Source organism: Lathyrus oleraceus, chromosome 4 (genome assembly GCF_024323335.1).
Source record: "Lathyrus oleraceus cultivar Zhongwan6 chromosome 4, CAAS_Psat_ZW6_1.0, whole genome shotgun sequence".
NCBI classification, from domain to species: Eukaryota; Viridiplantae; Streptophyta; class Magnoliopsida; order Fabales; family Fabaceae; genus Lathyrus; species Lathyrus oleraceus.
The window spans coordinates 226,719,851-226,791,939 of NC_066582.1; the positions used below are offsets into that span (position 1 = coordinate 226,719,851).

A 72,089-nucleotide genomic window follows, 5' to 3' on the forward strand; every position below is an offset into this window, starting at 1 on the left:
TTCGAACTGATCGACAGATGTCTCCTGAGGTACATGAGCGGTCTTCAGGAATTTTATCAATGCATTGGCATGAGACTCAAAAGATAACAACAAGGATAACATCGAAATTTTAGACGGAGTATGCCCCAACTGTTCTACCACATCAAAATCACTCTTGCGGATGATTTTCAGCACTTCTTCCATTTCTTGTTTGGCAACATCTTCGGTAGTAACCTCGACCGGTGTCTCTGACTGAGAAGGGTTGACTGGTTCCTTTCCTCGAGTTTCAGGGGCGGGAGGTGAGATTTCTGGAGAGAAGATCCTTCCACTTCGAGTAATTTTACTAGTCCCAACAATGCCATTAAGATTAGCAGAATTTTCAACTTGCTTTACGCCATGGATGTAAACATCACCTCCATAATTCCACGGAATGGCTTTGCTTGAGGAATATGGTACTGGGCCAGGTGCTGTAATAATTAGGGGAGCTACCTTGGGCTCAGCAGTAATCTTCACGGGCACTCTAGTAGCGGTAATCTTCACTGGAATTTTGGACCTAGCAATCACAGATATTTCTTCAACAGGGTTTTCCACCTTAGGAACCTTTTCGAAGAGAATTGTACGATCATCCATCAGCCGTTGAATACCATTTCTCAACTTCAAGCAATCATTGGGTCGGGGTATACAGAGATCGCAATCTTCAGCACAACCTGGAAATAAACCAGCTTGCAACAACTTCTTCTTGATGGTCAGGAGAGGAGATGCTAAGTCAGCTACATTGGTAATGTGAGAATTGTCATCCACAGCATTAACAGTCTTGTCATGATTAGGCATAGGAGCAGTGATGACATTAGGAGTCTCTGGAGGATCAAATTCAATTTTTCCAGCGTCGATCATATCCTGAATCTTATTCTTCAACAACCAACAATCGTTTGTATCATGCTCGTGGCTATCGGAGTGATATGCACACCTGGCATTGGGATTATAACGAGGAGAAGTAGTGTTGGGATTTGCAGGAGGATCTCTGAGGGTAATCAAATTTGCTTTTAGCATACCCTGCAGTGCTTGTGCTAAAGTCATATTGATCTTGGTAAACTGCCTTCTTGGCCTGTCTTGTCTGTGCTGGAAGTTTTGAGATGGCGGTGCTGCAATCGTAACTGCTCCAATAGCATGGTCACGATTTTTCTTGTTATGACCCCTCTGGTGGTACACAACATTTGATTCATTCCTCCCCTGATAGGACTTTTTGGTGCTTGCCGAGGTAGCCGCCTGTATCTTTCCACTTCGAATGCCGCTCTCAACACGTTCACCTGTCAATATAAGTTCAGTGAAACCCGATGAAGAACTTCCCAGTAGATGGCTATAGAACGGGCCAGTCAGTGTACCCATGAACATGTCCACTAATTCTCGATCAGTCATAGGGGGTTTGACTCGGCCAGCCAAATCTCTCCATTTTTGAGCATATTCTTTGAAGCCTTCTTTAGATCCCATAGTCATATTCTGCAACTGTAGCCGAGTAGGCGCTAGTTCAGAATTATACTGGTAGTGCTTGTAGAAAGTTGTCGCTAAATCAGTCCAGGTGCGGATGTTAGAGCTCTCGAGCTGATAATACCACTCTAACTGTGTGCCAGACAGACTCTCTTGGAAGAAATGGATCCATAGCTTCCTATCAGTGGTATATGGCTGAATCTTTCTCACATAAGCTCTCAGATGCATCTGAGGACAAGACGCACCATCATACTTAGTGAAAGCGGGGACCTTGAATTTGCGGGGAATGACCACATCAGAGACCAGACCTAAGCTTTCGAAATCCAGGTCGGGCGCCTTCTGACCCTCCATAGCTAACATGCGTTCTTCCAGCAACTTATACTTATCATCTTTTGGAGAGTATTGTTCATTTTCATAATCTTCATCGTCGTCCTCAAGGTTGAAGGGGTCAGCATTCTCATCTTCCGAATCATTTTCTGTCTCATCTTCTTTGTCCTTCGGAATTCCAATCTTGACTCCTGCGGCCTGTCCTTTAAGCCTTCTTCCCGGGTTAATGTAACTCACCGCTTTCTTGTCTTTCTTCTTCTCGAGCAAGAGAGCCTTCAGCTCCTCCTTCCCCTTGGATAAGTTCAAGATCATCTCCTGGAATTGAACATTCTGAGCCTGGAGATCTTTGACAGTTTGTTCGAGAGCCATCTTTCTGTTTAGAAGGAAGACCGTGAGAACATTGATCTTTTAGAGTACCTGTTATGCAATGTTATGTTATGCTATGCAATGTATGCAATGTTTTCAAGGACTTTTGGAATTTAACTTTGCGTAAACCACTAAAAGAGGAACTTTTATTAATAATTTCTTCAATCAATGTTCGTTACAAAAAATAATAACAATACAATGAAAGTTCAAGTCTCCCAGGGATGGCTTCTTTTTGGGCGGAGATATGCATTGAGTCTTCGTTCCTCATTAAGTTGGCTGGTGAGCTCTAATACTTTCTTCCTTTCTGCACCGAACTGGGCTTCAAAAGTATCCCTTTCCTCTCTCAACTGGATCCAGGATCTCTTCAATTCTTCAACATTGGTAGGCATAGGGTTATGAGTGAGAAATATCTTAATAGCATTCATGTCTATGAATTGGTCTGGATTAGGAAATAGCACCAAACCATAGATTAGTAATGCTAGAACATCTTCGAAAGCATGGACACTCATAGCTTTTAGGAATTCTCGGGCCTTATTCATTAGAAATTTGGCAAGTAAACCCTTAACTCCACTTCTTGTTACCCAATTAGTTTCAATGTCGGACTTTGTCATGTGTAAAGCCGCGGCAACTTCTTCAGACTTCGGAATCTTTTCTAAACCACTGAACGGTGTTTGATCAAGGATAGGTATCCCAATCAGCTTGGAAAACTCTTCTAATGTGGGTACCAACTGATAATCTGGGAAGGTGAAGCAATGATGTTTAGGATCGAAGAACTGGAATAGAACTCTCATCATATCTTCTTTGAAACCGGTAGTAACCATGTTTCTTGATGAACTGAGCATGATCGGGCAGTTCTGACACTAAGTTCTTAAGTTGAAGAGAGGTCGCTACAAAATTGATCCGGATGGTCTTCCTGGAAGCCATAGCCTCGCCAAACAGAGCAAAGTTAAATCCCTAAGTCCTTGAAATGGTTAGTACAATGCCATGATGTTATGATGTTATGATGTTATGATGTTAAGTAAATAACAAGCACAAGCAAGTCACACAACAATCATTCCTAAGTTTTAAGGCTTGCATGAGTTCCATAGGTAAGTACCCTCCCCACTGAAGTTTGGTTGGTTCAACCTGTCCTAGAATAGTAACCGGGTTCTAAAAGGATCTCCAATCATTGACCTTCCCTTAAGTCCACTTCAGTGCAACACCAAGTGGTTGACCAAAGCTTCCCTAAAGTCCAATCTCAAAGAGTGTAGTATCGAGTATCAACCAATCCCAGTCGAAACCGAAGTCAGTTATCTCACTACTTTCTAATGGCTAGGATGAGTCAATTAGGGTTCTAAAGGTCTGGTTAATGCTTTGATGACACCACGCAGACGCCAAATTTTTCCTCAAGTAAACATGAGGAACATCGGGACATCTAAAGTGTCACATTAACCTTAGCCATCATTTTAACCATTCCAGTATACGTCGGACAGTCGCGATGATCTCTTGCTACTTACCTAAGGTACACTAGATCCGGGTGTAGGATCTTTCACTCAAGCATAGAATACCCAAGCAATCCCTTAAAAGTAAATCAGACAATTCAAATAAGTGATCTTGTTTTTTTTTTTTAAGGCAACCTCTCTTTTTAAGGGTCCCCAGCAGAGTCGCCAGTTCTGTCATACGGTGAACTGACTTTGTGTTTTTGCTTTGGAAAGCAAATGTCGCGGATAGCAAGAGTCGCCACCGACTTTTCTTTTATCCAATAAGGAAAGGCGGAAAAGAACAGGAAAAACCTTGATTAGATTTTGGGTTCGGGAGGTACATTATACAAAGGGAAGGTGTTAGCACCCTTTGTATCCATGGTTATCCATGGGCTCTTAATTGCTTGATCACTTATGTTTTTCTTGTCCGAAAAAGTGTGTGAGAGCTGTTTAGAAAATGTTTTGAAAAGAGAGTTTAACTTTGTAATGATTCTTGTACGAATGTATACAAAGTATTTATCTCGTTTAATTTTGAAAGCTGTTTAGAAAAATATAACTTGGTAATGATTCTAGTATGAATGTATACCAAGTGGTGATTTTCTAATAGATGTTTTGCAAAGTGTGAGGTGTGAAAAGTATTGTAAGTTGTGAGTCAGCATTTAAGAGTTGTACCTAACCAAGGTTTTTATAGGTATTTCCTATCCTTAGGAGGGTAAGACTGTCCTTACTATTGAGAAATAAGTAGTCTTATCCTTTGGATGTAAAGGGACATCGTAGGGTCATCGATTGGTCATTGGAGGCCACATTTGTAAGGATACCTTAGCATTCGAAGGGACAATCATCATTAACTCGTAGGCTACAACGAAGGGTCATCGAGGGACAAAATCATATATTCGCAGGCGACATCCGAGGGACTATGATTTATCTTATAGGGACATGATGATTTAACCGAAGGGTCTTTGCTAAGTGTATCCCCACATTTGCGGGACATGACCGTAATACCGTAAGGCAACAATGAGAGGGCCAATATCATATATTCAAAGGCAACAATTTATAATCAGTTAGGTAATTAGGATGAATCTTCACAAGGGTATCCCACAAATAAAGTGGAATACCTAGCAAGCTACCTTCTCCGGGAATATGTGAATCCTTACAAAATTCAGCAAACAGGTCAGAATACCAAATCAGGGTGCAATCAAGAGTTGCACCAAACAAAAGGAATCACAACAGTAATAGTGTCAGGTAAACCATGCATGGTTACAATAAAACATGTCAGATGAGCAAAAATCAGAACAGGAAAATCAGCGACTGTCATGTTTGCTGCTGCCTCGCCTAGCGAGGGCCTGGCGAACGCTCGCTACATGTTCGCTTAGCGATGTGCTAGCGAACGGCTGCGGGTTTTGAATTTAAGAACAGTACGATTTCAGCAAGCTCCAAACCCTATGGCATCCATTACAGAAATTTTATGGTTAAACATTCAAAACATCCATGCATACTTAAATCCACGTGCAAAACCTAAGATATATTTATAAATTCAATCATAATGCCACATGTAAGTTGGGAGCATAAAGCGGTAACGGTAGTGCAAACCTGTTTGCAATTGAATTGCAACGTTGGATTGACAGATCACTCTTAGGGTTGGTGTCGGATTGAGTTGGGCGGAGGTAACCTTTGTGCAGATGAGTTTACTTCAGGGTTTCCTTTAGGGTTGCTCTGAATTCTCTTGGTCAGCCTCCAGGGTTTGCTCAGTTTCTTTTGTTAGGGTTTCCTTGCTAGGGTTTCTGTCCGTCTTCTTTCGTCCCGTTTGTGAATGAAGCTCTGATATTTATAATACATTTTGTGACCTGATGGGCTCAGAATGAAGCCCAAAATTTCTGGTATTCGCAAGCTTCGCTAGGCGAGTGGTGCAGCGAAGGATTCGCTAGGCGAATGATTTTGCTCGCCTAGCGAGCAAGCCATTTTAAGTCATTTTCTGGATTTGGCCACCTGTGTGTTGGGTCTTTGTTCCTTTAAGATCCATGCCTTGAAAAATGAGTTGGAGTGCCTTGAAAGATGTCTTGCAAGATTAACGGGCAAATTTTGGGGTATGACAGGCATCATGGCACTATCCTAAGGAGACATGACTGTAAAACCATTATCCTTTGCTATATTAGGTAACTTTTACACACACAAGGCTTTCTCTTGGGCTACCTTACAATGTGAACCTTTACTTTCTTGCTTGGTTACTCTATATTTTCATTATACGTCACCAATTTCATAATCAAATCAATAAACCCTTGATCCAACATCAAGTGGCATTTTCATAATCAAACTCAAAAAATAATAAAACTAAGATTAGTATTGTGTGCCACAAGCCTTAAGTGGTGGAGAATGAGTAAGAATGGAGTTTTCCTACCCTTACTCTGATTATTTTGTAAACAAGACGATTGACTTGTTTATCTAGAATATTCACCTCGTCCCCTAGAATTTGGTGTAATCTAATCACAAGCAATCTTTTCATAAACCCTTCTTCAAGGTAAAATCAACATAACCCATCAAACCTCATTTTTGCGCCTTTGGGAATCACAATGAAAACCCTTTACTCAAAGGTAAAATCAACCAAACACACAAACATTTTCTACTCCGAACTACGGAGCTCTGATTTTTATCACCCGATGAATGATACGTATGTATAAGGGCCACAATCCTTGGAGAGCATAATAATAAAAACCAAAAATCTCATTCTTTCACACTCTTTAGAAAATAAACACAATAAACAGATAAATACCCACATACGTTGACAACCTAGATGGTTTCCATGAAGTATCATGAACGTGAGGGGTGTTAATACCTTCCCCTTGTGTAACCAACTTCCGAACCCAAGTCTCAGTTGTGAGACCAATTCTTTGTCTTTATATTTTTGTGCTTCCCGTGAGAATTCTTTTTCTCTTGAGGGTTTTATTGACTATTTTCCCTCTCCTATCTCATAGAGGAAATCCAATAAAATTTGGTGGCGACTCTGTGTTTGCCTTTTCTCCGTAAGAGACACACTCTTCAGTCCCCGGTTTCATTATCGCACTCGACCCCGGTAGCAAAAACCCATTGACAGTGGTTCTGGGTCATATTCTATATGAGTTGGTAGGCTTCTTGGAAGGTTTTATCCATCAAAGCTCATCCCACCGCAGCATCAACAGTCATCCTTGTATTATAGAAAAAATGGTTATAGAAAGTATGGATTATCAACCATTTTTCTAAACTATGATGTGAGTAGAGTCTCAACATGTCTTTATATCTCTCTCAACCCTCAAAGAAAGAATCACCGTCGACCTGTCTAAAGTAGGTTATTCGTTTTCTTAACATCACTGTCTTGATTGGTGGGAAATATCTAGCTAAGAATGCTTTTTTAAGCTCATTCCATGTAGTTATGGAATTTGACGGTAGGGACTGTAGCCATGCTTGGGCTCTGCCCCTCGGGAAAAAGGAAAATAGGTGTGTTTAATAGCTTATGAATCTACGCCATTACTTTTCAATGTGTCAACATACTGTACAAACATTGAAAGGTGCAAATTAGGGTCCTCCGTAGGGCTACCGGAGAACTGGTTATGCTACACAATTTGTAGGATAAAGGGTTTCAGCTCAAAGTTGTTAGCCTGGTTTGTAGGGTTAACATTACTCGAGTGTGGCTCATCCTAAGATGGGACGGAAAAGTCCATAAGAGGACATGTATCATTTTCTGCTGCCATTTGTATATTGAATTGGGCGCGAACTTATTCTAATTGGTGTCTAATGTGAATAAAACACTTAATTTTGTCTATCGGTTGCTCTAATTCGTCCTCGGAGTTGCGGGTACTTGGCATACAACCGAAATAAAATTGTGCCTTAGTTTATAAGATGCAACAATAGAGTTATGATATTGTTACACTTGGATTTTCAGCTACTAGAAAGTCAACAAAGAATGTCAATAAAATACATTTACTGTGAGAAAGCATTAATAAAGTTTCCTTAAAAGAGCATTAATGATAAGTCTTTGATAGACCAACGAAGAAGGGTCGACCGAGTTGTCGACACAACGAGACGTGGTTTGGAGGACTCTCATGGATAAATCCCCCCAGACCTAGAAACATGTCCAGAATATCGAGAAGGACAGTCGACAAATATCTTTATTCCTTTAAGAGGACCAGTCGATTAAGCCAAGTGATGTAAAAGACTTAGTAAATTTATAAGAATTTAGTCTTTGATAGGTAGCGTCCATAACACATTGGAGCGGTTACCATTGAGGATCCGTGAAGAAGTGGGAAGCAGTTACCACTCAATATGGGTTTTAAACAGAGAGTGTCTTGGAAGACATGTAAACACACTATTGGGAACTTGAAGATTTAACATGGAGTAAATGCAGTAGTCCCTCAATAATCATAATTGTCATCTACGATCACTTTGTAAATAAAATAAATAGCAGACTCGTATATGGGATCAAGGGTCGTAAAATTTCATACATAGTCTCCATACCACTGGAGTACCCGAGTCAAAAAGCGAAACAGCTGAGTGAGAATGATGTATGTGTCTGCGTCCACTCTTTTTTAGTCTTTTTGCTCCCTTAAACGGAGCATATACTTTTACCTTTGTTTTGTCTAATGTCATTTATTACATTTTACCTTATCATTTATTACAACCTGACTTTATTTAAATTCTTTTTCTACGCTGCATTCAATTCACACGCACGTGTGTTGACACGAATTATTTGTACAAATTGCTTTGGAGATTTTTTGAGTTAATCTCAAAGACTTTCAAACTCGTGATTATTTACCAAAAACATTGGTAAATAGATATTGACTAAATTGATCTCCGATAATGGTACCAAAAACTTTATAGGTCTGAAAGTGCACGAAAATATCGGTTATAATATTAAAGAATATCGATCCCACATAGACCAATGTCAATTATCATTATCTATTATCACTTTGTGTATCTAAGGCGGCGCAAATATATTTTGTTTGCTAAAAAGGGAAAATAAGTTATTTTTGGAATTAATTAGAACAGGAGACTGGAATGAAATTTGTATGTACCTATTGAACTCATTTAAGTTGTGTTTTATAATTATAACAGGAAGGTATTTTCTTGTACAAAAGAATTAAATTAAGAGCGTCTCCCACTTTCGTGTGTAAGACATAGATTTTGATTTTGCACTCTATTCGACCGCTTTCGCGAGTGCGTATTAATGCTTTGAAATCCTTTTTGGAAGTTAATTAATTTTTACTTGAAAAGTTATTTTTAGTAGAAATTTTAATCTAAAGGTTTCGTCCGCTTTCGCGTGCCTGGAACCGTACATTAAACTCAAAGACGCTCGCTTTCGTGTATCCGTTTATAAATATAAAATGACTTTTTGAGAATTAGTAATTTCTAAATAAATTGAAAAAGCGCTTTCGTTGTATTTTAAAATAAATTTCTAAAATTCTACAGAAAGATACAGTTTCTCCTCTTTCGAGGAGAAATCGATATCGCATTGTTTCAACTTTCACTATAAATTTTTATTGTTAAAACTATAAAATTCAGACTTAAAAATAATTTATTTTATATTTATAAATTTTACAACTCAACAGAGCATCGTCAGTACGATGGTCCTCACATTTCGAACTCGACTGGTTTAGCCATACATGTTTATTACGTAAAACATAGAGTAATTAAATATCATGTTCATGCTTGCAAGAATAATAATAAGCAATAGCACGCAGTAAAGTAAATACTTGCAAATAAGTAAAGAGAAGAGAAAAAGTAACCTGAAAATGAATAAACTTTAATTAAATAATCAATTGCTTCAAACAGAGACTTCAATGTGGGTACAGAATGCGGGAAAATAAACTCTGATAAATATTTCGGCAGGATTAAATAAAACAACAGCAATAGTACTTTCAGTAAATAAATTTCAAGCTCCAAAACTTAAATGTAAAAGTGCAATTTTCCTCAATGTGAGACATTAATTTCTTTTACAATAAGTGATTTTCTGCTCAAAACAAGCCTGAATTGCTTAAACTATGCCAAAAGGGTATATTTATAGTGTTACTTTCATATTGGAACTCCTTTAGAACATGTGCAGGTAGTGAAGATAATGGAGGAAAGTGCAGGAAATGTTTCCTTTGAAGAGGGAGAAAATTATGGTCTGACCAAGCATGATGTGCCTCATGTTGGTGATGCTATGAACCTAGGAACAGTGATGGGCATCATGAATATGACGGCCTTCCCATCATCCTTTTGAACTCAGCTGACGACCGTCAGCAGCATGACGACCTGCATGTCATCCACCTCAAGCGTAAATTCTCTATTTTGTTGACTTTTTCATGATGGGTTGACCACCTGGGAGGGTGACGACCGTCATGACACCATGGAGGTCGTCATGACAGCAAAATACTTGCAATTTTCTCCAGTTTTCTTCATTTTACATCGTTTTACCGCACAAAAGCCTTCTCTTGACAATTACCTGAAATGGTCATACAATACCAACATAACACAACAAAAATATATAAAATCGAGATCAAAACACATGTGAGTCGAGTCAAAAATACGATATATTTTTTAGTCATCGCCCCCTAGGAATGTAATCGATTCAGTTTAGACCGGTTTTTGATTTTAAAAAATATTCAAATCGATCCATTTGTTTGGTTTGGTTCAGTTTTTAGGGTTTTTAAAAATTAGTCATAACCAAACTAACCGGTTTAGTTTGGTTTGGTTCAATTCAGTTGATCGATTTACAATGTTTTTTTTTCAAACATTATACTCATTTGTGTTTTCTCTATTGTCGTATTTTTCAGTGTATTTTATGCTATTATTTTTTCAAATAATACATTTTATATAATTTTAGTTCATGCTATACTTTTCAAACAACTTACAAGTTATTCTTAATTTATACAAAGCAGTGAAATGATTTTCATTGTATCATGAAATAAGCTCACTATCAAATACAAAAGTTGGCACTTGACATCACTAGGTTGGGAAGAGATTTGAAAGCTTAACAAGTAAAAAACAATAAAAGGTTTCAATACACATAAATTAACATGTTTCACACCTCAAACTCGCGTAAAAAAATATGTTGTAACAAGACTAGAAGGAACACAGTTGAAGAAGAAGAAGAAACAAAAAAAGTTTTAAAAAAATATATGAAAAATAACGAAGATAACTTGAATACGAAGAAGGCGACTAGAACATATCAAAACGAAAATGGCGAGAGCCACAGTGATGGTGACTGACGAGAGCACCAGTTCAGTGAGAGAAAGTTGTTGTGACTTGTGATTTCTACTTTCTATATTTGGTGTTTGGTTTTGGCTTTGTGTTTTGTTGAAAGAAAGAACACATAAAAAATATGGAGAAAGGTTAAACTGATACAAAATTTGGGCAAAAGATTAAGTGGATAACTATAGCCATTGGTTTGTTTTATCGGTTTCCAAAATCTAAATTCAAGAACCAAACTAAACCACATTGGTTCGGTTCAATTCGGTTTTTGAACCAAACTAGAAACAATCGAGTTTTTTTTTCAATTTGGTTTGTTTTGCATTATTTGTTTAACCGAATTTTTCTGATCCGCTTAAACCCCTACTCCTCCCCCCACCCCCCCCCCCCCCCCCCCCCCCCCCCCCCCCCCCCCCCACAATTGTTCGCCCTCGTCATGTGGTTAATATTTGCTTAAACCTATAATGAGTCTTCTTATATAACAACTATTGTATAAAATAGTTATGCACGATTTCTCTTTGTGTAATCTGCTCCGTCTGATTACAATCCCCTAATGTTTTGGGAGAATTTGCAACCGAGGAAGGTGTGATCAAATGTAAAATGCATAAACAGTCTCCCATCAATCTTTAATTCTAATAGAAAAATCTGCACTTAGTTTTCAATTGATATCTAGATCGATCTCCTCAATTCCATATACGAGTAAAAAATATTAAGTATAAAATATTATAGAATAACTATAAGAAATTCATCATTACAGAATGCAGATATACACTTATAATATGGTTCATATTATTGAAGGAAAAATTCATCTGATGAAACTTAATCTAAGGGAACTAGTCATTCATCATTAAGGGATTTGTGACCATTACACTAGAAAGAAAGCAATTACACCTTACAAGCGATTATGAATGAACCTATACTGATTTGTTGCCTTCTCCCTTACTCCAATGCTTTAGGGTGTTCCTATATGATGAAAAATTATAAACTCTAATGATTGAACCTGTTTAATAATTTATAGACAAATTTTGTTGTCGCATAAATGCATCGCTCTATGTTATAGGAGGGCCACAATTTTTGTGATGTTGACATGGTAGTATGTGAATTTAAGTTAATGCACCACTTTTGCTTTGTGTGGGCACCACATTTTTGGTGACGTTATTGATGTGGTAGTCTGTGAATTATAGTTATTTCGCCACTTTTGCTTTGTCTGAACACCGCGATTTTTCCAGTGATGAAATATTGTGCCGCTTAGTTGTGCTTATGTGACACCGCGATTTTTCCAGTGATGAAATATTGTGCCGCTTAGTTGTGCTTATGTGACATATTTTTGCTCCTTTATGCAATTTCTCTTTCTTTGTTTACTTATGTTTCTTGTGTACGAGTTCTCCCCTTAATTTATCATCATAAATTTCATAGTAAAATACTATAGAGTTTGTCTGATTAAGATGATTTTGACTTATATTGATCTTATTCAGACTTTTTTGAAATCTTTATTGAATCTCACAAAACATAAACAAATTAAAAAAAATACATTTAAAATGAATAAAAATTATGCTAAAAACATCTAAGGTCAACCGTGCATTGTAACACCTCAATTTTTAATTGTTGAAGTGCTTTTTTCTGATTTAAAACAACCCAAAGTGTTGGAAATTTTAGTCACAATCATCTCTTCATAAAATGAGTAAATTTTTTAAGGTTTGTTTGAATTGGTGGTATTTGATGGAATAGAAAGAAGTGATATATAATCAGATTTTATTGTTTGAATTTTCAAAGAATGGAGGGAGCAGAAAGATGATGAAATTCATTTTATCCTATTTCATCTAATCCTTCAATTTTAACTTTTCCCAATTCGAAGTGTATGCAATAGAATGAATTATTTGTTATGTTCCATCAAATTATTAAAAAAAATACACAAACAATAAAATAAAATCTCTTTTCATTTCACTTCACTGCATTCCATCGTATTTCATTTCAATATGTTCCATCATTCAAAACAGCATACAATTCGACTAAATTTTGTAAAACTAAATCTTAAATAAAAGAACACAGAATGAAACCCAATACTTAGCCAATCATGCTAACATATGCGGCTAGATTGGAAAATATTGGGACACGGAACACTGAAAATGTCAATGGACTAAATGTTCAAAATCCAATAGATATTGGCACAACATATCCACTTAAAATCTTAAGATAATGAGAATGTGAGTCATTTCTCTTATAAATCAAACATTTCCTCTATTTCTATTCGTGGTGGGACTTAATCACTCACACTTCAGTGCCAACAATGTCCTTTACAAGTGTAAATCACTCTCGTCACTATTCACTAGCCTTAATTCATACTAAGATCTCACTTTCACTCCCTCACCGAACCTAACCATGACTCTGATACCACATGTTGGAAAATCCGATGAGCATCATAAGTATCGATGCACAAAACGTGCAGTATTAAAGAGACATTGACACCATACATTCACCCAAAACCTTAAGACAATAGGAATATGAATCATTTCTCTTATGAATCCAACATTTCCTCTATTTCTACTCAAGATGAGACTTCGCATGAACATTCCACAAATTGCAACTTATTCATGCTGAAATAAGTGCTTTGATTAGAAAATATTGACACGTGACTGCCCTTTGAAATTATATGAATGATGAACACCGTGGTCGCAGATTCTAAGAGTGGAAAAGTTATACGCAAAATAATGATTCCTATCACAACAGTTCAATACCAACAAAACAAAAAAAGCAATGATTCCTAGCATTTCAACCGGCATTTTTTCAATGATCTCAATGATTTATACTTAAATAATAATAATATAATAAAAGTAGTAACAAAATATGCATTGTATGAAATCTTCTAATATACTTGGGTACATCTAAAAACTATTTGGCTGTGAAAAAATATATTCTCCGAGGATGTAACAAAAGATGCCTCTAATATGGATTAATAAAAGGCAGTCTAAAACTGAACTCTCTCTATTTTTAGTAAAATATCATATATCTTCCTCTTCTAATTATTTATAAAATCCACTGTTTTACTAAAAAATGCCTGGTTCAGCTTGGGACCCTTTTGAAGTCCATATTAAAGGCACCCAAGAAGATCAAATGACTACTTTTCTAAACTTTGCTACAAAGAGTCCACTAGTTTGTGATGTTAATGGGTCAAATCGCCAGGTTTTTTGTATGCGGCCACCCTTGCAAGGCCATTTTCTGGCAGCATCTATCTCTGTCAACTCTGTAGATTGAAATAAGTGTTGCAAAAACATTAGAGGATTGAGACATTAAACTATGCAGAAACAAGGTAACACTTCAGACATTATCATACAGACATGATCATAGAGTTCAATATGAATGTCCTAAAAATAGGGCATTAAACTGATTATGCAAGCTAAAAAATATTAGCCCCTCACTATCCAACATTTCCCCTCCAAAAAGAAGAGGGTTGGGTAAAAAACAAGGTTCTAGAAGCATCAGGAATCCAAGAGTGAGGATTTTCAACAAGGAAAAACATAATACCATTTGACAACAAAACAAACTGAACCTGCTAATCATATTAATGATATGAGTAAAAAAGATAATTAAATAAAATTTTAGTCCATAAAAATCAGGAACGTTCAATCTTAATCCCTGTAAAAACTTGTCCATTTTTAGTCTCTGAAAAATACAAAACTGTATGTTTTTAATTCCCATAGAGGACTAAAAACACAGTTTTGATACACACATGGACAAAAAATGAAAAAAAATTGTATAAACTAAAGTTGAAAGATCATAATTATATAGAGACTACAAATATATTTAACTCAAACAAAAAAATATTAAACACAGATTATCGGAAATAGGTGAAGCTTCAGACATATTTCAATAGGAAAGAAAATGAAGCATGAAAATCCTACCGGCGGTTATATTTTCCTTCAAGAACTGTTCTACCACATCTTCATTTTGTGCAACAGTCAAACTAATGAACAACAAGGCATTTGTTAGAATAAAATCGCGTGATATAAATTGTGGTGTCTTTGTGTGCATGTATTTAATTGCTTGTAAAAGAGCAAGAAGCTACAGAACAAAAGGCACCTGCAAGTGCTATAGACGAGTGATCCTCCAACTTTTAGTAGTCTGAAACCGTTGGTGAGAAGATTCAGCTGTAGTGAGATAAAAAAGGTATATGTGTGGGTTACAAACAAAATGATATTTAAGACTAAAGGTATGCATGTAAATTACAGATCAAGAGAATAACAAGTCTTTGCCTGAAGAGCATGTAAATTATCCATCCTCTCAGCATCCAGCACACGACGTTGAAGAGTTACCCAGCCCCAATGTTCAAACTTTTGAATATGTTTAACTGAACCATCATGAGTACATTCTGCATCCACAAGGACCTGAATCAAATCCCAACAAATGATAATTTTTTAAGGGTAAATGACAATGAAGAACTGTGCAAAATGAATTCAAAGTAATAAAGTAGTTACTTTGTCATAGCCATAGCCTGCAATCTCATTTTCAGCTACAGTCTTATATAATTCTCCTTTAGTAAGACCAATAACTCCAGAATGCTGTCCATAATATATGAGTTCAGGAGGGTGAGACTTAGACACCACTTGTGGAGTGGGACACTTCTTTGCTTTTTTCCTTTCTTTCCATGGTCTTCTAGATGTCCACTCCTTGAACACGTCCATTCTTTCTTCCGATCTAGACTCATCTGTTTAATACTTGATAGAATGAAAACATTTCAAAATTGGGTAATAATGATTAATGAATAAGCATGATACTAAAATTTCAATATTACATTCCAAGATTAAACATCACTAACATGATTCAGAATCAGAACGAAACCCCTCAGGAATAACTGAAAATGTTGTTCCATCAGCAACAAAAAGCCGGCATCTATCACCCAGTTTATACTTCTGCAGCATTGTTCTACACGCTGCCAACCGATGCCTTGCAGCATCAACTCCAGTTACAGAGCCCGAATCACCAAGAAGGTCTAATATCATACAAAGTTTAGCACCTAAACATCACATTTGAAAGAAACCCATTATAATCATGCGATTTGTTTAGCAAAGTGAAATAATTATATAGAAAGTTGCTCTTTGAATTAAAAGCCTCCCCGAAAAATGTTCTTATTTAGAATAAAAAGTCTTCTACATGTTTTCCCTGAAATAAATCAAGTCTTAATCTGAAAAACAATTCTTATAACATCATTATAAACAATAACAGGACAGACTATGAAGCATGCATACTTCAAATATGTCAAAGTATCAGTGTCCAACATGTATCCAAAACTGATGTGTTTGATACTTTCCCTTTACGTACCCAAAAAGTTATCCAATAAATTTTATTAACTCACTTTAAAAAAAATTCCACCAATACTTCTAAGATACGACCTTGATAATTCCTCCCAACAATAGACACATGTCGTCTGGATACGATACATCTTTACAATATGTATATCTTGGTTACTTCATATTAACTACAAACACAAAATTGTGTTTTTCATGTCACATTCATAGTAGAAAGAATAATGTTTATATAGGCGAGGTAACTATAAGTATGTTTGGAACCGTATCCAATAGGACTTTGAACACGCAGCCATTGTGAAAGTACTACTTGAAGCATCATGTTAACAACATGTAGTGAAATTGAAAAGGTCGCAAACTTGAAAACAAATACAAACTATCCCAACTTGTATGATCACAAATACCTTTTTGTAGATTATGATCATCATATGTTGACTAATGATATGTTTATTTATGTACTTGTAAAGAAATTAACAATGTGAACGTCTCTTCACAGACTTGTTAACCTATCTTGGCCATATCGAATCTTAATTTCTTAAAATTACTAGAATTCATGTATTTGAATCATACTATCATCTGCGTGCTATGTATCCGAGCTTCTTAGAGGACAGATACTATAAACATGATTAAGCAAAGAAATATCTACCAGGTGCGGCACATAGGTCCAACACATGATCCCCCGGTGATATGCCTAAAGCCATAACAGCAGCTCCAGAAGATGCATCAATACCATATATCTGATACAAAACAATCAACCATAATCAATAACACAAAAAAATCCAAAATATCAAAGCAAAAATTAACGGAAATATAAAAAGAATTCAAATTCCAATGCAAAGAAACTCACTAACCTTTCCTTCTCGGTATGCATTAGTACTAGCAATTTGAATATGAGGTGGAAGAGTGTAAAACCCTAGCAACCATTCCAATTTTTTGGGTTTACATTTAATTTCTGATTCAACGTCTTCAATACAATCTTCAAAACCGGGTTTCAACCTTTCACCCCCAATTCAAAAATAAAATAAAATTAAAAACAGTATTAAAAAGTAAAGTAGTGAAAGAAGATGAAGGAGTAAGGAGTGGAAAGAGGAATTTACCGAATGTATCGTGGAGTGGAATCAATTGACGTGTAAATGGATGGGTCGATTCCATTGGATTCTAAGAAGTGGAGAAAAGCGTCTGGTAGTGGCGCCGTTGCAGCGCCGTGTTCCATGGTTGCTTGAGGGCGATCGGGTTATTCGGTGAGAGCAACGTGTTTTTGTTTTGTCGTTCCGGGAGATTATACGCAGTAAACGACAGCATTCAAATCCTTTCGTTTTACAGCGAAGGCCAACAGAATAGTAACTTTGTAAATAATCAACGTGAGTTAAAAATACTGTGAAGACTCATTATTCACACAAATTGCAACGTAAAAAGAATTATATTTAATTTGTTAATAGGTTATATTAGTTTCTCTTTTTTATTTTTTATTTTTAAAAAATTTAAAAAAAAAATTTACTTGTGACTGAAACATGTGGGTTATTTATGTCCGGTGTATTATTTGCAAACTAGTGAGTACACTCCTGCAATGCACATATTTATTTGACTAAAATCGATAATAAATAAGTTATATTTAATTAAGTTTTAACTATTTTTTTTGGTTTGTAATACATATTTTATCTTTTTAGTTAATTTAATTAATTATAAAAATTGAAGTGATGGAATTATTTAGATTAGTGCGAGAGAAATTATTTGGAACCTTTGAAGAGAGTCGTTGAAAGTGATTTTCGGTGAACCCTAACCTAGCTCTGATCACCATGTCCTCTTTCAAAATTCCATGGTCTTGCTTAGAATCTCCTGTTGACATAGAATCAAACCACAATGGTGATTAGGATAAATCTTCGGAAACACTATAGCCAACAAAAACCTTCGTTGAGGTGCTCTCTAATGTTTGCGACATACCTCTTTCTCAGCTACCTCAACCTTGCCTCAAGGGGACAGGTTAGCCATTGTAATACCGAAAGAGGAATACATTGCAGGAGTCGAAGCCTGCAAACACAACCTCCACAGGCGCATCATTTGGCCTAAAGGCACGGGTTAGGCTATATGGCCTCTCATAAGAGTATTGGAGATCTTTTCTGGAAATGACTATCAATGGAGAAGGGATACTGTGAGTTTTCCTTCTCGTCTCTTGAATATGTTATGAGGGTTAGGTGTTCGCCCTCTTGGAACCTTGACCTTGGCTACCTCAAGCTTTTTTCTTGGACAGGGGACTTTAATCAATGGAGAAGGGATACTGTGAGTTTTCCTTCTCGTCTCTTGAATATGTTATGAGGGTTAGGTGTTCGCCCTCTTGGAACCTTGACCTTGGCTACCTCAAGCTTTTTTCTTGGACAGGGGACTTTAATCCTAACTTGCAGAAGAATACTTTTACTCAGGTATGGGTTAGGCTATATGGCCTTTCACAAAAGTACTGAAGACCCCAGATTCTATTTACTATAGTTAGTATTGTTGGTACTCCAATCTGTACATATGTCACTGCAACCAAACCAATGTTCGATAGAACCTTTGGCCACTTTGTAAGAGTGTTAGTTGAAATAGATCTCACACAAATCCTAAGGCACAGAGTGTTAGTTGGAAGGAAGAATTTTGCTTTTTTTGTTGAATTGGATTATGAGAACTTACTAGCCTTCTGCACTCATTGTATGATGGTTGACCATGATATTGATTCCTGCTACAAGCTTAATACAAAAAAGGAAACAAAATAACCCCAAAAAAGAAACCTAAAAAAAGACCAACCCAAGAATTTTGTTCCAGTTTGGGATGGAAGGCTTGAGAACACTCATGTGGAGCAAAAAGTTCGGGATCAAAATACGTTGAACTCTGCATAATTAGAGAAAGATCAAGAGCAAGCTTATGACATAGATATTACGGCTATAAATGAACATGTTGTGGGAATTAATACAACAGTTCATGGGAACATTGATCAGCTGAACTCCAATGATATTGGGATCAGTTAACACAATAGCTTTGAGGCCCTAATGTCTCAAGATATTGACGAGGAAGATGATGTTAGCTCTTAGTAAAGTGAGTTTGTTGATGCAACTCAGTTTAATCCTGAGGATGACATAGTTAATAAAGCTACATTTGGAAATCAAACAACAACAAGTAATAAAAAGAACATGGAATTGTTACCACGAAATATTTCTAAGGCAGGCTGAGAGCACAATTAAGGAAAGAGTCTTGTGAATGTGGGGGTCATACCCTACCAGAAGATAAAGAGATGTTGGAAGAAAGCAAGAAGAAAAAACAAACCAAGGGACGAAGCCGATGGGGAAAGTTGGCCTCGTCGACAGGCCATTCTGTCGACCGACGCAAGGTTTTGGACTTAAAGAATTATGGTCAAATGTACAGAAGACAGCTTCGCCCTAACGTCTGGGCGGGAGAAATTTGAAATTCAGAATAAATAGTAGTTCCAAAAGGAATAAGAGCGCCATAATATGGATCAGTTAGCAAGACATGGGTGTGGCGGTTATGCAGATCGTGTGACATAACATCTGCTAGTTTCTAGGAGTTTAGCTTATGAGTAGTTTCCTCTAGTTTAGTATAAATAGAAGTATCCCACAAAGGGCTCAGGGTGTTCACTTTGTACTGAAAATCACTTGTAAGAAAACTCCCCATTCCCAGCGCGAGGAAGCAAGAGTTTTTGAGAGTGCTATGTACGTGAATCACCATATTTATTTCAATGCAACTTCCTTACTTTTCAATTGTTCTCGTTGAACATTTTATCTTAATTTCATTTACTTTTGAATTGTCATTTTACGTTGTTGTTTACGCTGTCGACACTGATTCTATTACGATAATAGAGTTTACCAAAAGCGTGTTCGTCGTGTACATCTTTTGAATGCTATAGCATTGTCGGTCACGAGTCACCTATAGGTTGTAGCATCGTCTAAACCGTTCGTGTGGAAAATTCTACGCTTGTTCGACACTTTGTTGGGAGCCGTTCCTCACAAAGTTATTTCGTCGAGTTGGACAAGCCTCACTTGTACTAGCACATGTCCTAGGATCAACTGGTCGATCCTGCAAGTAACCCTTTGATTTAAGGCCTAGGGAGGACCAGCGGTTGTTTACCAATTTCCACAGTAAACAAAATGGCACGCCCAGTGGGACTGTGCTAGAGCAGTTGTGAAATTGCATGAAACTTAGAAGTGGCAAGCTATATAGTAAGCCACGAAGTAGTGTGAAAATGTCAGAAACTAACACTGATGAGGTTCCACGAGGAACTTTATCCAATACGGAAACAGTAGTCTCACAGGTTGCCACTTTGCCACCGATGACAAGTGCGGCCCTAACCATGTCGACTACGGGTGCGGTTGGAACATCAATTCCTCAGCCTCCACCGGGGGGTTCAGGATCAACGATAACGACGTTCAGACCTTATGTGCCTCGCTTTGGCACCACAGATTCGCTTTATGGAATGTCGTATTCCTTAATGCCAGGATATCAGTCGACATCCAGTGCAACACTATTTTCATATACAAATTCCTTAATGTCGTTGTCGAACACTTCAGTAGCGGTGTTGAGACAGCAAATGGACGATAGTAACCATGAATTGGTTAACATGTTGACCAACCAGATGGGCACAGTCTTCAATCCACTAATACAAGAATCTGCTGAAACAAACAGACAGGTGGCGAACCAATTGACACGCTTATGCAATTTTCTGGGGGCACCGGCCCGACAGATGACGCCAATGATTAGACCGACTGTTCCTGTGCAGATAGAGATAGGGGCAGCGGAGGAGGAGACAGTCCACGAAGGACAAATCATTAGACCCCTTCAACATCAAGGCGTCGAATCAGGAGTTGCGGGACGTAACCAGATGGTAATGGTTAACCGACACCAGGATGCTGATCAAATCATCGACCAACATCGACAAGAAGACTTGGCGGTGGAAAATAACTTGACAACTATTGTCGAAAGGATTATGGCTAGAAATGGCATGGGTGCTACATTACAAAGGCCATTATACGTTTCCCCGTTAGCTGAATTTGTTCTCCAAGTCGAGGCGCCTAGGGGGATGAAAGTGCCTAAGTACACTAAATTTGGGGGAGAGTCTGGTGAATCGACAATAGAGCACGTCGCCAGATACTTAACAGAGTCAGGGGATCTAGCTCATAATGAATGTTTAAGAGTAAAAAACTTCCCCTCCTCTCTGACCAAGGTTGCCTTCACATGGTTTACTTCGTTGGCCCCAGGTTCAATCGACTCATGGGCCAAATTAGAAAAGAAGTTCCATGAACAGTTTTACGAAGGACACTCCAAAATTAGTTTGGCAGAATTGTCTAGTATTAAGAGAAGGTTTGCTAAAAGTATAGATGATTATCTGAATCGTTTCAGATCCTTAAAAGCTAGGTGCTTTATGCAAGTGCCAGAACATGAACTAGTTCAAATGGTCGCAGAAGGTTTAGATTATTCCATTAGGAAGAAGATAGATCTAACTTTTGTGAAAAACATGTCACAATTGGCTGACAGAGTCCGACATCTAAAATGATTAAGGCTAGAAAAAGTTAGGCACAATAAGTCTAAGAAAGAAAAGGTAGCGTTTGTCGAATATGACGCGACATACCCAATACGTGAGGCCGATTATGCTTCATCGACCGAATTAGAAATCGACGTGGCTGAACTAAAGCCAGAGTCTGCCTATGAGTGTCGCTCATTGCTGCCTGCACAAGGAAAGAATTCTGTCGAAAACAACCCAAAATTCCCTTCGAAAACTTATACTTTCGACGTGTCGAAGTGTGAGGAAATTTTTGACGTATTGGTCAAAGATGGGCAGATGGTGGTACCTCCTGGTACTAAAATACCACCGTTAGAACAAAGACAGAAAATGGGGTTTTGTAAATATCATAACTATCTTGGTCATAACACCTCTAATTGTTACCTTTTCAGGGATTTGGTTCAGAAAGCGATTCAAGAAGGCATGCTGAAATTCGCTGGCCGCAGAATGAAGATCGACGCTGATCCTCTTCACTAGGAGGAAGCCCTGTTCGTAGAGCCAGTCGAGATCAATATGGTCGAGATCAGCGAATATGATGAGGCCAGCATGCTGGAGCAAACTGGGAAAGCTCAGATGTCGATATAGCTGAAGTTTACCCAAGGGCTGATGAAGACTTGGTGGATTTTCTGTATCGCTGCAAGAACAAGGGTTCACAGGTGTGCCTGTGCCCAAGGTGTGGTGTTGTCACCGACAAAATAGCAACAGAGAATTTCCAGAAGCTGCAACTGGGTAAGAGCAAAAGGAATGTGCCAACAAGGGGTTACCAGAATGAAAGAGGCTCAAAAAGGGCTATGGGAAATAACCCAACAAGGCCTAAAAGCGTCGTGTCGTCGGCAAGTGCTCCTAGAGGTACTTGGATCAAGCCTCGGGAAAGAAAAGACACCCCACAAGGGGTTGTTGCTGATGCTAGATGAGGTCTAGCAGTGAACTACAGGCATGAATTCAAGTCTGAAAAGAGGACTCATATCTCTGAAAACTATTTGGGAAAGAACCCCATGTCGAGGACTCAATGGAGACGTTTTCAGAGGCGTAAACAGGCCGAAAGAGACGCTGCAAGAGGCATGACCAGCGAGGCGGATACTGGGAAGAAAATTGTTGTGAAAGTCGACAAAGCGGCGAAGGAACGGATAAGAGAGTACGTCCGTCGACCAGCTGAAAAATGTTCTGATGAAGTGACTGATGACTTCAATTCAGAATCTGAAGCAAGCCTCGACATCCTGGTCAACGTGGTATCAATCCTACCACAAGAATACAAGTGTGTGACTGAAGTCGAAGGGTCGGTGGACAATGATGACGCTGAAGAAATGGCTTTGCACCAACCAAGATGCTATTTTATCCTGAACGATGGTGCTACTGAAAGTCAAGAGGCAGTGTTCGAAAGACCAACGATGAACATGAAAAACCATTTGAAACCACTGCTGATCAGGGCAAAAGTGGAAGGCGTAACCGTCAACAAAATTTTCGTTGATTGTGGTGCCACGGTCAACATCATGCCACACCATATTCTGAGGAAGATTGGCAAATATGATACCGACATTAGGTCTAATAATGTGGTCTTGTCAGACTATGGAGGAAAGACGAAAAGCACCATGGGAGTGATTATGGTGAATGTCGCAGTAGGTTCAGTGACCAGACCGACATTATTCATGGTGATAGACGCTAGGCCAAGTTACAACTTGCTACTTGGCAGAGAGTGGATACATGGCGTTGGAGTTGTACCATCTTCAGCACACCAAAGGCTGGTGATTTGGAGAGAGGATGGGTGGCTGAAAATATCGAGGCTGACCAAGGATATTTTATGGCCGATGTGAATAATGTCGGCAAGAAGGAGTTTGAAAGAAAGCTGGCCAACATCTCTCCTTGCTTCCCAGCTGAGGATGTATATGCTAATCTAAGTGAAGCTTTCGTCTCTCTAACTCTACATGAGACTCACGGCTTCATTTGGGATGTGGAACGCCTAAATGATCCATCATACACAGGTATCTGGCTGACAGGCTGGAGGGACATCAATGATGATGTCTGAGTTGGAAGCTCTAAGAAAGATTCCGGCATACGTTGCCGAGAACAAAATAAAGTCGGCCTTAGAGGCTGAAGAAAACATGGCTGTCGAAGCCTATGTAATGAATAAAGGAGGGCATATGGCTATTGGGACAAAATCCCCAGAAAACCAACTTTGGCCAAAAGGGACGTCGACATGCGCGTCTGGACTGCATTTACGACAGTGAACTTTTAGGGTTCGAAAAAGACCCAAAGGCACTGATCCGCTGTCGCACGCGGATCAAAACGAGTAGTTTTTCAAAAATGTAGTTTAATGACAAATTGACTCAAATATCGTTCTCAAGGATTCTTGTTTAATTAATCTACCGATAGAACAAAAGGGGGGGGGGGGGGGTTGGTTGGTTTAGATTCGAAAAAGTGATTTTTAAAAGTGATTATAAAATAAGCTGACACGAATCAACCTACTGCATCATCTTCCGACTTATCATTGATTCTTATAAAATTCCAAATCCCTAACGGGTCTGCTCCTATTCGATTACAATTACCATTAACAAGCGTAAAGGAAATTATGCGAGTAATATTCCCAAATTCCGAATTAAGCAAACGGATTAAAAACTATTGTGAATTAAGCACACACAACTTGATCATTCGTGATAAAATAAAAGCTATGTTAACACGAAATTGATTCGGGATCATCATTCATCAATCGAATTTAAGGATTCTATCCTATAGCAACAATTAGATTAAGCAAATAATTGGAATTATAAGAAGAATTCAAAGGAAACAAATTGGAATTAATAAAAACCTCAAAGCGGATTCTGAATTACAGCAGGTTGATTCAAAAGGGATTAGTTCTCCATAGTCATCTTGCTAGCTCTCAAAAAATCGTACATGAACAGCAAAACGTAACCCTGTTTTTGGCTGCCTAACCTAGGTAAAAACACCCAAACCCGTTTCACAACTCAACCGGGTCAAATGTACGATCCAGGCCCAATACAACTAACCCAAACAAAATATAAAAATAATGCAGCAGCTTCAACGAAATTTCTGGCCCTGCTACAGTCTGATTCAGCTCTCGACTTCTGAACAAAAGTTGTAGATATTTTTCTTATCTTTCCATCGACTGGTAGCACGTCTCAATCCGATACTCCTAGCTCAAGATATTATTTTTCTCACGAAAGCTGCTAATACTGAAAATTAAATACGAAAATTAAATAAGTGCAAAAATAAAATAAATTATGAAAACACATTAAAACATAAAAATAATCAAAGCAAACCGAAGAAATGATTAAGTATAAATATGGAAGAATGTGCATCAAAATGCACTAATCAAATTCCCTCACACTTGAACTTTTGCACTCCGAGCAAAATGAAAAACAAAACAAAACACAGACACATCAACGGTTACTCATTCTAGGCTACAAGTCATCTTCGGTTAAGTTTGCTTCGATAGGTACTAATCTTGCACACTAAGGACATTGTAAGAACACTAATCCACAGTTATGCAGACATAAACCTCCTGAATACACAAATCAACTCGAATCATGTTATTATATTAAAGCCTAACTTACTCATCCTTCTTTGACTTTTTTTCATTCAGGCGCAATCACATTAAGCCCGTTATCTCCACACACTCATAGCAAGGCGACCGGTTAGTGACTCTGATCCTTTTTTGTACGGGGTTCTGGTACTTAAGTGGCATAACCCTTTGCTTACTCAATTGTAGTTGCGGGGGATCGGACCGTAATCCACCTTACCAAGTTCAGCACCAGAACCCGCTGAACCAACTACAAAAGAGTCTTATTTCCAACTTTTTTTGAAGGTTCCACAACCGTTGGGTTAAGTGACCGGGTGAGGGTCACCAAACTTAGAAGGTGCATTCATTTATTTTTTTCTCTTTTTTTTTCCGGAACACTCACTTATATTCATCGGCTTCCCTGCGTAGAGTGTGTGTGAGATGGTGCTGACTGCTGAAATAAACTACTCAAGAGCTGTCAGAGGATGAGAATGTAAGGCTAAAACATAATAAAAATTCAACTCAATTTCCATATGCAGGAGACTTACGGTGTTAAAACAATACCGATCTTGTGAATTTTCCCAAGTCTCCGCAAACTAATCTCAAATTAGTCAGTCTATAGCCTAAAACTTTCAAGAAGATGCATTTTTTTAATTTTAAATTTGAACCAAAAACAGAGAAAAATAAAACAAAGAAAACAAACAAATAAATGGTTCCCTCCCCCACACTTAAAACATACATTGTCCTCAATGAAAGAGCATAAATATAAAATAAGAGTGAGAGAAAGGAAAGAACACACCTGAGGAGTCAAGGCGGATAAGTGATTGCATAAGCAGCCTTTCCCAAAGAGATCTCTTCTACAGTCTCTTCTTCCAAAGTCGGGTTCTCATGGAGTAGCTTTGGGGAGTGTCCATTGACCTTGAAATTTTGATTAATGCATTTGTCTTGTATTCCAGGATCAAAGAAGTATCTTTGATAAGTAAAAGTGTTGAATGGACACGTGAAAGTGATCTCCTTTTTTACAACATCAAGAATTAAAGGATTATGGGGCTGCCTCACTACTTTTGTTTCATCTTTAAGTGAGATTCTATGCATACATATGGATGAGCTAATATCACGAGTGCCAGCCAAGGTCCATCCAATTCCCTTCTTATATTTCTGATTAAGTTGAAGCTTTGATGAATAATATGAATCCTTGAGAAGTGGTTTAGGCTCTAAAGAATGTGGTTGTTCAATGCATGGTATGTTTGGGGCAGCCAGAATGTCAAGAGCTTCATCCAAATAAACAACTTCGTTTATACTATCACCCTGCAAGGCAGCATCAATCTCAGCACAAACAACACAAAGGTTAGTGTTAGTACAATCATCACATGAATAAACATCATCAAACTCAGATAGAGATGGAAAATCAAGTGAAAATAATTCAGAAAAGGTGTCATCAACCAACTCAGAGATCAATTCAATATGAAAAATAGAATTCTCCTCCAAGGGATGTTTCATGGCATCGAAAACGTTAAATTTTGCGACAATGTCACCAAATTCCATGGACATGGTTCCATCGTCGACATCAATTTTTGTTTTCCCCGTTTTCATGAACGGTCTGCCTAAAATGATGGGCGATTTGCTTGAATTTGTTTCTCCATTCATGTCCAGAATGTAGAAATATGCAGGAAAAATCAAGTCATTAACTTGAACAAGCACATCTTCCACTACTCCAATGGGGCGAGCATTACTTCTGTTCGCTAGTTGAATGATTAAACTTGTATGTTGTAAAGGACCAAGATCAAGATTATTATAAATAGAAGTAGGCATAACATTAATGCATGCTCCCAAATCAAGCATGCAATTGTCGAATTTACTATCTCCAATGGTACATGGAATATAAAAAGTTCCTGAATCCTTGCACTTTTGGGGTATGGCCTGATTGAGGGATGAAACAGTAGCTTTTTCAGGTGAATGTTTAGGCTGGATAAGGGCTGAAATGTTTCGTTCCAAATTTACTCTCTCATTGCCCTTCAACCTTTTCTTACTTGTGCACAAGTCTTTTAGAAATTTTGCATACTTTAGAACCTGTTTAATAACATCAAGTAGCGGAATGTTTACCGCAACCTTTCGGAAAACATCCAGTATCTCTCTTTCTTTGTCTCCCTCCTCAATTCTTTTATTTTTCAGAACTCAATGTGGGAAGGGGACTGGTGGCCCATACTCCTTTTCTTTAATTTTTTCAGTTTCGACCACAACAGAAGAAGGAGAAGAAAGTTCAGCTGGGTGAGGCTCAGAAGGAGAAAGTTCAGAAGTTACCTCAATGATTTTTTTTTTATTTTTTTCAGGGTCTGGTTCTGTAACTTTTCCGGATCTCAAAGAAATTGCGCTCACATTAGCATTAGGACCATTCGGATTGACAATTGTCTGGGCTGGAAGTTGGTTCGAACCTTGAGCTTGCATGTTATTTATTTGAGTAGCAAGTTGTCCCATCTGTGTGTTCAAGGTCTGAATGCTAGCATCGGTCCTTTGTTGGAACTGGAGGTTGTTCACGGCCATTTGCTTAACAAGATCCTCCAAGGATGGTCCGGAAGGTGCAGGGGCAGCCACTTGAGGTGAGTTCTGTTGTTGGCTGGTTTGCGGGTTTCCATATCGAAGGTTGGGATGGTTCCTCCAATTGGGATGGTATTTGTTGGTGGACAGGTCAGGAGTGTTGTTGTACCTGTTTTGATTGTAAAGGTTGGCTGCATAAGCTTGTGGCAGCTCAGTAATGGACTCGTCTCTCAGAATATGACAAGTATCGGTCGGGTGCTCAGGAGAAGTACAAATGCCACACAAAGTTGTTGTTTGAGGTTTTGCTACTGCCAGCTGTTTGACTAAGGCAGTGAGTTCGTCAATTATGGTATCTAAGGCTTTGTTGGAAGAAACTTGAATTTGACTCACGCCTTTGCTTTGCACAGAATTGTCTCTAGTGGTGAACTGTTGAGAATTAAGAGATATATTTTCAATAAGGGCTTTGGCAGCAGCTGGAGTTTTATCGACTAATGCTCCACCATTAGCAGCATCAAGAATGTTCATGTCCATCGGTAACAACCCTTCATAAAAGTATTGGATGAGGAGTTGCTCAGTGATCTGGTGTTGAGGGCAGCTAGATACCAAGTGCTTGAATCTCTCCCAATACTCGGTCAGCGTCTCATTGCCTTGTCTAATACCACAAATCTCCTTTCTTATTGAGGCAGCTCTGGAGGCAGGAAAATATCTTTCCAAGAACACTTTTTTCAGGGCTGTCCAACTTGCAATTGAGTTTGGCTCGAGATAATAAATCCAATCCTTTGCTGCACCCTGCAATGGAAAAGGAAAAGCTTGAAGTTTGATGTGGTCTTCAGTTATTCCTTCAGGCCTCAACGGTGTAGAGCACACAACCTGGAATTCTTTGAGATGTTTATGTGGATTCTCACCTGCAAGACCATTAAACTTTGGCAACAAGTGTATCAAACCGGATTTTAGTTCAAAAGGAGTGTCAGCTTCAGGATATTCAATACACATGTCATTATAATTCACATCAGGGACAGCTAACTGCCTTAAAGTTCTTTGGTCGGCCATAGTCAAAAACAAACACAATGAAGGAAAACGATTAAAATAAATTTAGAAAAATAAACTAACACCGAAATTAATCTAATTACGTCAATTAAAATTTTTGAGAATTTTTTCGGAATTTTCTAAAACTATCAAAACAGAAAAAAAAATCATAAAAAATAGAAAAATAAGGAATTTCGGGTTTTTAGGATCACTTCCACTATTTAGTTCATAAATAGAGGCTTTTGATCCTTGATTTTTTTCCTAGTTAATCGACAAATAATCGGAATAATTTGAAACAATTTTCTTTAAAAAAACAGATTTTTTTTATCCTAAAACACAAAAACACCAAAACACAAGAAAATTAGGGTAAAAAAATATGTTAAAACACAACACCTATGACTATAATAATAGTTAAACTATAATAATGGTTAAAATCTACAAGAATCCCCGGCAACGGCGCCAATTTGATCCCCTGTCGCACGCGGATCAAAACGAGTAGTTTTTCAAAAATGTAGTTTAATGACAAATTGACTCAAATATCATTCTCAAGGATTCTTGTTTAATTAATCTACCGATAGAACAAAAAGGGGGGGGGGTGGTTGGTTTAGATTCGAAAAAGTGATTTTTAAAAGTGATTATAAAATAAGCTGACACGAACCAACCTATTGCATCATCTTCCGACTTATCATTGATTCTTATAAAATTCCAAATCCCTAATGGGTCTGGTCCTATTCGATTACAATTACCATTAACAAGCGTAAAGGAAATTATGCGAGTAATATTCCCAAATTCCGAATTAAGCAAACAGATTAAAAACTATTGCGAATTAAGCACACACAACTTGATCGTTCGTGATAAAATAAAAGCTATGTTAACACGAAATTGATTCGGGATCATCATTCATCAATCGAATTTAAGGATTCTATCCTATAGCAACAATTAGATTAAGCAAATAATTGGAATTATAAGAAGAATTCAAAGGAAACAAATTGGAATTAATAAAAACCTCAAAGCGGATTCTGAACTACAGCAGGTTGATTCAAAAGGGATTAGTTCTCCATAGTCATCTTGCTAGCTCTCAAAAAATCGTACATGAACAGCAAAACGTAACCTTGTTTTTGGCTGCCTAACCTAGGTAAAAACACCCAAACCCGTTTCACAACTCAACCGGGTCAAATGTACGATCCAGGCCTAATACAACTAACCCAAACAAAATATAAAAATAATGCAGCAACTTCAACGAAATTTCTGGCCCTGCTACAGTCTGATTCAGCTCTCAACTTCTGAACAAAAGTTGTAGATCTTTTTCTTAGCTTTCCATCAACTTGTAGCACGTCTCAATCCGATACTCCTAGCTCAAGATATGATTTTTCTCGCGAAAGCTGCTAATGCTGAAAATTAAATACGAAAATTAAATAAGTGCAAAAATAAAATAAATTATGAAAACACATTAAAACATAAAAATAATCAAAGCAAACCAAAGAAATGCTTAAGTACAAACATGGAAGAACGTGCATCAAAATGCACTGATCAGGCACCAGAGAAAATCCGACCAAAAGACCCCTTAAAAGAAGTCGACCTTGGCGAGAATGGCGAGAAAAGGCCAACATATATAAGCGCCAACATCGACAACGAACTAAAGTCTGAGGTAATATCCATACTTAAAGAATTTAGAGATTGTTTTGCTTGGGATTATAATGAAATGCCTGGTTTAAGTAGAGATTTGGTCGAGTTAAAGTTGTCCATAAAAGCTGGAAGAAAGCCAGTGAAGCAGACGCCCAGGCGTTTCGCCCCAGAGATTATGGCAAAGATAAAAACAGAAGTAGAAAGACTCCTGAAAAGCAAGTTTATTCAAACTGCAAGGTATGTCGAATGGTTGGCCAATATTGTGCCAGTCATAAAGAAAAATGGATCTTTAAGAGTATGCATTGATTTTAGAGATCTAAATGCTGCCACCCCAAAAGATGAATATGCCTTGCCCGTGGCTGAGATGCTGGTCGATTCGGCCGTTGGTTTTGAATATTTAAGCATGTTAGATGGGTATGCTGGATATAACCAAATTTTTATTGCAGAAGAAGACGTGCCGAAGACGACTTTTCGATGTCTAGGAGCCTTAGGGACATATGAGTGGGTTGTCATGCCATTCGGTTTGAAAAATGTCGGAGAAACATACCAGAGGGTAATGAACTCAATGTTCCATGACTTTATTGAAGATTTCATGTAAGTCTACATTGATGACATTGTGATAAAATCCAATGGTCAGCATACTCACGTCGACCATCTCCGAAAAGCCTTCCTGAGGATGAGGAAATGTGGATTAAAAATGAATCCATTAAAATGCGCTTTTTGTGTGCAGGCAGACGACTTCCTTGGTTTTGTGGTGCATAAAAAGGGTATTGAAGTAAACCAAAGCAAAACAAAAGCCATTATGGACGTCAAGCCTCCGTCGACCAAAAAGGAGCTGCAATCCTTTTTGGGAAAAATAAATTTTCTTAGAAGATTCATATCAAATCTAAGTGGCAAAACAAAAGCGTTCTCCCCACTACTTCGACTGAAGAACGAAGAGTTCAAATGGCAGGATGCACACCAAGAGGCTTTCGACAAAATCAAAGAGTATTTGACTAGGCCTCCAGTATTGGCCCCTCATGTTAGGCATAGGCCAATGAGACTGTATATTGCAGCCTCAGAATCGACTATAGGAAGTATGTTAGTCCAAGAGGATGAAAAATGCATCGAAAGACCTGTGTATTACCTTAGTCGAATGCTTAATGATCCTGAAACTAGGTATAGTGATATAGAAAAACTATGTTTATGCCTATATTTCTCTTGTACGAAATTAAAGCAATATATCAAGCCTGTTGATGTGTACATATCTTCCCACTTTGATATTATTAAACACATGTTGTCTAAACCAATTTTGCATAGTCGAATTGGAAAATAGGCTTTAGCGTTAACAGAATACTCCCTGACATACGTACCCTTGAAAGCGATGAAAGGGCGTGTAGTAACAGACTTTCTTGTTGACCATTCAATGGTCGAAATGGCGCAGAATTACGTAGATTTAGCACCATGGAGGCTATACTTCGATGGGTCAAGACATAAGCATGGATCTGGGATAGGAAGAGTCATAATTTCTCCAGATGGAATTCCAGCAGAGTTTAAATACAAAATCGAAGGGATATGCACCAATAATGAAGCAGAGTATGAGTCATTGATCATCGGACTTGAACTACTGCTGGAATTGGGGGCAAGGAATGTCGAAATTATGGGAGATTTGGAGTTAGTGATTAAACAAGCATCGAAAGAGTATAGGTGTGTTAAAGAAAATTTGATCATGTACTTCGTGGTCACCATCAGACTACTCAAAAGGTTTGAGCAAGTCAATCTCCAACACATACCACGGCAAGAAAACCAAAGAGAAAATGATTTGGCGCAGGAGGCTTCAGGGTATAAAACGTCGAAAGACCAGGACAAAGAGATCCAAGTAAGAGAGAAAGTACGGGCGACAGTATTGTCACCGTCAGATCTGGCGATCGTGAAGTTGGGGGCAGTAGATAAAAATCATTTTGAAATTCTGGATGTCGACGACGAGGGAGGGAGTGATTAGCGTAAACCGCTAGTCGATTACTTACGTAATCCCGTGGGGTCGACAGATCGAAAGATAAAGTATAAGGCCCTTAGCTACGTCTTGGTAAATGATGAATTATTCAAAAAGACAGTCGAAGGAGTGTTATTAAAATGCCTGGGGGGAAGTGAGGCATACGTGGCTGTGTCGAGCATAGATAGCGGGGCGTGTGGGGCACATCAAGCAGGTTTGAAGATGAAGTGGCTCTTGATGCGTTCAGGAGTTTATTGGCCTTCAATGCTGAAAGATTACATTGGATTTGCTAAAGGCTGTCAAGAATGCCAATTGCATGGGGGCATACAACATGTGCCTTCAAGCGAGCTACACACAATTGTGAAACCCTGGCCATTTCGAGGATGGGCTTTGGATGTTATAGGAGAAATAAAGCCAGCCTCGTCAAAACAACAAAGGTATGTGTTAGTCGGTATCGACTATTTCACAAAATGGGTCGAAGCCGTGGCATTACCAAATGTGAACCAAGAAGCTGTGATAGACTTTGTCCAGAGTTACATCATTTGCAGATTTGGCATCCCAGAAACTATCACAACCGACCAGGGGTCAGTTTTCACTGGTCGAAAAGTGCAAGAATTTGCAAAAGAAATGAGAATCAAGTTACTGACATCTACCCCCTATTACGCACAGGCGAATGGCCAAGTCGAAGCTGCTAATAAAGTGATCATCAACCTAATAAAGAAACACATAGGAAAGAAGCCAAGGAATTGGCATAAGACGTTAGACCAAGCCTTGTGGGCATGTCGAACGTCACCAAAAGAAGCAACTGGAACAACCCCATTTCGACTGGCTTATGGGCATGACGCAGTATTGCCAGTAGAAATTCAGGTTCAGGCGGTCAGGACCCAAAGGCAGTATGGAATACCTTCTGAAGATTACTGGAGTATGATGACAGATGAATTAGTCGACGTAGACGAAGAAAGAATGCTAGCATTAGACTCTCTACAAATATAGAAAGAGAAAGTCGCTCGAGCCTACAACAAAAGGGTGAAAGGGAAAGCGTTTGATGTCGACGACCTGGTTTGGAGGGTCATCCTGCCTATGGACAGAAATGATAGAATTTTGGGTAAGTGATCCCCAAATTGGGAAGGACCGTTTAAGGTTTTGCAGGCCTTTTCTAATAACGCATACAAGGTCGAAGAGTTGGCACCAGACAGACAGATTTTAAGAGTGAATGGAAAGTACTTGAAAAAATATAGGCCTCTCCTCCAAGAGGTCAAAATTTTGGCAGACTAAAATAAATGTCGAAAAAATAAAGTTGGAGATAATTATGTTAGATACCAGCTGCAAAAGCATAGAAAATAAGTATACAATGCTAAAGGCAAGAAAGATAACATTAATGTGGCAAGAAGCCATTGTTAAATATTACAAAAACTGGTACAATCAATAAAAATGGTCAAAGCTGGCCGAATTTGGATTGGAAAGATTTAAGTTCAAAATTATAGTGCAAAGACACAGGCTCCAAGGTGTCGGCATGGGCTTTGAGCTCTTCAAGCTTCCCTTCGACGGCCATAATCTCTTCAGCAACCACTAAAGCATCACTGGTGGTCTGCTCCACGGTGGCATGGGCAGGTTTTAACACTTCGTCGACAAAATGTAACTCCTCCTGGGTAATCGACTCCAATTCACCGTCCAAAGTGGCAATTTGACGCCGAAGGGCATCAATTTGTTGACGTATCTCAGTGGCCCGTGTTTGTTTGGAGGTCAATTCTGTCTTTCGCTCCTCCATAGCCCTCAACATACTGGTGACTTCCGCGTCGACATGCGTCACCAACTCCCATTTCTCCTTCACAGAGGCCTCAGTAGCAGCAATTTGGCGCTCAGTGTCCCGGACGTTGTCGATGTGGCGCAGCATAGGCACCAAGATTTGTTCTAGAGCCGCCATTGCACGTTTGGCATAATCAGAGAGTTGGAGATCCTTTAGTTGGGCAAGTACGCTCAGGATCTCTGGACCGATAGCAGGTTCATGCATGAGCACGAAAGGAAGGTCAGAGTTCAAGGCGTGCACGCGGATTTTGTCCATGAGAGCGTTAGTTTTCGTCGCCTCAGGGCCCATTTTGCCAGAATGGAATTGCTCAGAGTCTGAAGAAACATCACGCGATTTCACCAGATTGTGGAGTCTGGCAATTGCCTCTAAAGCAGAAGGCTTGATCGCCAACCCCGGGAAGGTCGAAGGAGAAGCTGCTGACGGAGAAGTAACCTGAGGAGAAGCAGTCGACAACGGAGTAGCCTGGGAGGACTGTTGTTTGTTGGTGTCGACACCGACTAGCTCCCGTGGATCCTGCAAGGAAGCTGAAGAGAGACTCGAGTCAGAACTAGTCGAACTGGAGTCCAGATGCGTCATATGACTAGTGACCGAATTAGAGTCACTGTCACTAATCTGGAGAGGAAATTCAATGGACTCACCAGCGGTGTCGACAGATTGAAAGGGGCGAGTTGGAGAAGAAATCGGCGACGCGAGAGTATAGTCAGCGACAGGTTGAGTCGGCTCAGTAGAAGCATCAACCTGCAGAAAGAAAAATGTGTAAGAGAAGTGTAACAAAAATCCAAAAGAATAAATAGGAAAATGGGTAAATACATGTGTCGATGCAGGAGAGACTGCATCATGATTTGTGTTCCCCAAGGCAGTAGCAGGGGAGGGACCAATCGACGGTGAAGCTCCCACGGTTGGAGCAGGGACCGCATCAAGGGTGGAAGTATCGACCACAAGAGTGTCGACATCTTCGACAGGAACCTCTGAAGGAGGCATTGTATGGTGCCTCTTCTTTTTGTTTTCGCCACTCTTGGAAGGAGAGTCATGTTTCTTCCTTTTGTGGCCATGGTGGCTTTTGGATTTATGTTGGGAGGTGTGCTGGAGACACGAAGAGAGGTTATAAGCAAATAGTCTAGCCAAAAGAGCAGATGAGCCGACAAGAAATACCTCAGTGCCCGCGGGAGCAGAGCGTTTGTGTTTTTTGGATTTGTTGGAGGCAGAAGAGACAGTAGGTTCTGTCGAACGTGGTTGACTCTGCACATAAGTGAAACATTAGCAACCACGTAATGTTCCCCTTTAGAAGACAAGAGCGAATAGAAATGCTTCAGAGAGGGGCATACAGAAGAACTGGGTTTCCTCAAGACTTGAGAAATGGGGCGCCCATCATCGTCAGAAGATTTCTCAGAAGCAGCCTGCAAGAAGACAAAAGATGGCTAAGGATAAAAGTAAGGGTCAAAGGAAATAGTATTTCAGCCAGAGTCGAACCTGAGCCTTTTGTGTCGAAGGAGTAGGTTGGTCAGCAGATGCAGAACCTGCAGGATTTAGAGGGAGCGCTGCAAATAAATACAAGAAACGCAAGTGAGCGACGAAGTCCAGTTAGAAGGGAGTGTTAAAATTTCCAGAAAAGCGTTACCAAGTTGCGTGGTTTCAAACACGCTAACATATTGAGGATCAATATGAAGCGGCCCTGAGTATTCAGGCAGATAATACTTCGTTGGGACCACTCTGTCGGCTTTTCTCTTTTTAGAGGCGTTCTGTATGTACGAAATAGGACAATAAAACCACACCGGAACCAAATGACCAAAGGCCAAGGCCAATAGACTAGATGGCAGGGGAGGGAATTTGAGTTTTCCGAAGTGAAGGGCGTAAAGATATTTGTCTTTCACGTAACCAGGGATTTTGAGTTTCGAAAGTTGGTCGGTTACTTTCGTTTTTAGTTGACCGTAGCCTCCCAGATGGTCCCACGAGGATTATCTGGTCGATACACAACTTGGAAATAATTCTGAAAAGCACGAATCTGTTTGACATGGAGAGCCTTGCATTTGGTCGACTTTGCCTGCAAACAAACAAAAGCCTCAGTTAATTCAGAAAGTTTCGCATCAGGATCGCCAACATAAAGGGTAAAATAGGACTGCCACCAATCATGGAATTCTTTGGTACAGTAGTAGGTTGGCCGAAAAGAAAGAGAAGGAAGACGTGGTCGGTTTTTCCAAATGTTTTCAAGTTCTTCTTCAACCTCACTCCAAGGTTGACCGTAGAGGATATTGGCAAGTAGCTCCTGAGAGGAGAACAGAGGCTTGGGAATGAACTGGCAAAGGCCAAATTGCCTGGCCACACGGTTAGGCTGATAAGCCACTAGGCCAGGATTGCTGCTGGAAGTCTCCGCCGACAAGAAGCGAGGGACTAAAAAATGCCTCCAAATGAGGAAGGATTCATTCCTATGTTCCCCGTCAGCCGGAGGGAAAGGTCTGGTGAGCCACTCAGGACCCTCAGTTCGACGGCTAAAAGGGGCCATAGAGGGTAGGAAATCGACACGAGTTAACATGATGTTGAAGATGAGTCGAAACACTTGAAGGTCGGGGAAATTCTTGTCGATGGGTGTCAAAGGGATCAACCGTTTCCAGATAAGATGTCGTTCCTCTGGGGGACACGCAATAGGGGGCTACGTCTTTGGAGAAAGTGGCATTGAGCCACAATTGCAGAAACCAGAAAGGGCCATGGACCAATACATTCTTCTTCCTGGAGTTCTCAGGGTCGAAGAGTCTGATCTGGCAGACAACCTCAAATAGAGACTCGTAGAGAGAGGCTAATATCAGTTAGCCCAAGGCAACGTCATGCTCTTGGTGCAATTGGGTTGCCAGGAGAGCAAAATGTTTGGCTACCTGCATAGACCTTGAGCAGAAAACAAAGTGGGACAGCCAAAGGGTCAAGAAAGCCACATGTTCCTCGTCGGTCACGGGGCCTGCAGAAGTGGCGTGATGATCAATAAAGTTGTTGTATGTTGGTTTGTGAGAGTCACCAACGTCGAACCTCAAGGAAACTGGCGCTACAGCTTCGCAGTCGAAGACTTCGCTAGTCGATCTCAAGCCAGTGATGGCAACAATATCTAGAAGTGTCGGCGTGATCATGCCACACCTAGTATGGAAAGAGTTGGTCGAACTTTCCCAGAATTGAAGGGCAGCTAATAACATGCCACAAGACTGGGGAGGGCCACAGCGGGCAATCTGTAAAAGGGTATAGATGCATGTCCTTTTCCAGTGGTTGATTTTCTTCGTTTCCAACCGGTTCATCCAAGCACAAAACTTAGGACAATTCCTGAGAGGAGCGGTCCTGAAGTTCCTATCGACGTATCGAAGGGAGAAGGGTTGTTGAGCGGAAATCACAGGTTCAGAAATGTGACTGGCGGGAAAAAGGGAAGAGTCGTTTTTGGTAACCTCTGGGTGTCGGTTTTCTGGGAGAGGACCTAGGAACGCTAAGGGTTCATTAGCCAGAGAGAGAGAGAGGAATCAATACCTGAGAACGCCAGATCTTCTCCTTTTCTTCTACCAATGGAGGGTCAGGGACATACTCCCTGCCATCAATGTTGATGGGGCGCGTGAGTTCAGCAACAGAAGGTTTGGTAGAGTTGGCCATGGAAAGAACAGAAGGTTTCTTCGTTGTGGAGTGGAAGAGTTTCGCAAAAAAAGGCAGAAGGCAAGTGAATGTTGAATCAAGAGAGCAAAAAAGAGAAGAAGAAGAAAGAATGAGGGTTTTATAGCCCTTAAACCCTGAGCAAAGAAGAGGGAGTGGTTAAACTTCCATGGCTGACACGTATACCCATGTTCCCATGCCTACAGACACGTGGAGGGGAAAGGGCAAGCGAAAAGGCAAACACGTTCAGTCATGAAGACGTGAAATGACGTAGATTTGATTTTGTGCGGCTCGAGGAGAAAAAGAAATGTTCGTCATGATTGTATGACGTCACCCACGTGGGGTGAACAGAGGGCCCACTAAGTAGGAGCGGAAACTGTAAGGGGTAAATCGACAGTTTCAGAGATGCCATCATCTCATCAACGTCGATAGTTGAAAATGGCATCTCTGGGGGGCATTTTGTTACCACGAAATATTTCTAAGGCAGGTTGAGAGCACAATTAATGAAAGAGTCATGTGAATGTGGGGGTCATACCCTACCAGAAGATAAAGAGATGTTGGAAGAAAGCAAGAAGAAAAAACAAACTAAAGGACGAAGCCGACGGGGAAAGTTGGCCTCGTCGACAGGCCATTCTGTCGACCAACGCAAGGTTTTGGACTTAAAGAATTATAGTCAAATGTACAGAAGACAGCTTCGCCCTAACGTCTGGGCGGGAGAAATTTGAAATTCAGAATAAATAGCAGTTCCAAAAGGAATAAGAGCGCCATAATATGGATCAGTTAGCAAGACATGGGTGCGGCGGTTATGCAGATCGTGTGACATAACATCTGCTAGTTTCTAGGAGTTTAGCTTATGAGTAGTTTCCTCTAGTTTAGTATAAATAGAAGTATCCCACAAAGGGCTCAGGGTGTTCACTTTGTACTGAAAATCACTTGTAAGAAAACTCCCCATTCCCAGCGCGAGGAAGCATGAGTTTTTGAGAGTGCTATGTACGTGAATCACCACATTTATTTCAATGCAACTTCCTTACTTTTCAATTGTTCCTGTTGAACATTTTATCTTAATTTCATTTACTTTTGAGTTGTCATTTTACGTTGTCGTTTACGCTGTCGACACTGATTCTATTACGATAATAGAGTTTACCAAAAGCGTGTTCGTCGTGTACATATTTTGAATGCTATAGCGATGTCGGTCACGAGTCACCTATAGGCTGTAGCATCGTCTAAACTGTTCGTGTGGAAAATTCTAGGCTTGTTCGACACTTTGTTGGGAGCCGTTCCTCACAAAGTTATTTCGTCGAGTTGGACAAGCCTCACTTGCACTAGCACATGCCCTAGGATCAACTGGTCGATCCTGCAAGTAACCCTTTGTTTTAAGGCCTAGGGAGGACCAGCGGTTGTTTACCAATTTCCACAGTAAACAGGAATTCTTAAAGGATTAATGGGAAAACTTAACATATAATGACGAAGATGAGGATTTCATTGAGACTTCCTCACCTGAGACCTCTAAGAGAGCTTCTAAAAGGAAAGCTTTCTCTACTACGACTCACAAATCAAGTTATAAAACCAGGTCCAAGACTGGTAACTCTAAACATTCTAGATGAAGTACTTATGTGGAACATTAGGGGTTTGGCTAATCAACCCTCAAAATTGCCTCTAAATTTTTTTATTATTTCTGATATACCTGATATTGTTATTGTTGTTAAACCTTATATGCACCTTTTAGGATTTCCTAAGTAGATGGCTAGAGAGATTGGGCCTCAAACTGTTTGCCCTAAACATTGTGGAAAGTTTGAATACCAATATCTAGATTTTATGTAACATTAACTTAAACCCAATTTAATTCATACTGATGATCAAATGATTGTTTTTACTGTTCATAATGGCAATTCTTTGTTTGGTATTGCTGCAGTTTATGCTTCTACTAACTATAGAGTTAGAAGAAACTTATGCTCTAAGTTATCTGATATTACTGAGATGCATAACATCCCTTAGTGCTACATTGGTGACTTTAATGTTATCTTGGGAGCTAATGAATATAGGGGTAGCCATACTCCTTCTAGGAAGCCTATGGTGGATTTTTAATAGTGGACTTATTCCAATGATTTACATCAAATTCCTACAAGAGGTGCTTGGTTCACTTGGCATAATGGTATAAAGGGAAAATGTATAGCATTCATGTGACCAAATTTGCTCACCTCATACATACCATCTTTAGGTTGTGACTTTTCAACGGGAGCGCGCTCACTTACCCATTGATAGTGGTTTTAGGCCATATTCTCTATGAGTTGGTAGGCTTCTTGGAAGGGTTTATCCATCAAAGCTCATCCCACCGCAGCATCAATAGTCATCCTCATATTATAGAGAAAACTGTTATAGAAAGTGTGGATTATCAACCACTTTTCTAAACCATGATGTGGCCAGAGTCTCATCATGTCCTTATATCTCTCCCAACCCTCAAAGAAAGATTCACAAATGACCTGTTTAAAGTAGGTTATCTATTTTCTTAACATCATTGTCTTGCTTGACGGGAAATATCTAGTTAAGAACGCCTTTTTAAGCTCATTCCATGTAGTTATGGAATTCGACGGTAGGGATTGTAGCCATGCATGGGCTTTGTCCCTCGGGGGAAAGGGAAAATAAGTGCATTTTAATAGCTTGTGGAACGACTCCATTACTTTTCAATGTGTCAACATACTGTACAAACACGGAAAGGTGCAAATTAGGGTCCTCCGTAAGGCTACTAGAGAACTGGTTCTGCTGCACAATTTGCATGAGAGGGGGTTTCAACTCAAAGTTGTTAGCCTGGATCGCAGGGTTAACATTACTCGAGTGTGGCTCGTCCTAAGATGGGACGGAAAAGTACTTAAGAGGACTGGTATAATTGGGTGCGAAGTTGTTCTAATCAGCATCTAATGTGAATAAAACACTCGATTTCGTCTATCGGTTGCTCTAATTTGTCCTCGGAGTTACGGGTACTTGGCATACAACCGAAAGAAAATTGTGCCTTAGTCTATGTGATACAACAACAGAGTTACGATATTGTTACACTTGGATTTTCAGCTACTAGAAAGTCAACAAAGAATGTCAATAAAAGACATTTATCATGAGAAAGCATTAATGAAGTGTCCTTAAAATAACGTTAATGATAAGTCGCCGATAGACCAATAAATAAGGGTCAATCGAGCTTTCGACACAGCTAGATGTGGTTTGGAGGACTCTCGAGGATAAATCCTCCCAGACCTAGAAACATGTCCAGAATCTCGAGAAGGATGCTCCACAAATATCTTTATTCCTTTAAGAGGGTCATTCAATTAAGCCACGTGATGTAAAAGAATTAGTAAATTTATAAGTCTTTAGTTCTTTATAGGCAACGTCGACAGCACATTGGAGCGGTTACCATCGAGGATTCATGAAGAAGTGGGAAGAAGTTACCACTCAACATAGGTTTTGAACAAAGACTGTCTTAGAAGACATGTAAGCACATTAGTGGGAACTTGAAGATTTAACCTGGAGTAAACGCAGTAGTCCCGCAGTAATCATAATCGTCGTTGACGATTATTTTGTAAATAGAATAAATAGCAGACTCATACATAGGACCAAGGGTCTTAAAATTTCATATATAGTCTCCATACCACTGGAGTACCCGAGTCAATGAGCGAAATAGTTGAGCGAGAAGGATGTATGTGTCTGCGTCCACTCTTTTTTAGTCTTTTTGCTTCCTTAAACGGAACATATACTTTTACCTTTGTTTTGTTTAATTTCATTTATTGCATTTTACTTTATCATTTATTACAACCCGATTTCATTTAAAGTCTTTTTCTATGTTGCATTTAATTCACACGGAACCGTATTTTAAACTCAAAGACACTCGTTTTTGTCCGCTTTTGTGTGCCTAAAATCGTATTTTAAACTCAAAGACGCTCGCTTTCGCGTATCTGTTTATAAATTTAAAATGACTTTTTGAAAATTGGTAATTTTTAAATTAATTGGAAAAACGCTTTCGCTGTATTTTAAAATCATTTTCTGAATTTTCTACAGATAGATACAGCTTATCCTCTTTCGAGGAGAAATCGATATCACACTATTTCAACTTTCACTATAAATTTTTATTGTTAAAACTAGAAAATTTAGACTTAAAAATAATTTATTTTATATTTATAAATTTTACAACTCAACAGAGCATCGTCGGTAAGATGGTCATCGGATTCTGAACTCGACTAATTTAGCCATACATGTTTATTACGTAAAACATAGAGTAATTAAATTTCACGTTCGTGCTTTGAAGAATAATAATAAACAATAGCATGCAGTAAAGTAAATGCTTGCAAATAAGTAAAGAGAAGAGAAAAAGTAACCTGAAAATGAATAAACTCTAATTAAATAATCAGTTGCTCCAAACAGACACTTCAATGCGGGTAGAGAATGCGAGAAAATAAACTCTGATAAATATTTTGGCAGGATTAAATAAAACAACAACAATAATACTTTCAGTAAATAAAATCCAAAATCCAAAATTAAATCTAAAAGTGCAATATTCCTTAATGTGAAACAATAATTGCTTTTACAATAAGTGATTTTTTGCCCAAAATAAGCATGAATGCCTTAAACTATGCCAATAGGGTCTATTTATAGTGTTACTTTCGTACTGGAACTCCTTTAGAACGTGTGCAAGTAGTGGAGATAATGGAGGAAAGTGCAGAAAATGTTTCTTTTGAATAGGGCAAAAATTATGGTCTAATCAAGCATGATGTGCGTCATGCTGGTGACGACATGGATCTAAGAACAGTGACGGGCGTTATGAGTATGACGGGCTTCCTGTCATCCTTTTGAACTCAGCTAACGACCGTTACCAGCATGACGAATTCTTTGTCATCCACCTCAAGCGTAAATTCTCTATTTTGTTGACTTTTCCATGATGGGTTGACCACATGGGAGGGTGACGACCGTCATAACACCAGAGAGGTCGTCGTGACAGCAAAATACTTGCAATTTCTCCCATTTTCTCCATTTTACATTGTTTTACCGCGTGAAAGTCTTCTTTTGACAATTACCTGAAACGGTCATACAATCCCAGCATAACATGACAAAAATATATAAAATTGAGATCAAAACGCATGTGAGTCGAGTCAAAAACACGATATATTTATGAGTCATCACTCTCTAGGGGTGTAATTGATTTGACTTAGATCGATTTTTGATAAAAAAAATATTCAAATCGATTATATCTCAATCGGTTTGGTTTAGTTCGGTTTTTAGTGTTTCTAAAAATGGAATCAAACCAAACTAACCGATTTAGTTTGGTTTGGTTCAATTCGGTCAATCGATTTACAACATTTTTTTAAACATTATATTCATTTGTGTTTTCTCTACTGTCATATTTTTTGGTGTATTTTATGCTATTATTTTTTCAAATAATACATTTTATATAATCTATTTCATATTATACTTTTCAAACAAATTACAAGTTGTTCTTAATCTATACAAAGCAGTGAAATGATTTTCATTGTATCATGAAATAAGCTCATTATCAAATACAAAAGTTGACATTTGACATCACTAGGCTGGGAAGAGATTTGAAACCTTAACAAATAAAATACAATAAAAGGTTTCAATACACATAAATTAACATGTTTCACACCTCAAACACACGTAAAAAAAATATTGTAACAAGACTAGAAGGAACTCAATTGAAGAAGAAGAAGAAACAAAAAAAGTTTTAAAAAAATGAAAACTAACGAAGAGAACTTGAATACGAAGAAGGCGACTAGAACATATCAAAACGAAATGGCGAGAGCAACCGTGGTGGCGGTCGATGAGAGCACCGGTTCAGTGAGAGCAAGTTGTTGTGACTTGTGATTTCTACATTCTATGTTTGGAGTTTGGTTTTGGCTTTGTGTTTTATTGAAAGAAAGAAAACATAAACAAATATGGAGAATGATTGAATTGATACAAAATTTAGGCAAAAGATTAAGTGGATAACTATAGCCATTGGTTTGGTTTATCAGTTTGTCGGTTTCCAAAATCTAAATTCAAGAACCAAACTAAACCACATTGATTTTCATTGATTCGGAACTAGAAACAATCGGGTTTTTTTTTCAATTTAGTTTTGTTTGGATTGTCAGTTTAACCGGATTTTTCTGATTCGCTTAAACCCCTACTCCCCCCTGAATTGTTCGCCCTTTTCATGTGGTTAATATTTTATTAAACCTATAATGACTCTTTCTATATAACGACTATTTTATAAAATAGTTATGCACGATTTCTCTTTGTGTAACCTGCTTCATCTGATTACAATCCCCTAATATCTTGGGTGAAGTTGCAACCGACGAAAGTGTAATCAAATGTAAAATACCTATTTCATGACTAAAATGCCTATGTCTTGTGATCGTAAACAGTCTCCCAACAATCTTTAATTCTAATAGCGAAATATATGCTTAATTTTCAATTGTTATCTAGATCGATCTCCTCAATTCCATATATAAGTAAAAAATATTAAGTATACAATATTATAGAATAACTATAAAAAATTATCATTACAGGAAGCAGATATGCACCTATCATATGGTTCATTTTATTGAAGAAAAAATTCATCTAATGACACTTAATCTAAGGGAACTAGTGATTCAGCCTTAAAAGATTGATGACCATTACACTAGAATGAAAGCAATTACACCTTACAAGCGATTAAGGATGAATATATATTGATTAGCAGCCTTCTCCCTTGCTCTAACACTTTAGGGTGTTCCTCTATGATAATAAATTATAAACTCTAATGATTGAACTTGTTTTATGATTTATAGATAAGTTATGTTATCGCATAAATGCATCGCTCTGCGTTATAGGAGCGCCACAATTTTTGTGATGTTGACATGGTAGCCTGTGAATTTTAGTCAATGCATCACTTTTGCTTTGTGTCAGCACCATATTTTTGGTGATGTTGTTGATGTGGTAGTTTGTGAATTGTAGTTAATTCTCCATTTTTGCTTTGTCCGAGCACCGCGATTTTTCTAGTGATGAAATATCGCGTCGTTTAGCTCTGCTTATGTGGCACAGTTTTGCTCCTTTATGCAATTTATATTTCTTTATTCACTTTTGCTTCTTGTGTACGAATTCTCCCCTTAACTTATCATCATAAATTTCATAGTAAAATACCATAGAATTTGTCTAATTAAGATGATTTTGACTTAGATTGATCTTTTTGAGACTTTTTTTTAAATCTTTATTAAATCTCACAAAACATCAAACAAATTAAAAGTAAAAAACATTTAAAATGAATAAAAGTTATGCTAAAAACATCTAAGATCAACCGTGCATTCTAACACCTCAATTGTAACACCTCAATTTTTTATTGTTGAAGTGCTTTTTTTTTTATTTAAAACAACCCAAAGTGTTGGAAATTTTAGGCACAATCATGTCTTTATAAAATGAGTGAATTTTTTAAGATATGCTTGAGTTGGTGGTATGTGATGGAATAGAAAGAAATGATATATAATCAGATTTTATTGTTTGAATTTTCAAAGAATAGTTGGAGCAGAAACATGATGAAATTCATTTATCTTATTCCATCTAGTCCTTCAATTTTAATATTCCACAATTTGAAATGTATGCAATAAAATGTATTAATTTGTTATGTTCTGTCAAATTATAAAAAATACACAAACAATAAAATGAAATCTCTTTTCATTCTACTTCATTACATTCCATCATATTTCATATCACTATGTTTCATCATTCAAAAGATAGCATACAATTTGACTAAATTTTGTAAAACTAAATCTTAAATAAAAGAACACACAATGAAACCCATTACTTACCAATTCATGCTAACATATGTGGCTAGATTGGAAAATATTGGGACAAGGAGCACTGAAAGTGTCAATGAACTAAATTTTCAAAATTCAATAGATCTTGACACCACATATCCACTCAAAATCTTAAGATAATGAGAGTATGAGTCATTTCTCTTATAAATCCAATATTTCCTCCATTTATACTCGTGGTAGGACTTAATCACTCACATTTGAGTTCCAACAATGTCTCTTACAAATGTAAATCACCCACGTCACTACTCACTAGCCTTGATTCATACTAAGATCTCACTTCCACTCCCTCACTAAGCCTAACCATGGCTTTGATACCACGTGTTAGAGAGTCTGATATACATCAGAAGTGTCGATGCACTAAACATTCAGTATCAAAGAGACATTGACACCATACATTCACCCAAAATCTCAAGACAATGAGAGTATGAGTCATTTCTCTTATGAATCCAACATTTCCTCTATTTCTACTAGAGATGAGACTTAATAACTCACACGAATATTCCCCATATTACAACTTATTCATGCTGATATATTATCTTTGATTAGAATCCATAATTTTAAATCAAATAAATGCAAACGAGATGACGATAAAAATCAACAAAGTCAACCTTTAAACCTCTGGAAAAATGTAATAAAATGAACGATGCATTGTATCATAAAATGGAATATATGCCATGCTCGTACAAATGGAACAAATGAACCTTTGACCTAACATGTCACATATAATGCAGATGCAATGAATGCGAATGTTCTATAAATGAATGATCAAGAGAAACGTGCTTGGAAATAAACAAAGTTATAAGTCAAATAAAAAATAAAAGGGGTAGGGCAAAATTTGGGGTATGACATCATTGCATCGGAAATTTATCAAATATGCATGCTTCACAATCATATAAGTCTCATAACAATATTTTATTAAAACTAAATTCTGAAATTTGATTAATTTATTTAATAAAATTATTTGTGCTTTTATTTAATTAATTAGTATGTGGTGTGCTTTTAATTAAAAATATATACTTAGTTGTATGTGTATGTGGTGTATGGTGGGGTGTAGAGAGAGTCTTGGTGGGTATAATAATTAATTAATTGGAAATAATTAGAATTGATAATCATTTTTAATCAATTAACTAATATATATATATATATATATATATATATATATATATATATATATATATATATATATATATATATATATATATTTGAGCCTTAGTGTAATTAACAAAAGAGTAAATTAAGTTTTTAAAGATAAAAAGGGTTAGTGGGACTTTTGAGGAGTCAGTATGTAAAATTGGAGTTTTGAGAGAAAATGAGGATAGGGCTTGAAAAGGGAAGAACACCAACCATCAACCTCAATCAATTCATAATTTTTGCAAGGAATCTGAGGTAAGGGGGGAGGGGGAGGGCTTTCAGTATGGGTGTTTAGCATGAAAGAGTATAGAAGAGAGACTCTTACTCTCATAAAGATTGTGTAAATTATGTTTTGTTGTGTTGTTGTTGTATGATTTTCGTACTCTATTGAGTGATCTGTGTGCATTCTTGTATTTTGATTCGATACATATGTTGATGTCTTTGATAAGGCAAGGTTAATGTGATAACCCTGTTCATATCTTTTGATAAGATAAGGTTAATATGATAACCTTGTTGATGCCATAAGGCAAAAATATAAAATTGGAACAATTATACCTTGATTGTTATGGTTGTTTGTCTCTAATGTTTGTTTATTTATGTTATCCATGGTTAATCTGTGTGAATTGAATTGATAATATATTCTGTTAACGCCTTGCGATAAGGTGAAGGGTGAATTTGACTTTCTCCTTATTTATGCCTTATGATAAGGTGAGAATTAGAGTTATCATCCTTAAATGATTGAATTCATGATGTTGTTACGATAACATGATAGATATATGATGTTTGAGTCATATAGATCAGGTGTTGTATTTATCGGTGTGTCTTTGAAGTGGTTAGAACTCAAATAGGTGAAATAGACGAGTTTTGAATTTGTTCAAAAGGGAGAAAATACAGAAAATCGCATATAGATATAGAAGGGTATTAATCGTCTTATTTCAGACGTAACTTGAGTTTCATAAGTCGGTTTGAGGTTGCTTTGGAAAGATAGCGCAATAAAATTTCTTTTGAAGGGCAGAAATTGGGTCTATGAGCGCTACAATAGTAGCAGTTCACTGGTGTTTTTTTACCATGGCATAGTCAATTTCTGTCATACGTTGGTCAGCATGTTTCACACATAACTTGAGTTTCGTAAGTTCTTTTAGGACACCATAAATTGCGTTAGAAAAGGGGTTTGGTGTTATTTCAAGATGGAGGGTTTCATAATTTTTTCATGAGTATATAATTTTTTGTGCTATTTTGAAGTCATACATTTTGTTTTAGAGTTTATGCATAAATGATTGTGATAAAGCTGAACTGAAACGAATAGAACTGGAGTTTCATAACACGGTTAGAGGTGCGGTTAAGTGCGTTTGAAAGGAGAGTTTAAATATATTTTAGACTTAAGAGTTTCATAATTTTATCAAAAATCTAATATTTGATGCTATTTTGAAGTGAGACAATTTTAGAGTTAGGTCCATAGTTTTGAGTAATTTTGAGAGTGGTGACCTGTCGTTACCTTTTTTATGAGCTTAAGAGTCCCATTTTATTTGGTTAAAGTTGTTATAGAGTTGTCAGAGTTTCTTTTAAGTTATTTAGAGTTGGAGATCATAATATAAGATACACTTGACTTGTGTTTGGATCACTATTGACATTATAAAGTTACCTTTGAGTAATATTTGTATGGCTTAAATAGTCTTTTAGTTTCTGTAAGTTAGCAAATTTTGGAATTTGGTCCCTGTATCTTTTTTTTTGTCTGAGTCCCTATATCTCACTTTTGTGTCGGTTTTAGTCCCTAAATATTAAATCCGCAGGAAAATTCAAAGAAAAATTTGTAGGAAACCTGCGGATTTTCCTACGGATTTCGAATTTAGGTACTAAAACCAACACAAAAAGTGAGATATAGGGACTCATCAAAAAAAATTACAGGGACCAAAATTAAAAACTCGCTAACTTACAAGGACCAACAGACTATTTTAACCTATTTTTATTTATTTAAGTCTGTTAAGGCAAAAAGAGTTAAAATTAAGTTGTTGAGTAATTGATAATAATATTATTGAGTCGAGTTGGTATCTGAGTAATTTAACTCTTCCGATTTATTTTGATAAGGCTAGAATTACCTTGAATAATTATTGTCTTACCCTGTTGGTGGTTTAACATATGTAATAATATAAATTACTATGTTAGTGAGTGGTATTGTGATAATAAGTTAATGTTTTATACTATTGATGAGTATGTGTCAATATATGATGTGAAGTGTGTGTATAATTGTGTGAATTATTGTGTTTAATTAATGATGAATTGATGTTATAATTAATTAACATGATTGAATGCTTGTGAATATGCATTTGATGAGGTGTTGTTAATTGGTGTTGTTTGCTAATTGTCATAACAATGATTAATTATTGCGTGTTGAGAATGATGTTGTGCATAATGGTGATAAATGCATGTGATAAGTTTGGTGATTATATTGGTGATAATGCACATTATTAAGAGTCATGTATCATGGTATACGGACTTCGGTCCAGTTTTGATGTGCTATGGTCCAATGGTATGGATTCAGGAGCAAGTAGCTGATTCCAAAAGGGAATCGGTTAAGCGTTACTTATGGTGATAGTAACGATTTTGGTGTGCTCTGGTCCTATGGCGGGGATTCAGAATCGAGTAGCTGGTTCCATATGAGAATCAGTGAAGCATTACTTTATTTATGAAGTTGCTATGAAATGTTTTTCCGTTGTGTAGTTTCAATCGGTTGATATGTTTTCGAAGGATTGTCGTTGGTGAATTATTAAATTGTTGTGTAAATCTTTTAAAAATAAGTTTTTGGGTTTAGGGTGTTACATGATGCATCTTAAAATAGAGGTGTTGGTTTTGGACTAGTGTTGCTAATCTCTGGTAGGGTGGACCCAGGTGGGGGTGCCTGCATCATTAACACTCTAATGCCCAAGCCAGTTTAGGGTTCAAGATAATCATAATGAAAGTGGAGATTAGAGATTGTGTATCTGAAACCCTCTTTTAATTGTATTTATACATTGGACTCAATGGAGTGGGTGAGATGAGTGGACCGCATCTTATTAGGCCTTTGGCTGGCCTAGAACAAATATCAATCTTGTGAAGTTCTTGTTTAGATGGGTGTAAATTGTTGGTATATGATTCAATCATTAAAGTAAATTATTTTTATTTATTTATTAATGTAAACAAGTTGTTAATATTTAAAATCAACAATTTAAAAAAAATATGACTTATAAATTAGGGGTGTTTGCGGCGTGGTTTGTGTGGCTTTGACGCTAAAAATCAATTGAACCGTAAGAGAAAAAAATGTGCAATTTGGTTTGATTCGGTTGAAATTTAGAAATAAAATCAAACCAAACCAAACCAATGCAGTTTGATTCGGTTCAGTTTGTTTTGTTTTTTACAAAAAAAATATTCAGTCATACATACACATATAGAGGACAACATCACTTTGTGTTTAGTCATTCATCGATTACTAAATAACAACAAAACTCATCATATTTGGACAACAACTTCCCATTTAATATATAAAAATCATATTAGACAAAAGTGAAATAATAAACATAAAAGAATAGCATCAAAAACATTATAATGAAACAAAAGAAAAAGAGGAGATGAAGGATTAGTGAAGATAAAAAAGAAAGAATAACGAGATGAGAGATTAAATAAGAAGAGGTGCAATAAAAAGGAAATTGGAAGGGGAACAATAACATAAAAATGAGAAGATGAAAAAGAAAGAATATAAGAGAGTGGTGATTAGAGAAAAAGTGGCGAGATGTACCAGTCGAAGAACGCACGATACTGCTATGAGAGATTTGGGAAGACTGAAACTGAAATCTTAAGAGTGAGGAAGAGAAAATTGTTCCTAATCGTAAGGCTAAGGCATAATAGATTTGAATGTGGGTTAAGTGAAGTGTGGGTTCTAATATAATGCGGTTTGATTCGGTTTGCAAAATACAAACCACAAATTGAACCAAACTACGCGGTTTTGTTAATAAACTACCCAAACACATCCGATCCAAATGTGGTTTTTTACGGTTTTCGGTTTGGTCTTGTTCGGTTAGCGATTTTCGATTTTAGAAGCTATTTTGGGGCTATATATACTTTGTGGCACGTTTATTGCTATCTTTTTCTATGTCTTATTTAATAATGTTAATTGTTATATGTTAAAGGTTCAAACTGTGGCTAGAACTATTTTGAGTGGGTTGAAAAGAGTGCAATGGTGAAGGGCAAACAGAAATCAACACACAAAGGAAATGTTCAAAATGCGAGGAAAAGGATGCATAAATCAACATGTTTAAGAATATGATGAAGATCCATGGAGATGACTACTATACAAAGAAGATGATTGAAAACATGTTGAAGATGTCAGTCTTTGTCATAATGTTTTTATTTATGATTTTTGTAATGTATGACGTGTATTTTGATCAATAAGTGGTGATTATGGTTTATGTTAATGTTAGTTTTGTAAGACAATTTTTTAATGCTATGTTGTAATGAATTTCTTCAATGATGATGTTTATTTTATGCCCATATTTGATGTTGAAGTAAGCACTTTTAAAGGATATGTTTGTGTCTAATTTGATGTTGTTAGATTCTGTCAAAATTTATGTTGCAGTAAGGACATAGTTTGTGCCCATATTTGTTACACCATAGAAGACTTAAAGGACATATTTGTTACACAAAAATATACTTCAATGACCTGTGTTTTACAACTCAGTTTATTGTAAAGACAATGGACCTGAAAATTGGACAGAATATCACAAGGTTCCTTGATTAAACATAAAAGGCCAATTAAACTAAACAGTGATAATGCCTTAATATCCTCCACTAAACCAAACAAAATACATATACTATCCATCCAAAATACATAGTAACCACACACTGAGCATTTATTTGGCAGTCCTTTCCCGCTAACAGTTGTTGTATCTTTTCTCTTTTTATCAGCATCTTTGTTTCTTCTTCTCTTAGGCCTCACCGGTGCTCTTCTTGATGATGGTGGTAGTATGTTAGGGTATGATGTCTCTTCCCATAAGTTTTCACCATTAGTTGGATATATGATATGTTTATAGAAAGTCTGGTAAGTCTCTTTTCTATACATGGGAAGAATGTAATCTATAGGGTCTTCAGCTCTACTTTGGAGACATGTAATTGCATGGTAGCATGTAATGCCAGTGAGCATCCAACTCCTACAAAGAACTGCATCTATTTGAGATCAACTGTGAATTTATCTCCTGTCATATTTATGTGCCTTACTTCCTAAATCATCTCACCAACAAGCCTTGTTGACAAATAAAATGCAATGAGTTAGTTAGCATACATAAAATAGAATTCTAAGATTTCAATAAGTGCAATAATTATTGAATTACCTAGCCATAAAGAACATTGAGATTTCAATTTGTCTTTCCAAAACCTTTTTAGTTCTTGGAAGTACAAAACCAATATAAGCTTTAATCTTGGTTCTACTTGTTTCCTATTTATCCATAAGGTACCTCTTATATCCTCTAGCATTGTTACAATAAGCTTTTGTCTTGGTCCAATTATAACAATATTAAATGTTCCTGACATATTGTTTACCATCACATCACATTTATTGTTATAATTGAACCTAAACTTACTCCAAAGTCTAGGAGGAATCTTCAACAAGTATTTGTAGGCCTCTTCATTAACCTTCACCATTTCCTTCATTTCCCTTTCACATGCTTGAGGATATGTTACCTTGGCTTCCCTCCACATGATTTCCATCAACTTCTTGCCAGGAAATCTTTTTATGAAGTTGTTGTACAAGTGTCTTACACAGAATCTTCGGTTAACTCCTGGAAACAACTCTTCTAATGCACGTAATGGCCCCTACATATAGAAACCAAGTTAAATATAGAGTCCAAGTTAGTAAAATGCTAATGAGTCAAGGAAAGTGAATTGTACCTTTTGCTGATCTGATATGAAAGTGATTTGTTTACAAACTTCTTGTCCACCTAAATCTTGAACTAGAAAATCAATAAACCAAGCCCATGGGTCCTTAGTCTTTGCTTCAACCAGAGCCATTGCAATGGGCATCATTTGATCATTAGGGTCTTTACATATTGTTGTAAGAATATTTCCTTCATAATGACCCCTGAAAAATATCCACCAACTTCAATGATTGGACTACAATCTTGAAAACTTCTCTCACAAGCATCGAGGCACATATATAGTCGCTGAAAACTTGGCAATAATGGTTTTCTGGCATAGTTCTCATGTTGTTGCTTATTTTCCTCAATTTGTGGTTCAGTTGGTTGGACTTCCAACTTAATTGTGTTGTTTGGATTTGATCTCAGCAACTCGTATGTGTAGTCATATAATCTAAGATATTGTTCATTGAATGACCCTTCAACATAATTAAGTGTTGCCTTCCTTGCCCTATAAGCCTTCATCCTACCCATACCAGTATTATATTTCTCATTCACTTTCTCACATATTGTAGTAAGTTTCACAACTAAATTAACTTTAACAGTTGAATACAACTTTTTCCCAAGCCATTTAGTGTTAAACACCCTTACATTAAACTCCGTATTGCATGTGTGAGTATCGTTCCATTTTCTCAGTTGCCATGAATCCTCATTTGGCAATTTGGAACATAATGCAACCCATCCACACCCTTCCTTGCATCCCACTCTAACCCTTGTCTTATAATTCTTTATAAAGCGTAACTCTCTACTAATAATAATAGCATAGTTTGCAATTACCATTTTAAACTCCTCAATTATTGAGAACATGGTATCCAAAACCCACTTATAAGCCACAAACTTCTTAGGAATTACAAATGATGGGTATTTTTCTTAGTACCTTCATCTGAATAATCACTACTCATATCCTCATTAGTTTCCAATTATTTAGATAAATAATTTGAATCTAACAAACCCGTATTTACCATTTTACCTTTACTCCTTTCAACAAACCCAAAATAAAGTGTATCTTCCTCACTTGATGGTTAATTATCTACAAAAATGGCTTCATCCACCCTTTATTTATTGGGTCTTCCTGTTTTCTTGTTGGAGCTTCCTTTGGCCTTCTTTTTATTTACTCTACCACCCTTCCTTTTTTTCCTTGAGTTGAATCATCCACTTTTAATTCATCCACCTGTTGATCATTTTGTCCATCAACAAACCCTTTTACTCCTACCAAGACTTCATTACTTTCATCATTTAATACCACATCATCAAAGTCATCAACTTGCACCATAATGCATTATCATCACTTTGTTCATTAAGTTAACTTTCAACATTTTTTGCATTTTGTTCAAGTATCTGAGGTAGTGTCTTAGTGTCAGGTATCTCAAGCAGGGTCTCAGTGTCAAGTATCTCAGGCAGGGTCTCAAGTATCTCAGGTTGGCCCTCAGTTTGTTGTTCAATGGATTGGACATAAGTTAGTACAAATTGGACATCAACTACTTCTACTACATCAGGTTGAGAAATAGGATAAATTATGTATATGTATACCTTTCCATTAGTCTTATACCAATTTAGCAGTTCTATTGCACTAAAGAGCTCCTTTAATGTACCAGAAAAATTGTACCATGTTTCAAGCACCCCGGGATACCCCATTTCTTTAACAACACCCAAAATTTCAAAATAACTCCATCCATCACCATCACACTTCCAGTTTGACACTACCCCTCATACATATGTACCCATATCATCAAATTGTTCCCCATGATGAAAGTCAACATAAAAAACATCCATTTTGGGAAGAGAGTTGTATAATGTAGAAATCAGTATAGCTATAAGGGACCACATATAAAACCCTAGACTTTAATAAAGCAAATACATGTTCGATATGGAAAATGATACACGCCTCAATGTTCAATTCTTCTCTTCTACGTTCGTCTCCCTCGAATCCTTCTTCTCCCTTCTTCGTTTGTAGCTCTCCTCATTAAATTCAGGGTTTCGTCTCCCTTCTTCATTTGCAGCTCCTTCCCTTTCTCAGTTTGGAATTTAGGGATTAAGTTTAGGGATGTTGCTTAATAATTAAGTGATTTTGTCTAATTACTTAAATTACTTAAAGTTAAATTAAAATAATTACATCGTAGCAACATTACATCCATCTTTGCAACATTACAACCACATAAGCACCATCAATGACAACTATGCATTTTTAGAACAGATTCATAAAAAATGGCCAACAGTGTAGACATTATGTAACTTAAAGGACTAACTTGTAGCCAGTTCAATTTTTATTTTTTTTAATTCATATATATTAAATTACTAAAACATCCTTATTTTAAATTAAAATTAATTTTTATTTTTTCTTTTTCATTCAAAGTTAGGTTAAAATACAGATAAGGTAAAAAGATCCTACCTTTCTTTTCTTTCTCATATGGGTTTGCTACCGGCACCGGAATCGAAACAGATTAAAGTGATCGACATCTAACAGGTAAAAAACTTTATTCAATCTTCTTTTATAAAAAGTAACAAATTAAAGTAATTGCTTGATTTGTGTTTTTGAGATTTTTAGGGTTCTTCTTTCTTGATGTGTTAAAATAATCTATATGAAGTTTATTAAGCCAATTCATAACACTGTAATTTACAAATATAGTTATACACTGTAATAAGGTTTATTTAATCATTGTTGATGCTAATTTCTAATAGTGAAGTTACCAGTATTTGAAAACGGATTAAAGTTGATTAATTTTTTTCTCTTTTAATTTTTATGTTCTCTAAATTGATTTTTGGATCTGATATGATATTATAGGAAGAGTAAAGATGACTAATAGGAAAATTGATTCTTTTTTCAAAAGGAAAGCATGTGAAGTTGAAAGAGAAGAGAGAGATGAAGAAATTATAATCCCGACATCCGAATCTGAAACAGTTCTTGAGAATCCAACAATTGAAGAACATCATGGTTTTGAAAATTCTTTGGAACACGATCCTGGAAAGCGTCCTCCGATTTGGCAATATCCACCAAATCAAGTGGATGCAATACGAAGAGCTTATCTAAAATGGGGTCCATATCAAATTCATTTAGAAAACTATCCTTTGTCCGGTAACGAGGATCATCCGAGAAGGTTTCAACATACTTGGTTTAGCATATTTCCATCATGGTTAGAATATTCACCATCTGAAGATGCCGCATATTGCTTACCATGTTACCTTTTTAGCTAAAAACTAAGTGGACGTCCCGGATCACTTGTCTTTATTTCTATGGGTTTTAGAGATTGGAAGAAAGTTAGGAATGGAAAACATTGTTCCTTTCTTAAAAACATAGGGAAGGATCCTTGCTCACCACACAACAATGCAATAAAAGCTTGTCAAGACTTGTTGAATCAAGACGGTCATATTAGAAATGTTATTCAAGTGCAAAGTTCAAGTCAAAGAATGAATAATCGGTTACGACTCAAGACTTCAATTGACACTGTTCGTTGGTTAACACTACAAGCTTGTGCTTTTAGGGTCACGACGAAAGTAGCAAATCAAGAAATCAAGGTAACTTTCTTGAGTTATTGAAACTTTTAGCATCCTACAATGATGAAGTTGCAAAAGTTGTGTTGGAAAATGCTCCACAAAATTGCAAGTATACTTCACATCAAATTCAAAAAGAGCTCTTGCAAATTCTTTCTAGTAGGGTGAAAAAGAGTATTCGTGAGGAAATTGGTGATTCCAAATTTTGTATCGTTGTTGATGAAGCTCGTGATGAGTCAAAAAAGGAACAAATGGATCTTGTATTAAGATTTGTTGATAAAGTTGGTTTAATACAAGAGAGATTTTTTGATGTGGCACATGTTAAAGACACCACATCTTTAACTCTTAAGGAAGCAAAATGTGATATACTTTCTCGACATAACCTTGATGTTTCTAACATTCATGGCCAAGGGTATGATGGTGCTAGCAATATGAGAGGAGAATGGAATGGTTTACAAGCCCTCTTTATGAAGGATTGTCCTTATGCATACTATGTTCATTGTTTTGCTCATCGATTGCAACTTGCATTAGTTACATCATCAAGAGAAGTCAAACTTGTTCATAAATTTTTTGAGAAGCTGATCTTTGTTGTGAATGTTGTTTGTTCTTCTACAAAGCGTCATGATGAGTTACAAGCTGCCCAATTAGAAGAAATTGCTTATTTGTTAGAGATTGATGAGATTGTAACTGGTAAAGGTGCAAATCAAGTTGGTACATTGAAACGAGATGGAGATACTCGTTGGGGATCACATTACGATTCAATTTCTAGCTTGATAAACGTGTATGAAGCAACTTGTTTAGTTTTTAAAAAAATTGCAAAAGATAGAGGGAGTTATGCTACACGTGGGGATGCAGATAGTTGTTACCATTACTTGAAGGCATTTGATTTTATATTTATTTTGCACTTGATGAAAGAAATCATGGGAATAACAGAAATGCTTTGTCAAGCCTTACAAAAAAAAATCAAGATGTAGTTAATGCTATGAACTTGGTTCGTTCAACAAAACATCTTATTCAAGGTTTGAGAGAAAATGGTTGGGATATATTGTTTACTAAAGTGGTATCTTTTTGTGAAAAGCATGATATTGAGATTCCTGATCTTAATGATGTTCATTCAACAACAAGATTTGGACGCTCCCGTCTTGAAGAGAATCAAGTCACAATTCAACATTACTTTAAAGTTGAAATCTTTTTCACTACCATTGACAAACAGTTACAAGAGTTGAATAGCAGATTCAGTGAGCATGCAATGGATTTGTTAACTCTTTCTTGTTCTTTATCTCCTAAGGATGGATATAAAGCTTTTAGCATTGATATTATTTGTTCTTTAGTTGAAAAATATTATCCTATGGATTTTAGTGATCAAGAGAAGAATAATTTGCAATTTCAACTCCAACATTTTCTATTTGTTGCTCTTCAAGCATCAAACTTGAATAATTTATCAATTATTCAAGAACTATGTTCATGTTTGGTTGCACCTGGACAGGCTGAAACTTACTTCTTGATTGATAGACTACTTCGTCTTATCATGACTCTTCCCGTTTCTACGGTCACAACTGAAAGGTCTTTTTTAGCAATGAAAATTATTAAGACTAAGTTGAGAAACAAGATGGATGATGGGTTTCTTGGAGATAGCATGACAGTATATATTGAAAGGGAGATTAGTGCAAGCATTAGTTCGGAGTCAATTATTGACGATTTCAAGCCACTCGAAACGCGTAAAGCATTACTTTAAGGTAGTTTTAAGTCATGTAATTTAAATTTTTAGTAATTAACTTTGTATTTATTTTAACTTCAATGTTTTATTTAAAATACTATTTACATTTTATTTATAATCTTTATTTTATGTTAGCGGTCATCCCAAATTTTTTTATCTGGCTCCGCCACTGCTTATAGCAAAAAAAAAACTTAAAGGACCAACATGTTACAATTAAGTAACTTAAAGGACCTCTTGTGTAATTTTTCATAATAACTAATAAGTTAATCATCATAATAAGCTAAACATCATAATAACTTATTATTACATGCATGAACTAATAAGCTAATCATCATATTTTTCAAGTTGATGAATATTAAGTCGAGTTGCCATCATAATAAGTTGCCATTATTATAAATTTAAACACTAGGTGGTTGTTCTATTAAAGCCTAAACAATGAAAAAAATTATACATGAACTACATTTGTAAATAACATGGCAAGCCAACACTCGTTTGAAAAGTTTACAACATTGGCACCGTTGTCAAACAGAACATCACTCATCACTCTCTTTATTGCTAAAATTTCTTTACCTATCTACTTCACTTTGAAACAAAATGCTTTAAAATAGTTACAACACTATTTTTCATGGAATGGCTGCTAAATTTAGCACATAAGAGCTATAATTAAGTAAAAAAGCTATAATTTGAAGACGGTGTTGTAACTATTGCCATACCCCAACATTCGCCATCATTTTTTTTTCATCTAACTTTTGGTTTGGGATTTCATCTGCATATTTATTAGCATCGTAGTACATTCATTTGCATTAATAAACAAAATCATGGATTCAAAGGTCTTGATCACATAAAGCATTTAATGGAGTCTGATTCCTAAGCCAGGGTTCTTCCATGATGTGTTTATATTTGTGAATCCTTCATCTTGGTTTTCTTGATCATAAAGCAGAGCCTGAAACCCTAATTCTTGGACCATGGTTTTTGGTCATAAGATCTGTATCATGTCATTAGTGATTTGATTTTGGATTGAAAGTATCATTATGATCAACAAAGTCCCGACAACCCTAATTTCTGATTTTAGCATTATTGATCCTTATGTGTTGCATTTAGGGTTGAGAGTTCATCAATATCATTTGGCCAATCATGGGATTCATTTGCTTGATCAAGTTCATTTATGGGGTGATCATCTTGGTCATTAAATTTATTTGATTTGGATTGAGATTCATTCATTCAAGTCAATGGTCCAAATTGCATGGTTCATAAACCTTTCATTCCATTACAAGGTTGAATTCATTTGATTCAAATTCATTTAAATGTCATCATTCATTTTTTCCTTCATTCTTAGGCATTATGGTTCACTCCATTACAAGGTGCATTTCAATGACATATGTGCAAGTTCATCATTCAAATTCAAAATCCTTGTTTTGGAGGAAAGTACGTTACTTAGAATATAAGTCACATTTTTAAGTCATTTGCATTCAAAGTCATTTTCATTTCAAAATCCAACAATACATCACAAAGTCTTTACATCAAAACAAACCATGCAAAAGTATAAGCCTTTTGACCTAAGTTGACTTTTTGTCAACTATTGACTTTTTGGTCAACCAGTTGACCAAAGTCAACTAACTAAGTCTAACTATCCTAACCCTAATTCTTTCCATGCTTCTCCCTAGGGCTAGACAACGGGCCGGGTTGGGCAGTTTCGGGCCCAAAAGCCTCACTCATCCCAACCCGCGGTTAAGCCATATAAGCCCATTTTCGCCCATTTTTGTAATCGATTTGGACGGGTTGGGTTAGGACGGGTTGCGGTTTATGCAATCGATTTAATCGGTTTTATTGGGTTGATATTATTTTGAGCCCAATAATACATTTTGATAATATTTTAAGCTACAAATTACTACAATTTAGATTCAAAATAAATTCAAAGTATCAAAAACTCCAATCCAAAATAACAACTGTTATGCTACTTCCACACAGACCTTAAAAAGAAATTAATAAATTATAACCACTGTATCATATACAAAAACTCAAAATACATGAGAAACAAGAGAACTTTTGAAAGTATATCAAACAGTTGCAAATTGTTGGTCTTTGGATGATAGGACTCAAAATATCTGTGTCAAGTTTTGGTTCTTGAATTACAAGTGCTTCCACTTCCACCTAAGCCACTTCCACCTAAGCCAGACCATAACATTATCAATAAGGCAGACCATAACATTATCTATGGGAGTATGGAGAATATCATACCTTCATCTTCAAGAGCTTTTACAGACAACCTGGAATTATGAACAACTTTTAGTTTAAATCATAAGCAAATGCTTATCATACCCATAACAAGACAATATAAAAATAAGAGAACTGACTTGATCCTATCCAATAATAACTTGAGCTCTCTTTCTAGTTCTTCAACATGCATTCCTCTCTCACCTAACCTACAATTCAAAACCAATTTCAACATATCTCAGCATAAGGTAAAAACTCATAAAACATACCCAAATCAAAACTACAATATCAGCCTTAATTAATAAATATAAATTTTGATTAACACTGGTAGAAGTTAAATCATTAGAGTCAATCTACCATTTAGCTTTAGTGAAATAGCATTGTAATTATTCTAAGCATCACTAATTGAGTTTAACTTGTTTTATAACCAATCATGTCACAATAGCAACAATTCTTAATCAAATTAATAACATGATTTAACTTGTTTTATAGCCAAGCTCTTCAAGAAATGGGAAACAATAAATTACCACTATCATATGGCTATCATGAAGAGATAGACAATTCTTAATCAAATCAAAACTGTTAATTCTACACATGTAAAGGCATACCGATATAAAGTAAACACACATCAATTTTGAAGGTCTTGGTCAACTGCATCATTTTCAGCCCGTAAGAGAAAATTAAGAAATAATGAAAAAAATAATAACATGACACTATTTTTTAACCAATAACATAACACTGTTAATTAACATAACGTATGTTGCTGCTCATTTGCCAAGATGTTACAAAATGTATCAATTGATCCTGGCTATATAGCATATCGTCACAGTTTTACCAAGCTGTTCCTGCATGGCCTCAAAATGTTCTATTGGACAACCTACCATGACATTACCAACTTCAGTTCAAAAGTAATTAGTATTAAATCCAACTAATAAACCACTAATGATAATTAACACAATAATATATTGTTTGATGCATATCAAAATTTGGCTAGCTTGAATATCTTCAAAATCCACGGGACAAAATATATATTGTTTGGCCATTGAGTAGTCACAAAACATAAGTCACATATGACTTCAAAAAAAATAGTTGAACTGAAAAATTAAACAAGAAAAATATTAAGCTTTAAAAAGGAATAAAGTAATAAGTAAATAAAATTAATAAAGTAAATATACCTCCATATTTTTCAAGCACAACCAAAAGGTTGTGGCTGAGACGGTAAAGATCCTCTTCTTGCTGCTGAAGAAATTTCTTCAAATTCTGAAATAATGAAATAAACATTTTTTTAGAAAGATATAACAATTATGAAATAAATATATAATAATTTTACCTGCTATAATATCTTCAGAAAGCTCAAAATCTTCCATGAGGTTCAAGTCTTTGAAATAGGTAAAAGACGACTTTAACCAATTCTGGGTGCAAATTAATGCCTCTGCCATTTCAGGTTTTAGGGAGCTCCTATAAGTTTCCAAGACTCTCCCTCATGTACTGAAGGCACTTTCTGATGCAACCGTAGACACTGGTGTGGCAAAAATATCTTTAGCTATTGTAGATAAAATAGGATATTGTGTTGAATTCTGTTTCCACCATACAAGAAGGTCAAATTTAGGATCCCTTTTGACACACTTACTAGAGTAAAAACCCTTAAGCTCATTTTGTTGATCAATCGAGTCTTGTTCCTCTAAATGTTGCTCAAAAGCATCGGCTCTAGCCATCAGTGAAGGATGACCAACTATTGTTTCATCATTGGAAACATTGTTTTCACCACTACCAAGAGGTTGTCTATTATGATTTTGGTCATAAGCTTGCTTATACCAATCATACAATTTTTGTAAGCTCTCTTTTATAGATTTGATCAACCCGGTAGCAAACACAGATCCAACTCCATACATATCCTTAAAAGTCCACTCAATATAACTCAACTTGTATCTTGGATCCAAAATAATTCCAAAATAAATCAACTTGTTCATCTTACTAGCACACCCCCAATATCTCTTATATTTTTCCATCGTGTCCCCACCCACACTTGCAAATACACCATTCAAGTTCATGGTAGCTTGCTTTAGCTCACAATAGATCGCAGACACTTGGTGAAAAATACTATGCAAACTCACACTTTGAGAGGTGGAAAAAACATTAGTTGCTTCATAGAATAACTTTAAAAAAGAGATAAAAGCTCTAACAATGTCTCAATCATCACTACTAGGAGGACTACCTTTTCCAAAGAACTCCCTATAGCTCGACTCTTCATACTCAAGCTTATCAAAAGCAGCTTGAAACTTCTCTGTAGCTGTCGCAACCTAAAAAAATATAGCGTGCGGAAAAAAAACCGGCGAAAAAGAAATGACAGAAGAGTCGCCACCGTGCGTTATTTATCCCAAATGAGGGAAAGGAAACGCTCGAAGTAAATCTAAAGAAAGGAAAGGAAAAGACAAGGTCTCGCAACCAAATCTTGGGTTCGGGAGTCGATTATGCGAAGGGAAGGTATTAGCACCCCTACGCATTCGTAGTACTCTACGGGATCCACTCTTGTTGTTCTTGTCTAAAGGGTGTGTGTTTATCTAATGTATTATTTACTAAAAGGAAGGGTCAAAAGAAAATGACTCGCACGGATGTCGCATCCACTACATACGTATCTCATATGAACATGATAATCAGAGTCTTCGTAGGTCGGCTACCTATGGGTTAAAGAGGAGTGTGCTCGCTAAGACGTTACGTCTTATGCCTACGTATCTCATCTGGAATGAGAATCAGAGCAAAACGTAGTTCAGCTAAACTACGGGAACAACGGGTCTCGATTGCAACTAGGGCAAGAGAAAGGGAAGGTCTCGGTCGCAACGAGGGCGAGAGAAAAGAATCGCAACAAGGGTGAAAGCAAACAAGGATTAGTTGTTAGTTGTCAGTCAAAAAGGAACTCGGCAAGACATCGCATCTTGTGCCTACGTATCTCATCTGAACATGAGAATCAGAGTTGTCGTAGTTCGGCTACATAGGGAAATAAGGATTGTCATCTGAACATGGACTTACAAAGGAGGACACTAGTTGTGTCAAAGGAAAGTGGGCAATGTGTTCGCGTCCTAACAGCAGGTGTCGCAACTCGCTGAATCGAGTCTTAGGCAGTTACCTCTTTGCAATAGAACGGAGTGACACTCCACAGGATCGGAGACGCACGAAAGGTCTAAAAGTGGGGAAGATCTTCCCTAGAGTTGTCATGCAATGTGGACCTATGTGTTAGGATTTACAAATGGGAACATCTACCTAATGTTAGTATGCAAAGAATAAGGGAATTCTACATATATTATCATACAAAAGAATGAGGGAATGCTACCTATGTTATCATACAAAAGAATAAGGGAATTCTACCTATGTTATCATACAAAATAATATGGGAATTCTACCTATGTTATCATACAAAAGAATATGGGAATTCTACCTATGTTATCATACAAAGGGTTCTACCTAATGGGTGCTACCTAAACGGAACAAGAATCGACGAATGGAGCAAGGAGAAGATAAGGGTAGATGGCGATGCACGAAGCAATCGACTAACAGGTGGTAGATGGCGATGCATGAAGCAATCAACTTACAAGAGAAATGGTGATGCATGAAGCAATCGACTTACAAAAGGATGGATGAACACGTGCTGGTTCTGTTAAGTTTTGAAAATGATTACTCGATGTTGGATCGAGGTTTTGATCTTGTTTTGAAATGGTTATCGGATGTTCGTTTTAGTTCTTATATTAACAGATGAGTAAAGAATGAAAGAATAAACATTATACACTTCATGATAGAGGGGTACATTTGTTATGAATGGGGATTGTTCATGGCAATCAAACAATAAATATATGCCTCATACACCATACAAGTAGGCAACAGTTAATCAAACAATAAGATATATAAACAAGTATATGATCAAGTCAAATGAATCAAAGAATGATATAATGAAGCATTAAACAATGTATGGAAAGTATAAACATGTTAAATAATCAAACAATAGAAGCATGGATGAAAGAAACAAGTATAAAAAATATCAGATGAATCAGACAGGTGAAACTATGCACACAAAGGATCACTGAAAAATTTAATCGGGAAATGATGCAAGGATCAAATAAAATCAAGATGAAAGGCCTCTAATACATGGCACATGATATGAACAAGGGAGGATCAAAAGATCTCTTCAATTGCCCTAAGCAATCCCTAAGTCAAACATCAATCATGGAAAAGTCAACTGAAAAGTCAAGTCAACTTAAAAATTATCAAATATATAGTAAATTAATCAAGAAAATTATGAAAAATTAAACTAACTAAGGTGGGGTGAGGACATCATCATCCCCCAAAAATATTTCAAAAATAATGAAAATTGGTTATTGAATTGATTAAATCAAAACAAAGGTCAAACCAAAAGTCAAACAACAAGACTAGGTTAGAAATAAATCAAGAATAAATAGTAAATTAATCACAAAAATTATGAAAAATTAAACTAACTAAGGTGGGGTCAGGACATCATCATCCCCCAAAAAGATTTCAAAAATAATGAAAATTGATGTATAAATTAATTGAAATAAAACAGAAGTCAAATGAAAAGTTAACCAAGCAAACTAGGTCAAAAATAAATTGAAAATGGGAAATAAAATTCCAATAAAAGGTCAAGTTGACCATGAGACATTGGTCAACCCTCATCCTAAAAATCAGAAGTTAAAAATAATTCTAAGTCATGAAAATAAAATAAATGAAAAAAGTATGCTTAAAAGAACCACTTGAAATAAATAATTGAAATAAAATATTAACATTAAATAAATATGAAAATAAAAATTAAATAAATTAAATAAAACATTAAGGAATGTGAAAAATATTTTTTGGTATTTTTATGAACAAATAAAATATTTTTATTAATTAAAAAGCAAAACAGAAAATAAAATAAATAAAAGAATGGAAATAGAAATAAAAATGAAGTGGAATTGGTAATGGGCCATGGAGGGGGTGCAGGTAGCGCGTGCAAGCCAGGCCCGGTCCAGGATTTATTTAAGTGTGACAGCATAAAATAAAATGTGCATTTAAAAAACTCATGTGAACATATCAATTGGTCATGCTGTTGTTTAAGTCATATAAGACAAAAAATGTGTGGATGGACAAGATTAAACATGCAGGCGCGATCCAAGGGGCTGCCATGTGACACGTGGCGTCTGCATGAAGAGCAAACTCTATTCTCATGCAAAAATGCAGAAAAACGCAAAAACGCAGCCCATTTTCTCAATCTTTCACACAACATATCTCACTCTATGGTTCATGAAATGGGATGGTATAAAAAACAAAATTCAAGTTTGAAACGAGTAGAACACAATGGTGCTTTGTTTCATTAAAAATAATGGCCCTAGCATGTAGAAAAGCGAACAACAAGGGGGCTTCATGCACCCGGATTCAACAAAAAATAATGTCACAAATTTAAAGTTAAAAGCAATGCCTTATGTTGAGGGCTTTGTAAGCATGCATAGCATATTATTTACATGGAAAATAAGCATGAATCAAGCATGGCATAAATGAAAAATAACATGAAACAAGCATGGTAGGCATGACAAATAGTTGTGAACAAGCATGAAATGAAATGAACAAAGCCATGGAAGAGAGTGAGTAAAGGTTTACCTAGTGGATGCAAGGTCCACTGCCCCTTGAAGATGGAGAAAATGAGGAGAAAGATGCTACTTTGTGCTTTGAGAATTTTTAGAACTTGTGAAAATGGAAATGGATCTCTTGCTTGCCTTGCCTCTTTTGAAAATAGCAGCCATCACTACTTCAGATTAGGTTTTTTTGTGTTTAAATATGTAAGGTTTAATGATGGCTAATGGGCTTGGAATGTTTGTTTGAGTTTATGTGCAAAAGGTGCAAAAATGAGTTGTGAAAAGAAATGGCTAAATGTAGCAAAACTTAAGTGAATGATCATAAAGCAAATGGCCAAATGAGGTAAAAAGTGTGTTGGTTGGTTTTGTGGTCTGATTTGGTTTGGCTTGTGCAGCACAAAAATAGTCCAACAGTGTGACTTTAAGACCTTGTAACTTGATGAGATGTAACCAAATGGCAAGGCAATGCAAACAGTAGAAAGAGGGCATGGAGCTTAACATTTTTCATGTTGAACACAAGTTGAAATGATGAGTGGAAAGAGGTGAAAATGGCCATAAGGTTCAGGTTCCATAGCTGCAAAATGGTTGGGCCAGTTTGGCCTAAATGCTGTCAAAAAATTTAGTCTATGATACCAACTTTAGATGAGTGTATCTTTCAAACCAATGATCTAAATGGGATGATTCCAAAAGGATGTGAAAGAGGACATAGCAAGGTAAAACTGTCATGAAGAAAGTATTTTCAAAAGATGCCTTGAAGTGCAAGAAATATGGCCCATAAGTCTTGACAAATTTTGAAGATTTTGGACTTAGAAAATTTTCTAAGTGTTCTAAAATAATGTCTTACTTTGACCAAGCCTAACTTTCTAAATTTTAATCCAAATGAAACAAACTTTATATATCTAGAAATCTTGGAACAAGAGGAACAACTTTCGTGTTGGAGAAATTTTCAAATGGAGCTTGCATCTTGGTGGAAAATGGGCTTAAAGTGGGTGCAAAAACCATAAAACCTTTCCCTAAATGGAAACTCAACTATTTCCAAATTTGGTAACTTTTTCAATTCCTGATTAAATGATGAATCCATGATCCAACCTTGACCAAATTTCACATGTAGGCTCCCTTAGGCATGAATTTTGAGATTCCACTTTCAAAATGTCAGGAGTTGACTTTTCTGGCCCCATAGTTGACTTTTCCCAAACTGTCTGATTCTCGATTCCATTGATCAATTGAAGCACCTCCGGCTCAAATAAAGAGCCGATTTTTTGTATGTAGACCCTTGTGGACATATGGAGGGCCATGGAAATGAGTTTCACCCAAGGAATCAGAAATAAACTGATTTTATACCAAACCCTAGTTTAGGGCAAAAATGCTCAAGCACTGGCTGCCAATGGATCTTTATGAGATAACTGTGGATATTCTTAGGCCAAGATGCCTCTATAATCATGACGTGAATGAGCCCCTTTACTTCCAACCAAACATTGCCTGTTGCAGATAGCCATGAAACCCTAGTTTCCTGATTAAACCCAGATGCGCACTCTAAGAGCTTTGAATCTTCCACTGATGAACTGGGGACCATAATAAGACATATGGAACCCCTTGAGACTTGTATATTTAGGAAATTAAGTCCAATTCTCAATCTTGCTTTGTGTGGGGTCCTTCTGGTAAGGAGTGATCAATCAAACCCTGATTTCCAAGTCACTAATGCAGTATGCAATGAGTATGACCTAGTATAATGCTAATGCAATGTGAAACACAATCTCATGTTTCCAAGAAAAATGAAGGATAAATTTTTGGGTATTACAGCAGCCTCAAGTATCAAATATGTCGCGTTCCAACGAGTTTAAACATCGAGACATACTAGTTTTTTACAAGTTATTCCAGCAAATTCAATGCATTCTTTAAACTTGGCTGCCCTATGAGGTGAGGACTTGACAAATCTAACAGCATCCCTAACACTAGTAATAGACAAATGCTTATCTTTTAAACCCTCATTTACCACCAAATTCAATATGTGAGCAGCACACCTCATATGAAAACATTTTCCATCCCTCATCATCCCATTCATAGTTGATATTTTTCTATGCAAATATGCTACAACTACATCATTTGAAGTTGCATTATCAACAGTTATGGTAGACACATTCCTAATTCCCCAATCCCTTAACACCTCTTCAATCTTCCTACCTACCGTGTCACCCTTGTGGTTTGGAATAACCGTGAAGCTTATAATTCTTTTTTGATAGTTCCATTCGTTATCCACAAAGTGTGTCGTAAGGGTTAAGTAGTTTTGATTTTGAATAGAAGTCCAACAATCAGTAGTAAGTGCTACTCTATTACAGTCGGACTTAAAGAAGGCTTTTAGTTTTTGTTTCTCATCTAAGTGTAGCTGAAAACAGTCTCTAGCTACTGTACGCCTAGATGGGAGAGTAAATTGGGGTTGCATTACTTTAGAATAGTACTTAAAACCTTCCCCCTCAACTGCACTAAATGGTTGTTCATCTAGAACCACAAAAATTGACAAAGCTTTTCTACAAGCTTGCTTGTCAAATTTGGAGCTAACATGACCCAAACTAGATCCTTCTACAGAGGGGTATGTAAGAATAGTTTGGGTGGGATCAGTGGTTCTAGGCTTCTTTGCACATTTTAAAATGTGATGGTTCATGTTGGTGGTGCCATGAGTCCTAGGGTCACATAGGTATTTTTTGTGGCAGTGTTTACAAGTTGCAGTTGGTGTATCAACTAAATCTAATAAAGTGCTCCCAACAAGCAGATGATTGCCTAGAACCACTTGCACTAGCTTTCCTCTTCTTTGTAGGTTGGGTATTAACTAATTCTGGTCTAACAACTTCAGTTGTTGTTGCTGAACCAACTTCATTCATGACATATTGAGTAGGTATAGTTTGATTAGGTTGATCCATCACTGAAAAATGAAGAAGCCATAATCAACAAACCATCACAAAAAGATAATTAAATAGCTGATAATGACACATTTTACTACTTGACTAATGCTGACAGTATCCTCACAATATACATTAAATAGCAGAATTAACATGATCCATTAAAACTAATATGCAGTGAGAATAATCAAAGCCATGTTGTAAAATGAGTACTGAAGACCAAAATAATAATAAATCAAGTCTTATCCTATGGAATTAGTTGCATGAATTTTATCAATATATCAATATTTAAAAAGTCAATGAAATAGGAATTAATGAATTTTATATATAATGTAAAATATAGACTGCACCAACCAAATATTAAAATAGTGCAATAACATAACCCTTCTAGTAATGAATTTTATAAATATGGACTATTTTATAAATATGGACTTAAAATTCTTAATATGGATTATTTATAAACAATAATAGTACAACTAGTTTATACTGCACTATTACTGCACTAAATATCAATATACAACTTAATGAATTTTATAAATATGGACTATTTTATAAATATGGACTATTAAAATTCCTAATATGGATTATTTATAAACAATAATAGTACAATTAGTTTATACTGCACTATTACTGCACTAAATATCAATATATAATGTAAAATTTATAAACAATTAATGAAAGGGTTATAATACTTCACTATTTTAAAACCTATTTTGCATACAATTCAGTTTCAAACGGTATTCAGAAAAATTCAATTTCAAGATGATATTAGAGGACAATGTAATAGAGAGACAAAAGGTAGCATTAAAAGTGTCATCATTTGATAGCACTAAACTAGCACATAAGCAACAACAATATACCATACATTTGGTATGCACTAAACTAGAACATAAGCAACAACAACATACCATGCTAAAAAACTTATGATTCTCTATTATACCAAATTTTGTTTTAACTGCAATGTGTTGGACTTGTTACAATAATACATGGCACACCTCCTTTCTCATGGACAACTTAATGAATTTTATAAATATGGACTATTAAAATTCCTAATATGGATTATTTATAAACAATAATAGTACAATTAGTTTATACTGCACTATTTCTGCACTATTACTGCACTAAATATCAATATATAATGTAAAATTTATAAACAATTAATGGAAGGGTTATAATACTGCACTATTTTAAAACCTATTTTGCACACAATAATACATGGCACACCTCTTTTCTCATGGACAGTGGGTAACCAATACACCATATGAAGTAATGAGTAAGACTTAAATTATTTTCAATCATATGAGTTTATTAAGAATTAAAAAGAAACATGTAAGACTTTTGGTAGAAACATGTAAGACTATGATACCTTATTTGTTTAATTTTCCAAGGCAAGACTAGCCACTGATATGAGAACTGAAATATCACTTGCAACTACAACCAGTTTAATTGTTATTAATAGCGGATCACAGAAAACCAGATACATGAAATATCAGATAACATAGCAGGAAAAAAAACTGACATAAAACTCAATATTTCTAACATAAACCAAAAAAGAAACCGACATAAAACTCAATATTTCAAACAACTAATAAAGCATAATGTATAGTAGCTTATGTTGCGGGAAAGAGATGAAGGAACAGAGTGAAAACAGAGCAAAATCATGAGTTGTGTCTTTACCTAAGTTCCAAAAATCACGGTTCATGTAGGGGTAGCAAAAGTCACATTCCAGTTTCCAAATATCAACCCAAAGTAATCAAATATTATGCACAAATCAAGTTTTTAAGTTAGAGAGAACAAAGAGATTCATCGAAACAACAACAATATAAGAAAAAAAAATACAAACTCTAAGCACCCGTAGAGTGAGACAACTGGTCCAAAGCCTTTAATCACTTGTAACAACAACAATCATCATAAACCCTAAATTAAAAACCTTAGATTCAGAAACCCTAATTAAAAAATCCTAACTAAGAGTGATTTAACGGAGAGTGTGTGAAAACATTAGAGAATATGGGAAGGAAACAATTAATCACATTATAACTGGAATGAAAGAGTGAAAGATCTGGGAACGAGTGGAGTGAGGGAACGAGAGAGTGAGAGAATATGGGAAGGAAAAACGAGAGTGAGAGAAGTGAGAACAAGAGGAATCTATGACAAAACACCGTGTTTCGTAGATGGGCGGGTTTGGGTACCCGTGGGTCCATTTTTGGTACCCGACCCGTTCTTTTGAACCCCCTGTAACCCAGTTTGGTAACCCGTTTGACCCGTTGGCCCGATCCGACTCGCCCAAATTCTTTTTTTTTTTCCGGGTTTCACCGGGTTGGGCCGGGTGGGCGGTTTATGTCCACCCATACTTCTCCCATAAGCCACCCATTCCGTTGCTTGAGTCTTCAAAGCTTCCACTTTTTGATCTTTGATGTTGCCTTCACCATGTTACTTCAAATGAATTCACTTTGTATGCCTTTGTTCAAACCCTCCCTGTTGCTAAATATCCTACAAAATAGTCCAAACCAAGTTCACTAACATAACATACATACATCCACCATGCAATACACATACATTGATGCAAACATTCCTAACTTCACAAGTGTTGAATTTATGTCACTTACATAGCATAATAGAGTAATTCAGCCATACTAACACAACAACATTACTAGCAGAACTTCAACCAATTTGCAATTTTAACCTCATGTTAACAATAACAATTCAAACTACTTTCCATAATAGTTCACTATAAAAGTTCAAATCAACTGCAATCCCTAACAATACCTTAACTCCATTAACCTAACTATTTTCCTAACTGTTATTAACAGTTAATTAGCATCAATTGATATTTCCAAAACTATGACTAACTTAATAGTTCCTTAATAGATCATTAACAATTCAACATAATTCCACTAGCTGACTAACAATCATCTAACAATCCAATAACAAATTAATTAACTTTCATAAACCTACATTACTAACTTACTAACAACCTACTAATCAAGACAATTTCTTAACAAACTAATTCAACTAGTTTCTAAACTTCAATTCATTTAAAATTTCACTAACAAATAACATAATTCTTCTAGTTAGCAGGGCATTACAATTAACAACTCAGTTCATCAACTGTTATAACAATCTACTAAATTCCTAACACCGAACTAACTTTGTACTAACAAAAACCTAACTTTAGCACATCATAACTAACTTCATCATATAGCAGTCATTAATAATACTAATTATGCTAACTAGTATTTGAATCAACTAACAATGGACTAGTATTTAACATTAACACAAAGCAAATTCATTTAATAGATTCAATCAAAACATAACTAATCTAACAGTTTTGAATCTCACATAACTAACTCTCTCAGTCCCTAGGTTCATAACCAATTATCACACATCCCTAAAACCAACATAGTGTTAACTCCAAACTAACTTGAATTGGCTCATATTAACAAAGTTAGTCTTTGTTAATCTTCAACCTATATAAATTTCATCATTCCTGAATCATTGCTCTTCTTTCCAATCATT

At 36.6% G+C, this 72,089-nt stretch overlaps 1 protein-coding gene, 1 long non-coding RNA gene and 1 other non-coding gene across 4 annotated transcripts in view; 1 reads left to right on the forward strand and 2 right to left on the reverse strand.

The window, feature by feature from the left end:
- Positions 1–13,640: 13,640 nt before the first annotated feature.
- LOC127074702 (rRNA (cytosine-C(5))-methyltransferase NOP2C) lies at positions 13,641–17,458 on the reverse strand. 2 transcript variants are annotated; one of them, XM_051016045.1, is made up of 9 exons: positions 17,212–17,458; positions 16,966–17,110; positions 16,761–16,851; positions 15,628–15,825; positions 15,287–15,516; positions 15,065–15,196; positions 14,892–14,959; positions 14,714–14,775; positions 13,641–14,055 (listed from the first exon to the last, which is right to left on the reverse strand). In XM_051016045.1, the coding sequence occupies exons 1-9, from the start codon at positions 17,325–17,327 to the stop codon at positions 13,922–13,924; spliced, it is 1,176 nt and encodes a 391-aa protein (XP_050872002.1). In that variant the 5' UTR covers positions 17,328–17,458; the 3' UTR covers positions 13,641–13,921. The 2 variants fall into 2 exon arrangements, 1 of the variants encoding a protein (XP_050872002.1); XR_007786097.1 differs by having other exon boundaries at positions 14,036–14,055; positions 15,039–15,196.
- Positions 17,459–40,157: 22,699 nt separating this feature from the next.
- LOC127077484 (small nucleolar RNA R71) lies at positions 40,158–40,264 on the forward strand. Its single transcript, XR_007787288.1, has one exon. It is a non-coding gene; the product is annotated as a small nucleolar RNA R71 (small nucleolar RNA).
- A 30,132-nt stretch (positions 40,265–70,396) lies between these two features.
- LOC127074703 (uncharacterized) overlaps positions 70,397–72,089 on the reverse strand; it is a 2,283-nt gene continuing 590 nt past the window's right edge. Inside the window, exon 2 of the long non-coding RNA XR_007786098.1 lies at positions 70,397–71,063. This is a non-coding gene — a long non-coding RNA (uncharacterized LOC127074703). The remainder of the gene's footprint in view (positions 71,064–72,089) is intronic.

Bases quoted from the DNA above. Each gene is read 5' to 3' on its own strand.
- LOC127074702 (XM_051016045.1), bottom strand. From the start codon at position 17,327: ATGGAACACGGCGCTGCAACGGCGCCACTACCAGACGCTTTTCTCCAC. The intron at 17,111-17,211 runs GTAAATTCCTCT...TGGGGGTGAAAG, and splicing joins TCCACTCCACGATACATTCG to GTTGAAACCCGGTTTTGAAG. The intron at 16,852-16,965 runs GTTAGTGAGTTT...GTTTTGTATCAG, and splicing joins ATGCATACCGAGAAGGAAAG to ATATATGGTATTGATGCATC.